General features: G+C 45.1%; 1 protein-coding gene across 1 annotated transcript; it reads right to left on the reverse strand.

Annotated features, from left to right (window-relative positions):
• Positions 1-22,839: 22,839 nt before the first annotated feature.
• Positions 22,840-46,445, reverse strand: LOC128693849 (somatostatin receptor type 2). The gene is made up of 2 exons (XM_070091054.1): positions 46,057-46,445; positions 22,840-24,799 (listed from the first exon to the last, which is right to left on the reverse strand). The coding sequence occupies exon 2, from the start codon at positions 24,213-24,215 to the stop codon at positions 22,977-22,979; it is 1,239 nt and encodes a 412-aa protein (XP_069947155.1). The 5' UTR covers positions 24,216-24,799; positions 46,057-46,445; the 3' UTR covers positions 22,840-22,976.
• Between the last annotated feature and the right edge of the window lie 18,950 nt (positions 46,446-65,395).

The following is a 65,395-nucleotide window of genomic DNA, read 5'->3' on the forward strand; positions in this document are numbered from 1 at the left end:
CAGGAAGAGAAATGGTTCTTTCTGTGGGCAAATGTTAATATTTTTATTTTCCAAATTCATAGATTAAGGAATATAATTTTTTTATCAACCATTGGTATAGATTTTACACTATATATATATATATATATATATATATATATATATATATATATATATATATATATATATATATATATATATATATATATATATATATATATGTATGTATGTATGTATGTATATGTAATTAGGTAAACTCAATTGGTCCCAGAACCTTCAACGCTCATTGCGTCTAATGACCCACACAGGTTTAGCGCTTTACATATAATTGCAATACCAAGAACCAGTCGAGTTTACTTAGTTGTATTAAACACCTGTGTAGTCTTACAAGACACGTGATTAGTCTTACTAGACACCTGTGTTTTCTTACAAGGCACCTGTAATCATGTAATCTTACACGACACAAGTCTCGTGTAAGATTACATCTGTGCAATCTTACACGACACCTGTGTAGTCTTACACGACACCTGTGTAATCTTACAAGACACCTGTGTAATCTTACAAGACACCTGTGTAATCTTACAAGACACTTGTGTAATCTTGCAAAACACCTGTGTAATCTTACAAGACACTTGTTTAATCTTTCAAAACACCTTTGTAATCTTACAACATACCTGTGTAGTCTTTCAAAACATAACGCTATCTTCAACGTAAACATATATTTTTAACTGTAGAGATGTCTGCAAGTTATGACGTATCTGCAGTGTAGTCTTAAACAGTATCTGCAGTGTAGTCTTAAACAGTATCTGCAGTGTAGTCTTAAACAGTATCTGCAGTGTAGTCTTAAACAGTATCTGCAGTGTAGTCTTAAACAGTATCTGCAGTGTAGTCTTAAACAGTATCTGCAGTGTAGTCTTAAACAGTATCTGCAGTGTAGTCTTAAACAGTATCTGCAGTGTAGTCTTAAACAGTATCTGCAGTGTAGTCTTAAACAGTATCTGCAGTGTAGTCTTAAACAGTATCTGCAGTGTAGTCTTAAACAGTATCTGCAGTGTAGTCTTAAACAGTATCTGCAGTGTAGTCTTAAACAGTATCTGCAGTGTAGTCTTAAACAGTATCTGCAGTGTAGTCTTAAACAGGATCTGCAGTGTAGTCTTAAACAGTATCTGCAGTGTAGTCTTAAACAGTATCTGCAGTGTAGTCTTAAACAGTATCTGCAGTGTAGTCTTAAACAGTATCTGCAGTGTAGTCTTAAACAGTATCTGCAGTGTAGTCTTAAACAGTATCTGCAGTGTAGTCTTAAACAGTATCTGCAGTGTAGTCTTAAACAGTATCTGCAGTACTTTGAACGCAAGTATCTGCAGTCTAGAAAATATCTTAACTGTAAGTAGTATCTTCAGCGTAAACATTATCTTAATTGTAGTCAGTATCTTTAATCTAGAGAATATCTTTAACGTAAGTACATCTCTAAGTAACGAGTGTTTTTAGGCTATACCATTTTAAATGTCGTTTGTCATGACAACTGACATGATTGCCCTGTGGTATAATTGACGTGATTGCTCTGTGGTATAATTGACGTGATTGCTCTGTGGTATAATTGACGTGATTGCTCTGTGGTATAATTGACGTGATTGCTCTGTGGTATAATTGACGTGATTGCTCTGTGGTATAACTGACATAATTGCCCAGTAGTATAATTGACATAATTGCCTTGTAATATAATTAACATAAATTGCCCAGTGGCATAATTGACATAAATGCCCTATGGTATAATTGCCCTGTGCTACAAGTGCCATAACTGCCCTGTGGTATAATTGCCCAGTGGTATAATTGCCCAATGACATAATTAACAGTATGTACGAAAATGCAATAAGAGGAAGGGAATGCAATCAAAAGGTAATGAAAAGAGACACGGAAGAAGAAGTGATAAAGAGGGGATGGAAGAGGGAGAAAAAGAGAGAGAGAGAGAGTGCATGTAGAAGGTATAGGCAAAGTGTAAAGGGCAAAAGGGGAAAGGGAGAAGGGAGGAAGACTGAGGTGATGTTTAACATGTACACAACAAGGGAGTGCGAGGCGCAGCCCAGTGAAGCTACACCAGCTGCCTGATGTATTATTTTACCAGCTGTTGTGTGAGAGACAGGGAGAGGAAGGTGAGAGACAGGGAGAGATAGGGAGAGGCAGGGAGAGGAAGAGGTACGGAGAAGAGAGGGAGAGGTAGGAAGGCAGGGAAAGGTAAGTCAGTTGCTTGAAGACCAGTGGGAGGGAAGAGGCAGGACGGCAGAGAGGAAAGAGGGGGAAAAAAAGGGGCAAGAAGAAGAGGTTAAAAACTTAGAGTAGCAAAGGCTCTCTACCCACCCTCCAACCACACCCCGACCGGTCACAAAAAAAAAAAATCACTGAAACGATTACCAGCCACGGAGGTTGTTTGTTAATTTATTTCTGCTATATTCAGGTCTTCAAGAGTTAACTAATAGCAGATGCAGCCTCTATGGTACATCGTTCTTGTAGGATCTATCATGATTCTTCCCATTGGCTTCGTTCACTTTGTCACTTGTTAGTGCAGTAATGATGTACACTATAGACAAGATGAAGAATTAAACACCTGTGCAACATCTGGGTATCGTTTGTGAAGACGTTTCACCAGCCAGAAGCTGTAAACAAAGATACCCAGGTGATGCGCATGTCTTATTTCTCATGTCACTTGTTCTTCAGTATCATCCTTCCCCTTTTCTATATGAGATGTGAAGTGGGTTATTGAAGAGAGAGTTGTGCAGCCACGAGTCTCCGTCTGGTTAAGGCGGCACGAACACGCTACATTGTTCTGTAGTGTTGTGAGACCTGTTCTCTCTCTCTCTCTGTTTCCTCCTTCAAGGTTATTATTGTTTTTCCGATGTTTTCTTACGTTTCTTTCTATAGCAGAGTGTTCCTGTCACCAGTTATCAGTGTTCCTGTCACCACTCTTACCTCAGCTCCTCCAGTCATCAGTGTTCTTGTCACCACTCTTACTTCATGTCCTCCAGTTACCAGTGTTTCTGTCACCACTCCTACCTCAGCTCCTCCAGTCACCATTGTTCCTGTCACCACTCTTACTTCATGTCCTCCAGTCATCGGTGTTCATGTCACCACTCTTACCTCAGCTCCTCCAGTCACCAGTGTTCCTGTCACCACTCTTACTTCATGTCCTCCAGTCATCGGTGTTTATGTCACCACTCTTACCTCAGCTCCTCCAGTTACCAGTGTTCCTGTCACCACTCTCACCTCAGCTCCTCCAGTCACCAGTGTGCATGTCACCACTCTTACCTCATGACCTCCAGTTACCAGTGTTCCTGTCACCACTCTCACCTCAGCTCCTCCAGTCACCAGTGATCCTGCCACCACTCTTACTTCATGTCCTCCAGTCATCGATGTTCCTGTCGCTACTCTTATCTCACCTCCTCCAGTCACCAGTGTTCCTGTCACCACTCTTACCTCACCTCCTCCAGTCACCAGTGTTTCTGCTACTAACTCTTTCAACTCACAACTGCTTGTCTTATAGTTCCTTTAATTCCCGCTTATTCCTAATTATTAGTGATAAGGAATAAGCTATAACCCTCCAGGAATATTACACTGATTATGTGTTATACCCGCTCAGAAATATTGTATTACTAATTATGTTCTACTCTTTCAAGAATATTGTGTTTGTACACTCCTTCGAGAATAGTGTTCGTACACATCTTCAAGAATATTGTGTTCGTACACTCCTTCAAGAGTACTGTGCTTGCTATTACTACTACTGAGTTTTATCTCCGTGAGAGCTATACTGACTGTCCTCTGCTACTTTTCTTTAATTCACTGTTAATATATGAGATGTTATCTGTGATTAGCAAACTCGTACTCTGCCTGTGGCTTATTATTTTGCCGAGTGTGCTGTGCCTGGTTACATATCTTCCTTTGCTGCTTATCCCTGACCCTGAAGGAAAGAGGCAAGTCTTCACATCCCTGTCCCTGAGATATGGAGCCAGCGCTGCCCATCCATATGCCTGAAGGGGGAAGGCAGGGCTGCCCATCCCTGTTCCTGAGATAGGGAAGCAGGGCTGCTCATTCCTGTCCCTGAGATAGGGAGGCAGAGCTGCCTATCCATATGCCTGAAGGGGGAAGGCAGGGCTACCCATCCCTGTTCCTGAGATAGGGAGGCAGGGCTGCCCATTCCTGTCCCTGAGATAGGGAGGCAGAGCTGCCCATCCATATGCCTGAAGGGAGAAGGCAGGGCTGCCCATCCCTGTTCCTGAGATAGGGAGGTAGGGCTGCCCATCCCTGTTCCTGAGATAGGGAGGCAGGGTTTCTCATTCCTGTCCCTGACGGAGGGACAGAGGGAGGCAGGTTTACTTGTCCATGTCCCCAGGGATGGAGGTCGGGCTACTTATACTTGTAAGTTTATGTGGTGTCTGGAACTTTAGGTTGTGTCTAGAACTTTAGGTGATACTTAAAACTTTTAAGTGGTGTATAAATTTTCAATAACTTCATATTAAACTGGATGCTCCAATGGAACATAAAGAACTGGTCTCATACATTAAAATCTAATAAAATATCTGGAAGTGGGAAGCTTTCTCTAGAATTGTGAATCAAGTCTGTAAATCGTGCTTGCTAACGTTCCACACCTGTCCACACTTCCAGATTAAATGAGCTTATAAGTTTCAAAGACATATCGGCACTGATTAAAAAAAAATCCAAATGTCACTGAAATTCTAAAGGGCACGTAGGTGACATAAAGTCAGAATTCCACTGAGTTGCTCTACCAAATGAAGCATTAAAGAATTGTTTCCATACATCAAAATGCAGACTAAAGATTCCAGTCTTAAGGCTGGACCATCCAACAAGAGCAGCCTAGACGCCACGAATTCAATTGAGAATTCCAGTGGGGCTTCCTGGAATCAAGAGATATTATAAAAGGAGATTCCAGACGTCATTTGGCAGTCGCTGAATTCCCTGGAATATAAACGAGGCATTTAACTTACTGCAGGTGACCAATACTCGGAGTCTTCCTCAAGAAAAATTAGACAATTCCTGGACTTCATGGACTCTTCTACACGTTGGAAGATCAAAAATAAGAGGCTCTTCCGGATCTCCCTTTGCAAACACGGACTCACAAGCTGGAAGAATATTTTCACTTTCCAGAATCTGGGACATGAGGTTCCAGGTGCTGACGACGACTGGAAGACTGCATGTAGTGGAGTTCCAGGTCCCTTCCTGAAGTGATTTCCAAGTAACTTCCTGAAGTGAGGTCCAAGCACCTTCCTGAAGTGAGTTCCAGGTAACTTCCTGAAGTGAGTTCCAAGTAATGTCCTGAAGTGATTTCCAAGTAACTTCCTGAAGTGAGTTCAAGGCACCTTCCTGAAGTGAGGTCCAGGTACCTTCCTGAAGTGAGTTCCAGGTGCATCCTGAAGCGAGTTCTAAGTAACTTCCTGAAGTGAGCTCCAGGTAACTTCTTGGAGAGAGTTTCAGATCCAATCTGGGAAGAAATTCAACTTCCCCTTTTGACAGGAGTTTGAAGTGCCGTCTCGGAAACTGATTCAAAATTAATCTTGAAAGAAACTTCAGGCATCATTATGAAAGAAACTTCAGTATTATCTTAGAAGAAACTTCAGGCATCATTTGAAAGAAACTTCAGACATCAATTTGGAAGAAAACTTCAGCATCTTAAAAGAAACTTCAGGCATCATCTTGGAAGAAACTTCAGTATCATCTTGGAAGAAACTTCAGCCTCATCTTGGAAGAAAACTTCAGCATCTTGGAAGAAACTTCAGGCATCATCTTGGAAGAAACTTCAGCATCATCTTGGAAGAAACTTCAGGCATCATCTTGGAAGAAACTTCAGCATCATCTTGGGAGAAACTTCAGGCATCATCTTGGAAAAAACTTCAGCATCATCTTGGAGAAACTTCAGGCATCTTGGAAGAAACTTCAGGCATCATCTTGGAAGAAACTTCAGCATCATCTTGGAAGAAACTTCAGCATCATCTTGGAAGAAACTTCAGTATCATCTTGGAAGAAATTTCAGCATCATCTTGGAAGAAACTTCAGGCATCATCTTGGAAGAAACTTCAGCATCATCTTGGAGAAACTTCAGGCACCTTGGAAGAAACTTCAGCATCATCTTGGAGAAACTTCAGGCATCTTGGAAGAAACTTCAGCATCATCTTGGAAGAAACTTCAGGCATCTTGGAAGAAACTTCAGCATCATCTTGGAAGAAACTTCAGGCATCATCTTGGAAGAAACTTCAGGCATCATCTTGGAAGAAACTTCAGGCATCATCTTGGAAGAAACTTCAGCATCATCTTGGAAAAAACTTCAGCATCATCTTGGAAGAAACTTCAGCATCATCTTGGAAGAAACTTCAGTATCATCTTGGAAGAAACTTCAGCATTATCTTGGAAGAAACTTCAGGCATCATCTTGGAAGAAACTTCAGCATCATCTTGGAAGAAACTTCAGGCATTATCTTGGAAGAAACTTCAGCATCATCTTGGAGAAACTTCAGGCATCTTGGAAGAAACTTCAGCATCATCTTGGAAGAAACTTCAGGCATCATCTTGGAAGAAACTTCAGCATCATCTTGGAAGAAACTTCAGCATCATCTAGGAAAAAACTTCAGCATCATCTTGGAAGAAACATCAGTATCATCTTGGAAGAAACTTCAGGCATTATCTTGGAAGAAACTTCAGCATCATCTTGGAAGAAACTTCAGGCATTATCTTGGAAGAAACTTCAGCATCATCTTGGAAGAAACTTCAGCATTATCTTGGAAGAAACTTCAGCATCATCTTGGAAGAAACTTCAGCATTATCTTGGAAGAAACTTCAGCATCATCTTGGAAGGAACTTCAGCATCATCATGGGAGAAACTTCAGCATCATCTTGGAAGAAACTTCAGCATCATCTTGGAAGAAACTTCAGGCATCATCTTGGAAGAAACTTCAGGCATCACCTTGGAGAAACTTCAGCATCATCTTGGAAGAAACTTCAGCATCATCTTGGAAGAAACTTCCGGCATCATCTTGGAAGAAACTTCAGCATCATCTTGGAAGAAACTTCAGCATCATCTTGGAAGAAACTTCAGGCATCATCTTGGAAGAAACTTCAGCATCATCTTGGAAGAAACTTCAGCATCATCTTGGAAGAAACTTCAGCATCATCTTGGAAGAAACTTCAGCATCATCTTGGAAGAAACTTCAGGCATCATCTTCGACGAAACTTCAGCATCATCTTGGAAGAAACTTCAGCATCATCTTGGAAGAAACTTCAGCATCATCTTGGAAGAAACTTCAGCATCATCTTGGAAGAAACTTCAGGCATCATCTTCGACGAAACTTCACCATCATTTTGGAAGAAACTTCAGCATCATCTTGGAAGAAACTTCAGTATCATCTTGGAAGAAACTTCAGGCATCATCTTGGAAAAAACTTCAGCATCATCTTGGAAGAAACTTCAGGCATCATCTTGGAAAAAACTTCAGCATCATCTTGGAAGAAACTTCAGGCATCATCTTCGACGAAACTTCACCATCATTTTGGAAGAAACTTCAGCATCATCTTGGAAGAAACTTCAGTATCATCTTGGAAGAAACTTCAGCATCATCTTGGAAGAAACTTCAGTATCATCTTGGAAAAAACTTCAGGCATCATCTTGGAAAAAACTTCAGCATCATCTTGGAAGAAACTTCAGTATCATCTTGGAAGAAACTTCAGGCATCATCTTGGAAAAAACTTCAGCATCATCTTGGAAGAAACTTCAGGCATCATCTTGGAAAAAACTTCAGCATCATCTTGGAAGAAACTTCAGGCATCATCTTGGAAGAAACTTCAGCATCATCTTGGAAGAAACTTCAGGCATCATCTTGGAAAAAACTTCAGCATCATCTTGGAAGAAACTTCAGCATCATCTTGGAAGAAACTTCAGCATCATCTTGGAAGAAACTTCAGCATCGTCTTGGAAGAAACTTCAGCATCATCTTGGAAGAAACTTCAGCATCATCTTGGAAGAAACTTCAGCATCATCTTGGAAGAAACTTCAGCATCATCTTGGAAGAAACTTCAGGCATCATCTTGGAAGAAACTTCAGGATCATCTTGGAAGAAACTTCAGGCATTATCTTGGAAGAAACTTCAGCATCATCTTGGAAGAAACTTCAGCATCATCTTGGAAAAAACTTCAGCATCATCTTGGAAGAAACTTCAGGCATCATCTTGGAAGAAACTTCAGCATCATCTTGGAAGAAACTTCAGCATCATCTTGGAAGAAACTTCAGCATCATCTTGGAAGAAACTTCAGTATCATCTTGGAAGAAACTTCAGCATCATCTTGGAAGAAACTTCAGGCATTATCTTGGAAGAAACTTCAGCATCATCTTGGAAGAAACTTCAGCATCATCTTGGAAGAAACTTCAGCATCATCTTGGAAGAAACTTCAGCATCATCTTGGAAGAAACTTCAGCATCATCTTGGAAGAAACTTCAGCATCATCTTGGAAGAAACTTCAGCATCATCTTGGAAGAAACTTCAGCATCATCTTGGAAGAAACTTCAGCATCATCTTGGAAGAAACTTCAGCATCATCTTGGAAGAAACTTCAGCATCATCTTGGAAGAAACTTCAGCATCATCTTGGAAGAAACTTCAGGCATCATCTTGGAAGAAACTTCAGCATCATCTTGGAAGAAACTTCAGCATCATCTTGGAAGAAACTTCAGCATCATCTTGGAAGAAACTTCAGCATCATCTTGGAAGAAACTTCAGCATCATCTTGGAAGAAACTTCAGCATCATCTTGGAAGAAACTTCAGCATCATCTTGGAAGAAACTTCAGCATCATCTTGGAAGAAACTTCAGCATCATCTTGGAAGAAACTTCAGCATCATCTTGGAAGAAACTTCAGCATCATCTTGGAAGAAACTTCAGCATCATCTTGGAAGAAACTTCAGCATCATCTTGGAAGAAACTTCAGCATTATCTTGGAAGAAACTTCAGCATCATCTTGGAAGAAACTTCAGCATCATCTTGGAAGAAACTTCAGCATTATCTTGGAAGAAACTTCAGCATCATCTTGGAAGAAACTTCAGCATCATCTTGGAAGAAACTTCAGCATCATCTTGGAAGAAACTTCAGCATCATCTTGGAAGAAACTTCAGGCATCATCTTGGAAGAAACTTCAGCATCATCTTGGAAGAAACTTCAGGCATTATCTTGGAAGAAACTTCAGCATCATCTTGGAAGAAACTTCAGCATCATCTTCTTCAGGCATCATCTTGGAAGAAACTTTAGCATCATCTTGGAAGAAACTTCAGCATCATCTTGGAAGAAACTTCAGCATCATCTTGGAAGAAACTTCAGCATCATCTTGGAAGAAACTTCAGGCATCATCTTGGAAGAAACTTCAGGCATCATCTTGGAAGAAACTTCAGGCATCATCTTGGAAGAAACTTCAGCATCATCTTGGAAGAAACTTCAGCATCATCTTGGAAGAAACTTCAGGCATCATCTTGGAAGAAACTTCAGCATCATCTTGGAAGAAACTTCAGCATCATCTTGGAAGAAACTTCAGCATCATCTTGGAAGAAACTTCAGCATCATCTTGGAAGAAACTTCAGGCATCATCTTGGAAGAAACTTCAGCATCATCTTGGAAGAAACTTCAGCATCATCTTGGAAGAAACTTCAGGCATCATCTTGGAAGAAACTTCAGGCATCATCTTGGAAGAAACTTCAGGCATCATCTTGGAAGAAACTTCAGGCATCATCTTGGAAGAAACTTCAGCATCATCTTGGAAGAAACTTCAGCATCATCTTGGAAGAAACTTCAGGCATCATCTTGGAAGAAACTTCAGGCATCATCTTGGAAGAAACTTCAGGCATCATCTTGGAAGAAACTTCAGCATCATCTTGGAAGAAACTTCAGCATCATCTTGGAAGAAACTTCAGCATCATCTTGGAAGAAACTTCAGGCATCATCTTGGAAGAAACTTCAGGCATCATCTTGGAAGAAACTTCAGGCATCATCTTGGAAGAAACTTCAGCATCATCTTGGAAGAAACTTCAGCATCATCTTGGAAGAAACTTCAGGCATCATCTTGGAAGAAACTTCAGCATCATCTTGGAAGAAACTTCAGCATCATCTTGGAAGAAACTTCAGCATCATCTTGGAAGAAACTTCAGCATCATCTTGGAAGAAACTTCAGGCATCATCTTGGAAGAAACTTCAGGCATCATCTTGGAAGAAACTTCAGCATCATCTTGGAAGAAACTTCAGCATCATCTTGGAAGAAACTTCAGCATCATCTTGGAAGAAACTTCAGCATCATCTTGGAAGAAACTTCAGCATCATCTTGGAAGAAACTTCAGGCATCATCTTGGAAGAAACTTCAGCATCATCTTGGAAGAAACTTCAGCATCATCTTGGAAGAAACTTCATCATCTTGGAAGAAACTTCAGGCATCATCTTGGAAGAAACTTCAGCATCATCTTGGAAGAAACTTCAGCATCATCTTGGAAGAAACTTCAGCATCATCTTGGAAGAAACTTCAGCATCATCTTGGAAGAAACTTCAGCATCATCTTGGAAGAAAACTTCAGCATCATCTTGGAAGAAACTTCAGCATCATCTTGGAAGAAACTTCAGCATCATCTTGGAAGAAACTTCAGCATCATCTTGGAAGAAACTTCAGCATCATCTTGGAAGAAACTTCAGCATCATCTTGGAAGAAACTTCAGGCATCATCTTGGAAGAAACTTCAGGCATCATCTTGGAAGAAACTTCAGCATCATCTTGGAAGAAACTTCAGCATCATCTTGGAAGAAACTTCAGCATCATCTTGGAAGAAACTTCAGCATCATCTTGGAAGAAACTTCAGGCATCATCTTGGAAGAAACTTCAGGCATCATCTTGGAAGAAACTTCAGCATCATCTTGGAAGAAACTTCAGCATCATCTTGGAAGAAACTTCAGCATCATCTTGGAAGAAACTTCAGCATCATCTTGGAAGAAACTTCAGCATCATCTTGGAAGAAACTTCAGCATCATCTTGGAAGAAACTTCAGCATCATCTTGGAAGAAACTTCAGGCATCATCTTGGAAGAAACTTCAGCATCATCTTGGAAGAAACTTCAGCATCATCTTGGAAGAAACTTCAGCATCATCTTGGAAGAAACTTCAGCATCATCTTGGAAGAAACTTCAGCATCATCTTGGAAGAAACTTCAGCATCATCTTGGAAGAAACTTCAGCATCATCTTGGAAGAAACTTCAGCATCATCTTGGAAGAAACTTCAGGCATCATCTTGGAAGAAACTTCAGGCATCATCTTGGAAGAAACTTCAGCATCATCTTGGAAGAAACTTCAGCATCATCTTGGAAGAAACTTCAGCATCATCTTGGAAGAAACTTCAGCATCATCTTGGAAGAAACTTCAGCATCATCTTGGAAGAAACTTCAGCATCATCTTGGAAGAAACTTCAGCATCATCTTGGAAGAAACTTCAGGCATCATCTTGGAAGAAACTTCAGGCATCATCTTGGAAGAAACTTCAGCATCATCTTGGAAGAAACTTCAGCATCATCTTGGAAGAAACTTCAGCATCATCTTGGAAGAAACTTCAGCATCATCTTGGAAGAAACTTCAGCATCATCTTGGAAGAAACTTCAGCATCATCTTGGAAGAAACTTCAGCATCATCTTGGAAGAAACTTCAGCATCATCTTGGAAGAAACTTCAGCATTATCTTGGAAGAAACTTCAGCATCATTTTGGAAGAAACTTCAGCATCATCTTGGAAGAAACTTCAGCATCATCTTGGAAGAAACTTCAGCATCATCTTGGAAGAAACTTCAGCATCATCTTGGAAGAAACTTCAGGCATCATCTTGGAAGAAACTTCAGGCATCATCTTGGAAGAAACTTCAGCATCATCTTGGAAGAAACTTCAGCATCATCTTGGAAGAAACTTCAGCATCATCTTGGAAGAAACTTCAGCATCATCTTGGAAGAAACTTCAGCATCATCTTGGAAGAAACTTCAGCATCATCTTGGAAGAAACTTCAGCATCATCTTGGAAGAAACTTCAGCATCATCTTGGAAGAAACTTCAGCATCATCTTGGAAGAAACTTCAGCATCATCTTGGAAGAAACTTCAGCATCATCTTGGAAGAAACTTCAGCATCATCTTGGAAGAAACTTCAGATCCAGCCTAGAAAGGAGAAAAAGGGATAAAACATAAAATGTAACAACTTACATAAACACTTAACAAACACAAATTTGCAATAAAAAACTACTAAATGAGTTGAATAATCAGTATGCTAGAATAATCCGGAGAAAGCAGCATAAGATGCAACATTAAGAGAAAGTATCGAACGTAATAAAAGAAATAATAGAAAGCAGATGAAATCACCCTAAGAGGAAGAGATAGATACACGAACACTCAGAGGAAGCGAGAGATAGTATAACAGTGAGAGAAACTAAGAGACAGTATAACAGTGAGAGAAACTAAGAGACAGTATAACAGTGAGAGAAACTAAGAGACAGTATAACAGTGAGAGAAACTAAGAGACAGTATAACAGTGAGAGAAACTAAGAGACAGTATAACAGTGAGAGAAACTAAGAGACAGTATAACAGTGAGAGAAACTAAGAGACAGTATAACAGTGAGAGAAACTAAGAGACAGTATAACAGTGAGAGAAACTAAGAGACAGTATAACAGTGAGAGAAACTAAGAGACAGTATAACAGTGAGAGAAACTAAGAGACAGTATAACAGTGAGAGAAACTAAGAGACAGTATAACAGTGAGAGAAACTAAGAGACAGTATAACAGTGAGAGAAACTAAGAGACAGTATAACAGTGAGAGAAACTAAGAGACAGTATAACAGTGAGAGAAACTAAGAGACAGTATAACAGTGAGAGAAAGAGACAGTATAACACTCAGAGAAAGTAAGAGATATTATAGCACTGAGAGAAAGTAAGAGACAGTATAACACTCAGAGAAAGTAAGAGACAGTATAACACTCAGAGAAAGAGACAGTATAACACTCTGAGAAAGAGACAGTATAACACTCAGAGAAAGTAAGAGATATTATAGCACTGAGAGAAAGTAAGAGACAGTATAACACTCAGAGAAAGTAAGAGACAGTATAACACTCAGAGAAAGAGTATAACACTCAGAGAAAGAGACAGTATAACACTCAGAGAAAGTAAGAGATATTATAGCACTGAGAGAAAGTAAGAGACAGTATAACACTCAGAGAAAGTAAGAGACAGTATAACACTCAGAGAAAGAGACAGTATAACACTCAGAGGAAGTAAGAGATAGTATAACACTGAAAGAAAGTAAGAGACAGTATAACACTGAGAGAAAGTAAGAAACAGTATAACTGTGAGAGAAAGTAAGAGACAGTATAACACTGAGAGGAAGTGAGAGACAGTATAACATTCAGAGAGAGTAAGAGACAGTATAACACTCAGAGAAAGTAAGAGATAGTATAACACTCAGAGAAATTAAGAGACAGTATAACACTGAGAGAAAGTAAGAGACAGTATAACACTCAGAGAAAGAGACAATATAACACTCAGAGAAAGTAAGAGACAGTATAGCACTGAGAGAAAGTAAGTGACAGTATAACACTGAGAGAAAGAGACAGTATAACACTCAGAAAAAGTAAGAGACAGTATAACACTGAGAGAAAGAGACAGTATAACACTCAGAGAAAGTAAGAGACAGTATAGCACTGAGAGAAAGTAAGTGACAGTATAACACTGAGAGAAAGAGACAGTATAACACTCAGAAAAAGTAAGAGACAGTATAACACTGAGAGAAAGAGACAGTATAACACTCAGAGAAAGTAAGAGACAGTATAGCATTGAGAGAATGTAAGAGACAGCATAACACTCAAAGAAAGTAAGAGACAGTATAACACTGAGAGAAAGTAAGAGACAGTATAACTGTGAGAGAAAGTAAGAGACAGTATAACACTGAGAGGAAGTGAGAGACAGTATAACATTCAGAGAGAGTAAGAGACAGTATAACACTCAGAGAAAGTAAGACATAGTATAACACTCAGAGAAATTAAGAGACAGTATAACACTGAGAGAAAGTAAGAGACAGTATAACACTGAGAGAAAGAGACAATATAACACTCAGAGAAAGTAAGAGACAGTATAGCACTGAGAGAAAGTAAGTGACAGTATAACACTGAGAGAAAGAGACAGTATAACACTCAGAGAAAGTAAGAGACAATATAACACTGAGAGAAAGAGACAGTATAACACTCAGAGAAAGTAAGAGACAGTGTAGCATTGAGAGAATGTAAGAGACAGTATAACACTCAAAGAAAGTAAGAGACAGTATAACACTGAGAGAAAGTAAGAGACAGTATAGCACTGAGAGAAAGTAAGAGACAGTATAACACTCAGAGAAGGTAAGAGACAGTATAACACTGAAAGAAAGTAAGAGACAGTATAACACTGAGAGAAAGTAAGAGACATTACAACCTTGAGAGAAAGTAAGAGACAGTATAACACTGAAAGTAAGAGACAGTATAACACTGAGAGAAAATAAGAGACAGTATAACACTCAGAGAAAGTAAGAGACAGTATAACACCGAGAGAAAGTAAGAGACAGTATAACACTGAGAGAAAGTAAGAGACAGTATAACACTCAGAGAAAGTAAGAGACAGTATAACACTCAGAGAAGCAGTAAAATCCAGTGTTTTAATGTTGACAATGTCATTCACTAAAAAAGTTGACGTTCAGTGACAGTAACAACAGCAAGTGAGAGTCACAGTAACAACAGCAAGTGAGAGTGACAGTAACAACAGCAAGTGAGAGTGACAGTAACAACAGCAAGTGAGAGTGACAGTAACAACAGCAAGTGAGAGTGACAGTAACAACAGCAAGTGAGAGTGACAGTAACAACAGCAAGTGAGAGTGACAGTAACACCAGCAAGTGAGAGTGACAGTAACACCAGCAAGTGAGAGTGACAGTAACAACATCAAGTGAGAGTGACAGTAATAACAGCAAGTGAGAGTGACAGTAATAACAGCAAGTGAGAGTGACAGTAACACCAGCAAGTGAGAGTGACAGTAACACCAGCAAGTGAGAGTGACAGTAGCACCAGCAAGTGAGAGTGACAGTAACAACATCAAGTGAGAGTGACAGTAATAACAGCAAGTGAGAGTGACAGTAACAACATCAAGTGAGAGTGACAGTAATAACAGCAAGTGAGAGTGACAGTAACACCAGCAAGTGAGAGTGACAGTAACACCAGCAAGTGAGAGTGACAGTAATAACAGCAAGTGAGAGTGACAGTAACAACATCAAGTGAGAGTGACAGTAATAACAGCAAGTGAGAGTGACAGTAACAACATCAAGTGAGAGTGACAGTAATAACAGCAAGTGAGAGTGACAGTAATAACAGCAAGTGAGAGTGACAGTAACACCAGCAAGTGAGAGTGACAGTAACAACATCAAGTGAGAGTGACAGTAATAACAGCAAGTGAGAGTGACAGTAGCACCAGCAAGTGAGAGTGACAGTAACAACAGCAAGTGAGAGTGACAGTAACACCAGCAAGTGAGAGTGACAGTAACACCAGCAAGTGAGAGTGACAGTAATAACAGCAAGTGAGAGTGACAGTAACACCAGCAAGTGAGAGTGACAGTAGCACCAGCAAGTGAGAGTGACAGTAACAACAGCAAGTGAGAGTGACAGTAACACCAGCAAGTGAGAGTGACAGTAACACCAGCAAGTGAGAGTGACAGTAGCACCAGCAAGTGAGAGTGACAGTAACAACAGCAAGTGAGAGTGACAGTAACACCAGCAAGTGAGAGTGACAGTAACACCAGCAAGTGAGAGTGACAGTAACACCAGCAAGTGAGAGTGACAGTAACAACAGCAAGTGAGAGTGACAGTAACAACAGCAAGTGAGAGTGACAGTAACAACAGCAAGTGAGAGTGACAGTAACAACAGCAAGTGAGAGTGACAGTAACAACAGCAAGTGAGAGTGACAGTAACAACAGCAAGTGAGAGTGACAGTAACACCAGCAAGTGAGAGTGACAGTAACAGCAGCAAGTGAGAGTGACAGTAATAACAGCAAGTGAGAGTGACAGTAGCACCAGCAAGTGAGAGTGACAGTAGCACCAGCAAGTGAGAGTGACAGTAACACCAGCAAGTGAGAGTGACAGTAACACCAGCAAGTGAGAGTGACAGTAGCACCAGCAAGTGAGAGTGACAGTAGCACCAGCAAGTGAGAGTGACAGTAGCACCAGCAAGTGAGAGTGACAGTAACACCAGCAAGTGAGAGTGACAGTAACACCAGCAAGTGAGAGTGACAGTAACACCAGCAAGTGAGAGTGACAGTAACACCAGCAAGTGAGAGTGACAGTAACACCAGCAAGTGAGAGTGACAGTAACAACAGCAAGTGAGAGTGACAGTAACAACAGCAAGTGAGAGTGACAGTAACAACAGCAAGTGAGAGTGACAGTAACACCAGCAAGTGAGAGTGACAGTAGCACCAGCAAGTGAGAGTGACAGTAGCACCAGCAAGTGAGAGTGACAGTAACACCAGCAAGTGAGAGTGACAGTAGCACCAGCAAGTGAGAGTGACAGTAACAACAGCAAGTGAGAGTGACAGTAACAACAGCAAGTGAGAGTGACAGTAACACCAGCAAGTGAGAGTGACAGTAGCACCAGCAAGTGAGAGTGACAGTAGCACCAGCAAGTGAGAGTGACAGTAACACCAGCAAGTGAGAGTGACAGTAACACCAGCAAGTGAGAGTGACAGTAACAACAGCAAGTGAGAGTGACAGTAACAACAGCAAGTGAGAGTGACAGTAACACCAGCAAGTGAGAGTGACAGTAGCACCAGCAAGTGAGAGTGACAGTAGCACCAGCAAGTGAGAGTGACAGTAGCACCAGCAAGTGAGAGTGACAGTAACAACAGCAAGTGAGAGTGACAGTAACACCAGCAAGTGAGAGTGACAGTAGCACCAGCAAGTGAGAGTGACAGTAACAACAGCAAGTGAGAGTGACAGTAACACCAGCAAGTGAGAGTGACAGTAGCACCAGCAAGTGAGAGTGACAGTAGCACCAGCAAGTGAGAGTGACAGTAGCACCAGCAAGTGAGAGTGACAGTAGCACCAGCAAGTGAGAGTGACAGTAACACCAGCAAGTGAGAGTGACAGTAGCACCAGCAAGTGAGAGTGACAGTAACAACAGCAAGTGAGAGTGACAGTAGCACCAGCAAGTGAGAGTGACAGTAACAACAGCAAGTGAGAGTGACAGTAACACCAGCAAGTGAGAGTGACAGTAGCACCAGCAAGTGAGAGTGACAGTAGCACCAGCAAGTGAGAGTGACAGTAGCACCAGCAAGTGAGAGTGACAGTAACACCAGCAAGTGAGAGTGACAGTAGCACCAGCAAGTGAGAGTGACAGTAACACCAGCAAGTGAGAGTGACAGTAGCACCAGCAAGTGAGAGTGACAGTAACACCAGCAAGTGAGAGTGACAGTAACAACAGCAAGTGAGAGTGACAGTAGCACCAGCAAGTGAGAGTGACAGTAACACCAGCAAGTGAGAGTGACAGTAGCACCAGCAAGTGAGAGTGACAGTAACACCAGCAAGTGAGAGTGACAGTAGCACCAGCAAGTGAGAGTGACAGTAACAACAGCAAGTGAGAGTGACAGTAACACCAGCAAGTGAGAGTGACAGTAGCACCAGCAAGTGAGAGTGACAGTAACAACAGCAAGTGAGAGTGACAGTAGCACCAGCAAGTGAGAGTGACAGTAACACCAGCAAGTGAGAGTGACAGTAACACCAGCAAGTGAGAGTGACAGTAACACCAGAGGCGGAAAGAAAGATTGACGAAAAAAGGAAGCAACATTACGTGAAGTAGGGAATGTACTCTGCTGTACCTGTTCCCGCAACTGTGCATGTAACTGTAATTCTAATTGTAAATGTACCTGCATAAGTATAACAGGACAGTGAAAGACTTCAAAGGGATCCGGACAAATTGTAAGAGTGGTCAGATAAATAGTTACTTGAATTCAACCTCCGTAAATTCAAGGTCATGAAGACTTGTGAAGGAGCAAGAAGACCGGAAACGGAGTACAAATTAGGAGGACAGAGGCTGCAGACTTTCTTTGGGTGAGCACAGTGCCCAGTATAATGCCAGAGACACATCAGCCGAATAATCTCTGCAGCCAATTCTTTTCTAGGAAATCTAAAGCAGCCTTCAGGAAAAGAAACAAAGACTCACACAGGGCAGTGTGTACAAGACGTGAGGTCATCTTGGAGTACTCAGCACCAGTATGGAACCCGCACCTCAAAAATTCATGTTAAAAAAACAGGGGAAAGTGCAGAAGTTTGATGGAAGGATTGTTCCTGAGCTAAGTAGCATGAGCTGCCAGTAAAGGCTAACGGAATTTGACCTAACGACATCGGAGGACAGGACCAGGGAAGGACATGACAACAACATACAGAATACTTAGAGAAATTAATAATGTAGAGAGCAATAGACTGTTTCAGAGGCAAGCAGCGGGAATTATGGGATACAGATGGAAGCTAGACACAAATGATCCACAGGCATGTTAGGAAGTATTTCTTCAGCCTCAGAGTGGTCGAGAAGTGGTGGGGTCAGGCACACATAGTTGCAAGAGCAGGTGCAAAAGGGCCCCCAGCACGTCTGAGGTCACGTGCGTTGTCAAAAACCAATATTTTTCGTGCTAGTGTGCGTATCCGAGGATCTGTTAAAAATGGAAATTGGATCAAAGAATGTGTTAAAAACGAGGATTGGAGCAAGACGGATCAATGGAATGAAAAGTATGTGAAAAATTGTTATTGTGACACTAGAAATAATGTAGCTGTGGCGACTGTAATATGACAGACACCAGGTTATAGCAGATGTGGTGACTGTAACCTCAGAGACAGCAGGTGTGGTGACTGTAACCTCAGAGACAGCAGGTGTGGTGACTGTAACCTCAGAGACAGCAGGTGTGGTGACTGTAACCTCAGAGACAGCAGGTGTGGTGACTGTAACCTCAGAGACAGCAGGTGTGGTGACTGTAACCTCAGAGACAGCAGGTGTGGTGACTGTAACCTCAGAGACAACAGGTGTGATGACTGTAACCTCAGAGACAACAGGTGTGGTGACTGTAACCTCAGAGACAGCAGGTGTGATGACTGTAACCTCAGAGACAGCAGGTGTGGTGACTGTAACCTCAGAGACAGCAGGTGTGGTGACTGTAACCTCAGAGACAACAGGTGTGATGACTGTAACCTCAGAGACAACAGGTGTGGTGACTGTAACCTCAGAGACAACAGGTGTGATGACTGTAACCTCAGAGACAACAGGTGTGGTGACTGTAACCTCAGAGACAACAGGTGTGGTGACTGTAACCTCAGAGATAACAGGTGTGATGACTGTAACCTCAGAGACAACAGGTGTGGTGACTGTAACCTCAGAGACAACAGGTGTGGTGACTGTAACCTCAGAGACAACAGGTGTGATGACTGTAACCTCAGAGACAACAGGTGTGGTGACTGTAACCTCAGAGACAACAGATGTGATGACTGTAACCTCAGAGACAACAGATGTGATGACTATAACCTCAGAGACAGCAGGTGTGGTGACTGTAATCTCAGAGACAGCAGGTGTGGTGACGGTAACCTCAGAGACAGCAGGTGTGGTGACTGTAACCTCAGAGACAACAGGTGTGATGACGGTAACCTCAGAGACAACAGATGTGATGACTGTAACCTCAGAGACAACAGATGTGATGACTGTAACCTCAGAGACAGCAGGTGTGGTGACTGTAACCTCAGAGACAACAGGAGTGGTGACTGTAACCTCAGAGACAGCAGGTGTGGTGACTGTAACCTCAGAGACAACAGGAGTGGTGACTGTAACCTCAGAGACAGCAGGTGTGATGACTGTAACCTCAGAGACAACAGGTGTGGTGACTGTAACCTCAGAGACAGCAGGTGTGGTGACTGTAACCTCAGAGACAACAGGAGTGGTGACTGTAACCTCAGAGACAGCAGGTGTGGTGACTGTAACCTCAGAGACAACAGGAGTGGTGACTGTAACCTCAGAGACAGCAGGTGTGATGACTGTAACCTCAGAGACAACAGGTGTGGTGACTGTAACCTCAGAGACAGCAGGTGTGATGACTGTAACCTCAGAGACAGCAGGTGTGGTGACTGTAACCTCAGAGACAGCAGGTGTGGTGACTGTAACCTCAGAGACAGCAGGTGTGGTGACTGTAACCTCAGAGACAACAGATGTGGTGACTGTAACCTCAGAGACAGCAGGTGTGGTGACTGTAACCTCAGAGACAGCAGGTGTGATGACTGTAACCTCAGAGACAACAGGAGTGGTGACTGTAACCTCAGAGACAGCAGGTGTGGTGACTGTAACCTCAGAGACAGCAGGTGTGGTGACTGTAACCTCAGAGACAACAGATGTGGTGACTGTAACCTCAGAGACAACAGATGTGGTGACTGTAACCTCAGAGACAGCAGGTGTGGTGACTGTAACCTCAGAGACAACAGGTGTGGTGACTGTAACCTCAGAGACAACAGATGTGGTGACTGTAACCTCAGAGACAGCAGGTGTGGTGACTGTAACCTCAGAGACAGCAGGTGTGGTGACTGTAACCTCAGAGACAGCAGGTGTGGTGACTGTAACCTCAGAGACAGCAGGTGTGGTGACTGTAACCTCAGAGACAACAGGTGTGGTGACTGTAACCTCAGAGACAACAGGTGTGGTGACTGTAACCTCAGAGACAGCAGGTGTGGTGACTGTAACCTCAGAGACAGCAGGTGTGGTGACTGTAACCTCAGAGACAACAGGTGTGGTGACTGTAACCTCAGAGACAACAGATGTGGTGACTGTAACCTCAGAGACAGCAGGTGTGGTGACTGTAACCTCAGAGACAACAGGTGTGGTGACTGTAACCTCAGAGACAGCAGGTGTGGTGACTGTAACCTCAGAGACAACAGGTGTGGTGACTGTAACCTCAGAGACAACTGATGTGGTGACTGTAACCTCAGAGACAGCAGGTGTGGTGACGGTAACCTCAGAGACAGCAGGTGTGGTGACTGTAACCTCAGAGACAGCAGGTGTGGTGACTGTAACCTCAGAGACAACAGGTGTGGTGACTGTAACCTCAGAGACAACAGGTGTGATGACTGTAACCTCAGAGACAGCAGGTGTGGTGACTGTAACCTCAGAGACAACAGGTGTGGTGACTGTAACCTCAGAGACAACAGGTGTGGTGACTGTAACCTCAGAGACAGCAGGTGTGGTGACTGTAACCTCAGAGACAGCAAGTGTGGTGACTGTAACCTCAGAGACAGCAGGTGTGGTGACTGTAACCTCAGAGACAACAGGTGTGGTGACTTTAACCTCAGAGACAGCAGGTGTGGTGACTGTAACCTCAGAGACAACAGGTGTGATGACTGTAACCTCAGAGACAGCAGGTGTGGTGACTGTAACCTCAGAGACAACAGATGTGGTGACTGTAACCTCAGAGACAGCAGGTGTGGTGACTGTAACCTCAGAGACAGCAGGTGTGGTGACTGTAACCTCAGAGACAGCAGGTGTGGTGACTGTAACCTCAGAGACAACAGGTGTGGTGACTGTAACCTCAGAGACAACAGGTGTGGTGACTGTAACCTCAGAGACAACAGGTGTGGTGACTGTAACCTCAGAGACAACAGATGTGATGACTGTAACCTCAGAGACAACAGGTGTGGTGACTGTAACCTCAGAGACAACAGGTGTGGTGACTGTAACCTCAGAGACACTTACCGAAGTGCAAGATAGGAGCAGAAAAGTGTATAACATAACAAAGGTACAGACACAGCATAAGACACAGAAAGATAAAGATAGAGAATAAGGAACATAGAAAAACCGAACAGTAAAAGAGATTATTTAAATCATCGGTGACTGTCAGCAGTGTCAGCCGTAGGAAGCCTGAGAGATAAGACAAGATACGCTGTTGATAGCCAAGTACCAATCAGACACAAACTGTTGATAGTCAAGGATTTGCGAGCCATGACTGGTTAGGGCGTGCAAGGTGCAGTGCACTGAGCGGTGACTGGCTAGGACACTCAAAGTGTGGTGTGCTGAGTGGTGATTGGTTGGAATGTGCTAGGTACATTGTTCTGAACGGTGATTGGTTGGAATGTGCTAAGTACAGTGTTCTGAATGGTGATTGGTTGAGGAGTGCAAGACACTGGCCACCTCACTCTTGATGATATTTTTCTTTCTCGTAAAAGTTAAATAGAATTTGTTATTGGTTGAATATTTTGCAGACACTACAATCCTCTGTCTGGGTAAAATATTTTACAGATAGCCACTAAAATTTGTTGTCTGGGTAACACATTTTACAGACAGCCACTACATTCTGTGTTGGAGTAAAATAAATACAAACCTGTACGCTCAGGTTGAAAGACAAGTATTCACTTGCAAGGCAGATGAAAACACGCATTCCAGTACGAGGACTTGAGAGAGTAATAGTGTTTGTGTTTGAGAGAGAGAGAGAAAGAGAGAGACAAAGGCAGAGAGAGAAAGAAGGGGGTTAGTCGTACTTATACTTTGTCAGTAATATTGGTAGAATTACCGACAAAATGTTAGGTAAATGGACACAGATGCAACTGTGACATTTTGTTGTGGCAACGTTTCGCTTTCCAGGAGCTTTGTCCTGCCGTATTGGCTTGACAAAACTCCTGGAAAGCGGAACTTTGCCACGATAAAATGTCACATTAGTTACATCTGCGTCCATTTACCTAACACCTTGTTTATCACTGTTACAGGTTAAACCCGAAGGTCACAATACACACCTAGGTGAAATAAATAATGAACCTGTGCCCTGAAAATTTAGTTCAGCGCTTCAGTTCACTCGGTCTTGGGGCTGCACTCAGGCACCTCACCTGCAAGTGTTGGGAGAGACGTCTGCAACAAGGGTTAATGTTTCAGCAGGGACTTCAGAGCTGAGAGGTGGGAATCTCCGTACCATTTTCCTTGGCCGCTTGACTGAGGGCTGTGCGGGTGGTCATGCTGATGGCGGTGGTGGTGTCATCTCTGGTGCACTGCGTCGTGAAGGCGTCATTTGACTCGATTTCGCGCATCTTGGCGCTCTTGTGTCCTCGACGCCGAGGGAAAACAGAGTTCTCTACCGTCAAGGAGCTGTTGACGTCCTTCCTGGCGGCACAGGTGCACGCCTTCAGGAAGCTCTTCTTGAAGTTGTCACTGAGGAAGGCGTACAGGATGGGGTTGATGGCAGAGTTAATGTAGGATAAACATGAGGAAATGAGAAAGAGGATAACCATGAAGGGGCTCTGTCCCTCCCTCGGGGGACTGAAGATCAGCACCAGCTGCAACACCCAGTAGGGCAGCCAACACATGACGTACACGGTGATCACCGTCAACACCATCTTCGTCACCTTCCTGTGGCTCTTCTTCTTCTCTTTGGACTTGGCTTTAGGACCAACCGACTTGAGTTTATGCAGCACCAGTATGTAAAATATCAAGATGAGGATGAGAGGTATGCCAAAGGCGAGGATGAAGGAATACATTGTGAAAACAAACTGGCCACTGATGCCAAAGCTGTCGGGCCAGAAAATGTTGCAGTTTATGAGGTCATTGACTTTGAGCGTGTTGGAATAAACGAAAACTGGCACATTCATGAGGGCAGACGTGGTCCAGGCCGTCAGGGAAACCAGTTTAGAAATCATTGGTGTACGGAACTTCGGCGAGCTGATAGGGTGGCAGACGGCGATGTAGCGATCAGCGCTCATGATGGTCAAGAAGAGGGAACTGGTGAACTGGTTGAGCGACGTGGTGATCATGTACAGCTTGCACATGATGGATCCGAAGGGCCAGTAGCCCAGAGCTGAAGTGATCATGAGAAACGGAATCCCAATAACGAAGAGCTCGTCGGCTATGGCCAGGTTGACGATGTACAGATTGGTGACCGTTTGCATGTTAGAGAACCTGGTAACTACGTAAATGACGAGAGTGTTGCCACACAGACCCACCAGGAAGGCGACAGCGTAACAGGCCTGCATCACCAAGTTGGCTACCATGTGAATGGGCGATACATCGCCAGTAAACACTCCAAGGGTGCAGTTCCGCGCAAACTCGGGGTCAGTGACGTTGAGGTAGGAGCAGTTGAGGGGAAAGGTGTCATTGACATCGTAATCCAGCAGAAGCGTGGCGTTCATGGTGACTGCTCACTGCTGAACCACCTCACAAGTCAGACTTTCCCACGACAGTCTCGAGGATACACTTCAGTAAACTTTACTTCATGATAACACTTTACTCCATTAGAAGACGCATTTTATTTTGGAGATCAAATTTATTTCTGCTTTGACCTGAGGTAGCAAACATATCATCCTCAATCCACTTCAAGATTCACTTCGTATAAACAATAATTCTTTCAGATTATCACCACATAAGGACCTTCAATGACCCAAAACATTGACTTTATGTCCTTTACTGAAGCCGTGACATGATACATTATAATAATAATAATGATACAGAAACTAACGCCACGGAGCGATGCTCTTCAAGAGCTTGTCACTTGAGATAATAACCTCCTCTTGCTACCTACGTCAACAGAATCACGACAGACGCAAACATGTGGCAGAAATACTTCCTTTGGATGACTTGATATTCCCGCCATTCTCTGTTTCACACACGTGAAGGCCTACATTCTTCCAGGTAGGACTACAGCTTTTGAAGTAAACCTGATGTCTCTGGAGACAGTCTTCGTACTCTGCCGGAGGAACACCGTCACTGGAAAGTCCTGGAAAATAAAAGATTAAACTTCAGTGTGTAGCGACGGAGCACCTTGATGTTGTTACACTGAGATGTACCGAGTTGGCGGAAGGAGGAGGAGGAGGAGGAGGAGGAGGAGGTGGGTGAGTGGTGGGGAGGTTGAGTTAGTGGTGGGGAGGTTGAGTGAGTGAGTGAGTGGTAGATTGAGTGGGAGGTTGACTGGTGTTGCTCACCTTACAACAAAGCAACGCAACACAGACTGACGGCCTCAGCTTTAATCTCCCAGTGTTACCATGGGAGGAAAGGTCGAGCCAAATCCCATGATGCTCCTCCTCCTCTCTCCTTCACCTCATTTTTCTCCTCCTCTTCCCCTTTCTATCCACTTTTTCTCTTCCTCTAAATTCCTCAACTAACTTCTTTACCTTTTCAACTTCTTAAATTTCCTTCTCATTTAAATTTCTAATTCTCTCTTCCTCTATTTCCTTTTTTTCTGATAATTCCTATTTTATCTTAATTTCTTTCCCACTTACTACTTTCTTTTTCCTTTCTTTACCTTTCTTCCTTCTCTCCCTACTTTCACCTTTCAAACATTATCTTTCCTTATATTCATCCTTTCCTGTTCGTTCTCCCAAAATATTCCTCTTCCTCATTCCCAATTTACCCATTACCCAAGCACCCTCTTCATTCTCCCCTTCACCCCTCTCGCCATTTCCCATTTATCTTATCCCTTTCACAGCCCCGTGTCAGCACAAAGTAGCAGCCCGTACTACAATGGTTAATGGCCACACGAAAGCCATTCTAAGGTTGTTATTTTCGAATCGAAAATGTGGCAGTATTTGTATATGATGTGTGTTCTTCATGGTTTAACGATGGTGGCAACGATGTTTATTCTGAGGGTTCGTGTAAACACTGTGAGCCTGGCACTAGACGAGGCGCTACACCCCTCACTTCGCAGCATTAACAATTACTTGTTCAAGCCGCTGTACGTCCTACCGGTAGTCTTCACGCTGGGTTTCCCAGCTGGCCGCCTCTAGCTCGAAGCTCAGCCATCGATGAAGTTCTGGTCCGGTGGTGGGGCTGGTGAGGTACTTCGTGGAGGTGAGATTGATCGTCCTCTCATTAATCAAGGCCACGTATAAGACATCTTTCCCGTCGTATGTGTCAGCGTCTGTGTCCGACAATGTGTCCGACGTTACTCTTATAGGGGGCGTTAATGGCAGGCTCAGCGCAACGGAAGCTTACTGCCTCTTGCACTGCCTCTTGCACTGCCTCTTGCACTGCCGCTTGCACCGCCTCTTGCACTGCCTCTTGCACTGCCTCTTGCACTGCCTCTTGCACTGCCTCTTGCACCGCGTCTTGCACTGCGTCTTGCACTGCCTCTTGCACTGCCTCTTGCACCGCCTCTTGCACTGCCTCTTGCACCGCCTCTTGCACCGCCTCTTGCACTGCCTCTTGCACCGCCTCTTGCACTGCCTCTTGCACTGCCTCTTGCACTGCCTCTTGCACTGCCTCTTGCACCGCCTCTTGCACTGCCTCTTGCACTGCCTCTTGCACTGCCTCTTGCACTGCCTCTTGCACTGCCTCTTGCACTGCCTCTTGCACCGCCTCTTGCTCCGCCTCTTGCACTGCCTCCTGCACTGCCTCTTGCACTGCCTCTTGCACTGCCTCTTGCACCGCCTCTTGCACTGCCTCTTGCACTGCCTCTTGCACTGCCTCTTGCACCGCCTCTTGCACTGCCTCTTGCACTGCCTCTTGCACTGCCTCTTGCACTGCCTCTTGCACTGCCTCTTGCACTGCCTCTTGCACCGCCTCTTGCACTGCCTCTTGCACTGTCTCTTGCACTGCCTCTTGCACTGCCTCTTGCACTGCCTCTTGCACCGCCTCTTGCACCGCCTCTTGCACTGCCTCTTGCACCGCCTCTTGCACTGCCTCTTGCACTGCCTCTTGCACTGCCTCTTGCACTGCCTCTTGCACCGCCTCTTGCACTGCCTCTTGCACTGCCTCTTGCAATGCCTCTTGCACTGCCTCTTGCACTGCCTCTTGCACCGCCTCTAGCACTGCCTCTTGCACTGCCTCTTGCACCGCCTCTTGCACTGTCTCTTGCACTGCCTTTTGCACCGCCTCTTGCACCGCCTCTTGCAATGCCTCTTGCACTGCCTCTTGCACTGCCTCTTGCACCGCCTCTAGCACTGCCTCTTGCACTGCCTCTTGCACCGCCTCTTGCACTGTCTCTTGCACTGCCTTTTGCACCGCCTCTTGCACTGCCTCTTGCACTGCCTCTTGCACTGCCTCTTGCACTGCTTCTTGCACTGCCTCTTGCACTGCCTCTTGCACTGCCTCTTGCACTGCCTCTTGCACTGCCTCTAGCACTGCCTCTAGCACTGCCTCTTGCACTGCCTCTTGCACTGCCTCTTGCACTGCCTCTTGCACTGCCTCTTGCACTGCCTCTTGCACTGCCTCTTGCACCGCCTCTTGCACCGCCTCTTGCACCGCCTCTTGCACTGCCTCTTGCACCGCCTCTTGCACCGCCTCTTGCACCGCCTCTTGCACTGCCTCTTGCACTGCCTCTTGCACCGCCTCTTGCACCGCCTCTTGCACCGCCTCTTGCACCGCCTCTTGCACCGCCTCTTGCACTGCCTCTTGCACCGCCTCTTGCACTGCCTCTTGCACTGCTTCTTGCACTGCCTCCTGCCTCTAGCACTGCCTCTAGCACTGCCTCTTGCACTGCCTCTTGCACTGCCTCTTGCACTGCCTCTTGCACTGCCTCTTGCACTGCCTCTTGCACTGCCTCTTGCACCGCCTCTTGCACCGCCTCTTGCACTGCCTCTTGCACTGCCTCTTGCACCGCCTCTTGCACCGCCTCTTGCACCGCCTCTTGCACCGCCTCTTGCACTGCCTCTTGCACCGCCTCTTGCACCGCCTCTTGCACCGCCTCTTGCACTGCTTCTTGCACTGCCTCCTGCCTCTAGCACTGCCTCTAGCACTGCCTCTTGCACTGCCTCTTGCACTGCCTCTTGCACTGCCTCTTGCACTGCCTCTTGCACCGCCTCTTGCACCGCCTCTTGCACTGCCTCTTGCACCGCCTCTTGCACCGCCTCTTGCACCGCCTCTTGCACTGCTTCTTGCACTGCCTCCTGCCTCTAGCACCGCCTCTAGCACTCTTTGCACTGCCTCTTGCACTGCCTCTTGCACTGCCTCTTGCACTGCCTCTTGCACTGCCTCTTGCACCGCCTCTTGCACTGCCTCTTGCACTGCCTCTTGCACCGCCTCTTGCACCGCCTCTTGCACCGCCTCTTGCACTGCCTCTTGCACCGCCTCTTGCACTGCCTCTTGCACTGCCTCTTGCACCGCCTCTTGCACCGCCTCTTGCACCGCCTCTTGCACCGCCTCTTGCACTGCCTCTTGCACCGCCTCTTGCACTGCCTCTTGCACCGCCTCTTGCACCGCCTCTTGCACCGCCTCTTGCACTGCCTCTTGCACCGCCTCTTGCACTGCCTCTTGCACCGCCTCTTGCACCGCCTCTTGCACTGCCTCTTGCACCGCCTCTTGCACTGCCTCTTGCACCGCCTCTTGCACCGCCTCTTGCACTGCCTCTTGCACCGCCTCTTGCACTGCCTCTTGCACCGCCTCTTGCACCGCCTCTTGCACTGCCTCTTGCACCGCCTCTTGCACTGCCTCTTGCACCGCCTCTTGCACTGCCTCTTGCACCGCCTCTTGCACTGCCTCTTGCACCGCCTCTTGCACCGCCTCTTGCACTGCCTCTTGCACCGCCTCTTGCACTGCCTCTTGCACCGCCTCTTGCACCGCCTCTTGCACCGCCTCTTGCACTGCCTCTTGCACTGCCTCTTGCACTGCCTCTTGCACTGCCTCTTGCACTGCCTCTTGCACCGCCTCTTGCACCGCCTCTTGCACCGCCTCTTGCACTGCCTCTTGCACTGCCTCTTGCACTGCCTCTTGCACTGCCTCTTGCACCGCCTCTTGCACCGCCTCTTGCACCGCCTCTTGCACCGCCTCTTGCACTGCCTCTTGCACTGCCTCTTGCACTGCCTCTTGCACTGCCTCTTGCACCGCCTCTTGCACCGCCTCTTGCACCGCCTCTTGCACTGCCTCTTGCACTGCCTCTTGCACTGCCTCTTGCACTGCCTCTTGCACTGCCTCTTGCACCGCCTCTTGCACTGCCTCTTGCACCGCCTCTTGCACCGCCTCTTGCACCGCCTCTTGCACTGCCTCTTGCACTGCCTCTTGCACTGCCTCTTGCACTGCCTCTTGCACCGCCTCTTGCACTGCCTCTTGCACTGCCTCTTGCACCGCCTCTTGCACCGCCTCTTGCACCGCTTCTTGCACCGCCTCTTGCACTGCCTCTTGCACCGCCTCTTGCACCGCCTCTTGCACCGCCTCTTGCACTGCTTCTTGCACTGCCTCCTGCCTCTAGCACTGCCTCTAGCACTGCCTCTTGCACTGCCTCTTGCACTGCCTCTTGCACTGCCTCTTGCACCGCCTCTTGCACCGCCTCTTGCACTGCCTCTTGCACCGCCTCTTGCACCGCCTCTTGCACCGCCTCTTGCACTGCTTCTTGCACTGCCTCCTGCCTCTAGCACTGCCTCTTGCACTGCCTCTTGCACTGCCTCTTGCACTGCCTCTTGCACTGCCTCTTGCACTGCCTCTTGCACCGCCTCTTGCACTGCCTCTTGCACTGCCTCTTGCACCGCCTCTTGCACCGCCTCTTGCACCGCCTCTTGCACTGCCTCTTGCACCGCCTCTTGCACTGCCTCTTGCACTGCCTCTTGCACCGCCTCTTGCACCGCCTCTTGCACCGCCTCTTGCACCGCCTCTTGCACAGCCTCTTGCACCGCCTCTTGCACTGCCTCTTGCACCGCCTCTTGCACCGCCTCTTGCACCGCCTCTTGCACTGCCTCTTGCACCGCCTCTTGCACTGCCTCTTGCACCGCCTCTTGCACCGCCTCTTGCACTGCCTCTTGCACCGCCTCTTGCACTGCCTCTTGCACCGCCTCTTGCACCGCCTCTTGCACTGCCTCTTGCACCGCCTCTTGCACTGCCTCTTGCACCGCCTCTTGCACCGCCTCTTGCACTGCCTCTTGCACCGCCTCTTGCACTGCCTCTTGCACCGCCTCTTGCACTGCCTCTTGCACCGCCTCTTGCACTGCCTCTTGCACCGCCTCTTGCACCGCCTCTTGCACTGCCTCTTGCACCGCCTCTTGCACTGCCTCTTGCACCGCCTCTTGCACCGCCTCTTGCACCGCCTCTTGCACTGCCTCTTGCACTGCCTCTTGCACTGCCTCTTGCACTGCCTCTTGCACCGCCTCTTGCACCGCCTCTTGCACCGCCTCTTGCACTGCCTCTTGCACTGCCTCTTGCACTGCCTCTTGCACTGCCTCTTGCACCGCCTCTTGCACCGCCTCTTGCACCGCCTCTTGCACCGCCTCTTGCACCGCCTCTTGCACTGCCTCTTGCACTGCCTCTTGCACTGCCTCTTGCACTGCCTCTTGCACTGCCTCTTGCACCGCCTCTTGCACCGCCTCTTGCACCGCCTCTTGCACTGCCTCTTGCACTGCCTCTTGCACTGCCTCTTGCACTGCCTCTTGCACTGCCTCTTGCACCGCCTCTTGCACTGCCTCTTGCACCGCCTCTTGCACCGCCTCTTGCACCGCCTCTTGCACTGCCTCTTGCACTGCCTCTTGCACTGCCTCTTGCACTGCCTCTTGCACCGCCTCTTGCACTGCCTCTTGCACCGCCTCTTGGACCGCCTCTTGCTCCGCCTCTTGCACTGCCTCTTGCACTGCCTCTTGCACTGCCTCTTGCACCGCCTCTTGCACTGCCTCTTGCACTGCCTCTTGCACTGCCTCTTGCACTGCCTCTTGCACTGCCTCTTGCACCGCCTCTTGCACTGCCTCTTGCACCGCCTCTTGCACCGCCTCTTGCACCGCCTCTTGCACTGCCTCTTGCACTGCCTCTTGCACTGCCTCTTGCACTGCCTCTTGCACCGCCTCTTGCACTGCCTCTTGCACCGCCTCTTGCACCGCCTCTTGCTCCGCCTCTTGCACTGCCTCTTGCACTGCCTCTTGCACTGCCTCTTGCACCGCCTCTTGCACTGCCTCTTGCACTGCCTCTTGCACTGCCTCTTGCACTGCCTCTTGCACCGCCTCTTGCACTGCCTCTTGCACCGCCTCTTGCACCGCCTCTTGCACCGCCTCTTGCACCGCCTCTTGCACCGCCTCTTGCTCCGCCTCTTGCACCGCCTCTTGCACTGCCTCTTGCACTGCCTCTTGCAAGTGTTAAATAAAAGGACAAACGTTTCCTCCTATTTCCTGAACTGTTCATAAGTGTCTTTTTTCCACATTGTGTCGGTATCACAATACTATTGTAATTATGTGACATTTACTTTGGCAACGTTTCGCTCTCCCGTCGCTTGACAAAGCTCCTGCAGAGCGAAACGTTGCCACAACACGCAACACACTGCCGGAAATTCTACCTAAAATTTGCGAGTGTTATGAACGGGACGCAGTCGGAAAAATGACATAAAATACGAACACCGGGACAAATTAACAACGTTTCGGTCCTTGGACCATGGTCTATGGTGACCGAGGTCACAGGGCCAAAACGTTGCCAATAAAATATCCTGATGATTACTTTTGTTTCTCTCTCCAAAAATTCATGGTAAAGGGAGGTGCCTTGATGCCAGTTAACTGGGGGATCTTGATCCAACGAAATGGATTCAACCTGCATTGAATTGAACCTGAATGCCTTCCATTCCGAAGCAGGTTTAATAATCCTTACGGGTTTAACGCTTTCCCATAATTAAAATAAAACAATATAATTATGGCCTAACGATCAAACCAAACTAACGACCTAACTATCAAACCACGCTAACAACCTAACTATCAAATCACGCTAACAACCTAACTATCAAACCACGCTAACAACCTAACTATCAAACCACGCTAACAACCTAACAAACCACGCTAACAGCCTATCAAACAACGCTATAAACCTATCAAACCACGCTAACAACCTATCAAACTACGCTAACGACCTAACTATCAAACCACGCTAACAGCCTATCAAACAACGCCAAAACCTTACCATCAAACCACGCTAACGACCTATCAAACCACGCTAATGATTTAACCATCACACCACACTAATGATCTAACCATTAAACCTCGCTAACAGCCTAACAATCAAACCACGATAACACCCTAACCATCAAACCACGCTAACAACCTAGCCATCAAACAACGCTAGCAACCTAATCATCAAACCCCGCTAACGACCTAACCAACAAACCACACTAACGACCTATCAAACCACACTAACGACCTAACCATCAAACCATGCTAACGGCCTAACCATCAAACCACGCTAACGACCTAATCATAAAACCACGCTAACGACCTAAACATCAAAGCACGCTAACGACCTAACCATCAAACCACGCTAACGACCTATCAAACCACACTACTGACCTAACCATCAAACCACGCTAACGACCTAACCATCAAACCACGCTAACGACCTAACCATCAAACCAAGATAACGACCTAACCATCAGAACACGCTAACGACCCAACCATCAAACCACGCTAACAACCTAGCCATCAAATCACGCTAACAACCTAACCATCAAACCACGCTAACGACCTAACCATCAAACCACGCTAATGACATAACCATCAAACCACGCTAACGACCTAACCATCAAACCACGCTAACAACCTAACCATCAAACCACGCTAACGACCTAATCATCAAACCACACTAACGACCTAACCATCAAACCACGCTAACGACCTAACCATCAAACCACGCTAACAACCTAACCATCAAACCACGCTAACGACCTAACCATCAAACCACGCTAACGAACTATCAAACCACACTAACGGCTTAACCATCAAACCACGCTAACGACCTGATCATGAAACCACGCTAACGACCTAAACATCAAAGCAAGCTAACGACCTAATCGTCAAACCACACTAACGACCTAATCATCAAACCACGCTAACGACCTAATCATCAAATAACTTTAACGACCTAACCATCAAACCACGCTAACGACCTAACCATCAAACCACGCTTACGACCTAATCATCAAACCACGCTAACGACCTAACCATCAAACCACGCTAACGACCTAATCATCAAACCACGCTAACGGCCTAACCATCAAACCACGCTAACGACCTAACCATCAAACCACGCTAACGACCTAACCATCAAACCACGCTAACGACCTAATCATCAAACCACGCTAACGACCTAACCATCAAACCACACTAACGACCTAATTATCAAACCAGGCTGACGACCTAACCATCAAACCACGCTATGGACCTAATCATCAAACCACGCTAACGACCTAACCATCAAACCACGCTGACGACCTAACCATCAAACCACGGTAAAGACCTATCAAACCACACTAACGGCCTAACCATCAAACCACGCTAACAACTTAACCATCAAACAACGCTAACGACCTAATCATCAAATCACGCTAACGACCTAACCACCAAACCACACTAACGACCTAATCATCAAACCACGCTAACGACCTAACCATCAAACCACACTAACGACCAAACCATCAAACCACGCTAACTACCTAACCATCAAACCATATTAACGACTTAATCGTCAAACCACGCTAACGACCTAATCATCAAACCACACTAACGACCTAACCATCAAACCACACTAACGACCTAACCATCAAACCACGCTAACGACCTAACCATCAAACCACACTAACGACCAAATCATCAAACCACACTAACGACCTAATCATCAAACCACGCTAACGACCTAACCATCAAACCACACTAACGACCTAACCATCAAACCACGCTAACGACCTAACCATCAAACCACGCTAACGACCTAACCATCAAACCACACTAACGACCAAATCATCAAACCACACTAACGACCTAACCATTAAACCACACTAACGACCTAACCATCAAACCACGCTAACGACCTAACCATCAAACCACACTAACGACCTAATCATCAAACCACACTAACTACCTAATCATGAAACCACGCTAACGACCTAACCATCAAACCACACTAGCGATCTAACCATCAAACCACGCTAACGACCTAACCATCAAACCACACTAACGACCTAACCATCAAACCACGCTAACGACCTAACCATCAAACCACACTAACGACCTAATCATCAAACCACGCTAACGACCTAATTATCAAACCACACTAGCGATCTAACCATCAAACCAAGCTAACGACCTAACCATCAAACCACACTAACGACCTAATCATCAGACCACGCTAACGACCTAACCATCAAACCACACTAGCGATCTAACCATCAAACCACGCTAACGACCTAACCATCAAACCACACTAACGACCTAACCATCAAACCACACTAACGACCTAACCATCAAACCACACTAACGACCTAATCATCAAACCACACTAACGAACTAACCATCAAACCACACTAACGACCTAACCATCAAACCACACTAACGACCTAACCATCAAACCACACTAACGACCTAACCATCAAACCACACTAACGACCTAATCATCAAACCACACTAACGACCTAAACATCAAACCACACTAACGACCTAACCATCAAACCACACTAACGACCTAATCATCAAACCACACTAACGACCTAACCATCAAACCACACTAACGACCTAACCATCAAACCACACTAACGACCTAACCATCAAAGCACACTAACGACCTAACCATCAAATTACTGTCCATACATACATGTACCGCGAGGATACGTGAACATATGGGTGTTGAACATTTGAGTTGAACATTTATGTTCATTAACAATGTTTATTTGTTCATTTATCTCCTTATAAAATACCTTTGAGTAAATTGAACAAATTTAGAGTTAACTTCTAAGCTGTGAATAAGTTTTTTGAACGTTCATAGTTTGAGGTGAACAGCGTGGGGCATGAACACTGGGCAAGACGTTCACTTTCCAGGATGAACAATGGCTGAGATGTTCACCTCACAGGATGAACGAAGGGTGAGATGTTTACTTCACAGGATGAATAACGGGTGAAATGTTCACCTCACAGGATGAACGACGGGTGAGATGTTCACCTCACAGGATGAACAACGGGTGTAAACAAACCAGCAGCGCCAGCCTACTGATTACTATAAGTCTTTGTCGGCCGCTCTGTGAAGACCAATCACGTGCTAATGCTGTGTAGCCGTGTGTGTGTGTGTGTGTGTGTGTGTGTGTGTGTGTGTGTGTGTGTGTGTGTGTGTGTGTGTGTGTGTGTGTGTGTGTGTGTGTGTGTGTGTGTGTGTGTGTGTGTGTGTGTGTGTGTGTGTGTGTGTGTGTGTTTGTGTGTGTGTGTGTGTGTGTGTGTGTTTGTGTGTGTGTGTGTGTTTGTGTGTGTGTGTGTGTGTGTGTGTGTGTGTGTGTGTGTGTGTGTGTGTTTGTGTGTGTGTGTGTGTGTGTGTGTGTGTGTGTGTGTGTGTTTGTGTGTGTGTGTGTGTGTGTGTGTGTGTGTGTGTGTTTGTGTGTGTGTGTGTGTGTGTGTGTGTGTGTGTGTGTGTGTGTGTGTGTGTTTGTGTGTGTGTGTGTGTGTGTGTGTGTGTGTGTGTTTGTGTGTGTGTGTGCGTGTGTGTTTGTGTGTGTGTGTGCGTGTGTGTGTGTGTGTGTGTGTGTGTGTGTGTGTGTGTGTGTGTGTGTTTGTGTGTGTGTGTGTGTGTGTGTGTGTGTGTGTGGTGTGTGTGTTGTGTGTGTGTGTGTGTGTGTGTGTGTGTGTGTGTGTGTGTGTGTGTGTGTGTTTGTGTGTGTGTGTGTGTGTGTGTGTGTGTGTGTGTGTGTGTGTGTGTGTGTTTGTGTGTGTGTGTGTGTGTGTGTGTGTGTGTGTGTGTGTGTGTTTGTGTGTGTGTGTGTGTGTGTGTGTGTGTGTGTTTGTGTGTGTGTGTGTGTGTGTGTGTGTGTTTGTGTGTACTCACCTTATTGTACTCACCTAATTGTGGTTGCAGGGGTCGAGACTCAGCTCCTGGCCCCGCCTCTTCACTGATCGCTACTGGATCCTCTCTCTCTCTGCTTCCTGAGCTTTGTCATACCTCTTCTTAAAACTATGTATGGTTCCTGCCTCCACTACTTCACTTGCTAGGCTATTCCACTTGCTGACAACTCTATGACTGAAGAAATACTTCCTAACGTCCCTGTGACTCGTCTGAGTCTTCAGCTTCCAGTTGTGACCCCTTGTCCCTGTGTCCCCTCTCTGGAACATCCTATCTCTGTCCACCTTGTCTATTCCCCGCAGTATCTTGTATGTCGTTATCATGTCTCCCCTGACCCTTCTGTCCTCCAGTGTCGTCAGTCCGATTTCCCTTAACCTTTCCTCGTACGACATTCCCTTGAGCTCTGGGACTAGCCTTGTTGCAAACCTTTGTACTTTCTCTAACTTCTTGACGTGCTTGACCAGGTGTGGGTTCCAGACTGGTGCTGCATACTCCAGTATGGGCCTAACATACACAGTGTACAGTGTCTTGAACGATTCCTTATTAAGGTATCGGAACGCTATTCTCAGGTTTGCCAGGCGCCCGTATGCTGCAGCGGTTATTTGGTTGATGTGTGCCTCCGGTGATGTGCTCGGTGTTATGGTCACCCCAAGGTCTTTCTCCCTGAGTGAGGTCTGTAGTCTTTGTCCACCTAGCCTATACTCTGTCTGCGGTCTTCTTTGCCCCTCCCCAATCTTCATGACTTTGCATTTGGCTGGATTGAATTCGAGAAGCCAGTTACTGGACCACATGTCCAGCCTCTCCAGGTCTCTTTGCAGTCCTGCCTCATCCTCGTCCGATTTAATTCTTCTCATCAACTTCACGTCATCTGCGAACAGGGACACTTCAGAGTCTATTCCTTCCATCATGTCGTTCACATATATCAAAAATAGCACTGGTCCTAGAACTGACCCCTGTGGGACCCCGCTCGTAACAGGCGCCCACTGTGATACCTCTTCACGTACCATGACTCGTTGCTGCCTCCCTGTCAGGTATTCCCTTATCTATTGCAGTGCCCTTCCTTTTACGTGTGCCTGATCCTCCAGCTTCTGCACTAATCTCTTGTGGGGAACTGTGTCAAAGGCCTTCCTGCAGTCTAGGAAAACGCAATCTACCCAACCCTCTCTCTCATGTCTTACTTCTGTTACCTTGTCATAAAACTCCAGGAGGTTTGTGATACAAGATTTGCCTTCCATGAACCCATGCTGGTTTTCATTTATAATCTTGTTCCTTTCCAGGTGTTCGACCACTCTCCTCCTGATAATCTTCTCCATGACTTTGCACACAATACATGTCAGAGACACAGGTCTGTAGTTTAGTGCCTCGTTTCTGTTTCCTTTCTTAAATATGGGGACTACATTAGCTGTCTTCCATTTCTCAGGTAGTTGCCCAGTTTCAAGGGATGTGTTGAAGATTTCAAGGGATGTGTGTGTGTGATTGTGTGTGTGTGTGTGTGTGTGTGTGTGTGTGTGTGTGTGTGTGTGTTTGTGTGTGTGTGTGTGTGTGTGTGTGTGTGTGTGTGTGTGTCTCACCTAGTTGAGGTTGCAGGGGTCGAGTCCGAGCTCCTGGCCCCGCCTCTTCACTGGTCGCTACTAGGTCACTCTCCCTGAACCGTGAACTTTGTCATACCTCTGATTAAAGCTATGTATGGATCCTGCCTCCACTACATCGCTTCCCAAACTATTCCACTTACTGACTACTCTGTGGCTGAAGAAATACTTCCTAACATCCCTGTGATTCATCTGTGTCTTCTACTTCCAACTGTGTCCAATCTCTGAAACATCCTGTCTTTGTCCACCTTGTCAATTCCTCTCAGTATTTTGTATGTCGTTATCATGTCCCCCCTATTTCTCCTGTCCTCCAGTGTCGTCAGGTTGATTTCCCTTAACCTCTCCTCGTAGGATAAGATAAGATTTCGTTCGGATTTTTAACCCCGGAGGGTTAGCCACCCAGGATAACCCAAGAAAGTCAGTGCGTCATCGAGGACTCTCTAACTTATTTCCATTGAGGTCCTTAATCTTGTCCCCCAGGATGCGACCCACACCAGTCGACTAACACCCAGGTTCCTATTTGCTGCTAGGTGAACAGGACAACAAGTGTAAGGAAACGTGTCGAAATGTTTCCACCCGCCGGGAATCGAACCAGGGCCCTCCGTGTGTGAAGCGGGAGCTTTAGCCACCAGGCCACCGGGCCTGGGATTAGTCTTGTTGCAAACCTTTGCACTTTCTCTAGTTTCTTTACATGCTTGGCTAGGTGTGGGTTCCAAACTGGTGCCGCATACTCCAATATGGGCCTAACGTACACGGTGTACAGGGTCCTATACTCACCTATTTGTACTCACCTATTTGTGGTTGCAGGAGTCGAGTTTTAGCTCCTGGCCCCGCCTCTTCACCGGTTGCTACTGGGCCCTCTCTCTCCCCGCTCCATGAGCTTTATCAAACCTCGTCTTAAAACTGTGTATGGTTCCTGCCTCCACTACGTCATTTTCTAGGCTATTCCACTGCCTGACAACTCTATGACTGAAGAAATACTTCCTAATATCTCTCTGACTCATTTGTGTCTTCAACTTCCAATTGTGGCCTCTTGTTTTTGTGTCCCCTCCCTGGAACATCCTGTCTTTGTCCACCTTGTCTATTCCACGCAGTATTTTATATGTCGTTATCATGTCTCCCCTGACCCTCCTGTCCTCCGGTGTCGTCAGGCCGATTTCCCTTAATCTTTCTTCATAGGACATTCCCCTTAGCTCTGGAACTAACCTTGTCGCAAACCTTTGTACTTTCTCTAGTTTCTTGACGTGCTTTATCAAGTGTGGGTTCCAAACAGGTGCTGCATACTCCAGTATGGGCCTGACATACACGGTGTACAGTGTCTTGAACGATTCCTTACTAAGGTATCGGAATGCTGTTCTCAGGTTTGTCAGGCGCCCATATGCTGCAGCAGTTATCTGATTGATGTGTGCTTCCGGAGACATGTGTGTGTGTGTGTGTGTGTGTGTGTGTGTATGTGTGTGTGTGTGTGTGTGTGTGTGTGTGTGTGTGTGTGTGTGTGTGTGTGTGTGTGTGTGTGTGTGTGTGTATGTGTGTGTGTGTGTGTGTGTGTGTGCGTGTGCTCACGAAATTGTTAGCTAGTTGTGTTTGGGAGGGGTCGAGACCACTCCTGGCTGCGCCTCCTAGACTAATAGGAGGCCTTACCAAATCTCATGAAGTCAGACTGTGTTGAGTCTGCCTCCACCACTGCCTCATCCGCGTCATTACACTTTTCAACTTCTCTGAAACTAAATATATACTTCCTTACATCTCTACGGCTCATCGTAGATTTAGTTTCCACTTGTGTCCCCTTCGTCTTCTCTTCTTAAGCAAGTCCCCTTTAGATTTTATGCCGAAATCATGCTTCCCTTTGTCCTTCTCTACGCCAAGTTGTCTCTTCTGCCTTTCCTCATGGTGCATTCCTCTCAAGGGTTGCTAACCCTTGAGCCTTTTCGAACTTCACGTATTTCACCAGGTGTGGGCTGCATGCTGGGGCCGCGTACTCAATGATTAGCTTAACAAGGTCTTATAAGGTTCTGAAAGAATCTTTATTCAAGTTATTGAATTTTATTCTAAGGTTTGTTATCCTTGCATATGCCGCTGATGTTATATGGTTTATATGTATATCTGGTGATATGTTTGTTGTTACATTCACCCCTCAGGTCATTTTCACTCTGACATTTACACTCTCCGCCGACGCTATACTTTTTGTCCAGTCTACTCTCACTTTCCCAAGACCATGCAGTTGTTGGGGTTGAACTCGATAAGCCACTTGTGCGACATCTGCAGTCTGTTGAGGTCTTCCTGGCGGTTATCACTCTTCTGTTTTTATTCTTCTCATTAACTTTATTGTTCCTAACACTGATCCTTTCAGTGTTACCCTGCCTTCTCTCATTCAGGTACGCCATGATTTACTGCAGCACTGTGCCTTATAACACTGTCTGCTCCTCCAATTTCTGGACGAATCTCTGGTGTGTTACTGTAGCAAATGTTTTCCTGCCGTCCATGAGGACGCGATCCACCCAGCCCTGTCTTTCATGTTTGCTCTCTGTGACTCTGTCACTGTGTGGGTGTGACCTAGTGTGTGTTTGTTTTAGGGGATATGGAGAGGGAGGGGAAAAGGAGGGGGAATTTGGAAGGGAAAGGAAGGAAGATGGAAGGAGAGGGAGGGAATCAGGATGTGTGATCACTCTAAACAGATCTCACTGCTTATAAACACGGATCTAGATTGAGATGAAGCAGGCTGGAAGCTGTTGTTCATCTCCAGAATCATCTCTCATTCACACTCCACCTTTCAAGAGCTTTTCACAAGTAAAATGATCCCGGATTCCCTTACCAGGTGAAACTTAAAGGTTGTAAGTCAGCTTACACTCCTACTGCCCCCGCTCACCTAGCAGTAAAAATTCGGGTACTGGGTGTTAAGCAGACTACGGTGGCGCGCAGACTGTGAAAAAAATTGCTATGCAAATGTATAAAGGAACTAGGGAGGTGGTGGGAGTATTCAAGTACTTGGTGAGAGGTTACCACGCAGTGCGGCATGGCTAATGGTGCTAATATGTGAGAATGTAAGATGTTCGTTCTCTCTCTCTCTCTCTCTCTCTCTCTCTCTCTCTCTCTCTCTCTCTCTCTCTCTCTCTCTCTCTCTCTCTCTCTCTCTCTCTATCTCTCTTCTTTCTCTCTCTCTCTCTCTTCTCTCTCTCTCTCTCTTTCACACACACCAGTAATACGAGGTGAAAGGAGAAGAGGTAAAAAAAAAAAAAAAAGGAGAAGAGATGAAAAGGAGAATATATAAAAAGCGAAAGAAAATACGTGAGAGAAAGTGGGGGGAAAGAGAAAAAAAAAGAAAAAAGAAAAAAGAGAGAAGGAAATAAAATGAGAAGTGAAGGCGCTCAAAACAGCGTGGATGAGAGGGAGAGGTTACCCGTGTATTTACCAGCGACAAACAAGCGTACGGAACATACAGACGGACTGAAAGGTTAATTATGTTGACCAGGTGACCCCATCACCCAGGGTGGTGGACACAGTGTAGCGGCGAGTGACGTACACGTCACCGCCCCGTGTATGACCCCTATCACCCAGGGTGGTGGACGAGCAGTGTAGCGGAGAGTGACGTACACGTCACCACCCCGTGTATGACCCCCATCACCCAGGGTGGTGGACACAGTGTAGCGGAGAATGACGTACACGTCACCACCCCGTGTATGACCCCCATCACCCAGGGTGGTGGACACAGTGTATCGGAGAGTGACGTATACGTCACCACTCCGCGTATGACGTCCATCACTCAGGATGGATATAATGAAGAATGATAACGTCGTAGTCGATTAGATTTTACCGCAGAATTGGCTAGTTTATTGCGCACCCCATATCCATCCTCTGGACGGTAGTGAAAGAGTACAAGGACACAGAAGAGGCTTAGCAACTTGTCCTAAAAAGGTTCACAGGAATACATCTGGATTTATATCTACAGTTTATCTTATCTGCTGCAAGCAAATTTAGGATATTTGCTTAATGTCTAGTATCTTATTTTCTTGAAGATATCTTAAAATATCATATACTATCTCTGTATTTCTCAGTAAGTGAACCACAAAGCACACAGAGCCCACAAGAGTGACCAACAGCCTGACCATATGTTTTGCATATAGTTTGTGTGTCTGCCAAACTGCCAGAATTACATGTAACCAAGCCTAAGCCTGACTGCTACAGCATCAGTCAGGCTGCTCGCCTTGAAAGTTCCTCCATGAACGTAATTATCTATGTTCCTGTTATCATAGTGAGTGACAGAACTACTCAGGCTTCTAATTACAGTCCTATGACATTCACAGTCGGACTTTGTAGAGAGATAAAGCTCTCTCTACACACACAGAGAAATTTATCCTGGTAAATCCTTATTCTGCCAACCTAAATATATTTGGCTCACTGTTGCTCTCGCTCCTAGTCGCTACAGAGGCCTATTCAAGCTTAAATATTCCATCCTCAGGTAGGTCACATGCACAGGTCAGGTAGGGTCAGGTCACAAGCACAGGTCAGGTAGGGTTAGGGCACGAAGTACACCTCAGGCAAGGTCAAGTCACAAGTGCAAGTCAGGTAGAGTCAAATCACAAGTTTAAGTCAGGTAAGGTCAGCCACAAGTAGAGGCATTGTTAATGTTCCCAGCACGAGGGAGAAATCAGATGAGAAACATTTTTGGGAAAAAAATCATCTGCTCTCCTTTGACCTTTGATCGGTAATTTGTTCTGTTCTATAACCTCTGACCTTTGAGTAGTTGCGCCTTCTAGACACCTCGTGGTTTATCTTATACCTTAATGAGAATTTATGCGTGGTTCCAATTCATGGCGCCTGACTGCTGCTGGGATTCCAGTTCATAGTCACTGTTGGTGCCGATTGCACCCCAGTCTTTTGCTTGTGACTGGTAGCACCAATGTGGTTCCAATCTAGTGAAACTTGGTTTTGAATGAGTTCCATTCCTGGACTGAGAGTGTTAATATCGGCGAGAGAGAGGCGAGTATTGTTGAAGCCCCTGGGGTCCCCATCTGTATCCACGAGTCCACGTTGGTCCCCAACTGTATCCATGAGTCCCTGCTGGTCCCCACATACAAGACACCCAGTACACCCTGGTACTGGTAGATACAAGACACCCAGTGCACCCTGTTACTGGTAGATACAAGACACACAGTACACCCTGTACTGGTAGATACAAGACACCCAGTACACCCTGGTACTGGTAGATACAAGACACCCAGTACACCCTGGTACTGGTAGATACAAGACACCCAGTACACCCTGGTACTGGTAGATACAAGACACCCAGTACACCCTGTTACTGGTAAATACAAGACACCCAGTACACCCTGGTACTGGTAGATACAAGACACCCAGTACACCCTGGTACTGGTAGATACAAGACACCCAGTACACCCTGGTACTGGTAGATACAAGACACCCAGTACACCCTGGTACTGGTAGATACAAGACACCCAGTACACCCTGGTACTGGTAGATATAAGACACCCAGTACACCCTGGTACTGGTAGATACAAGACACCCAGTACACCCTGTTACTGGTAAATACAAGACACCCAGTACACCCTGGTACTGGTAGATACAAGACACCCAGTACACCCTGGTACTGGTAGATACAAGACACCCAGTACACCCTGGTACTGGTAGACACAAGACACCCAGTACACCCTGGTACTGGTAGATACAAGACACCCAGTACACCCTGGTACTGGAAGATACAAGACACCCAGTACACCCTGGTACTGGTAAATACAAGACACCCAGTACACCCTGGTACTGGTAGATACAAGACACCCAGTACACCCTGGTACTGGTAGATACAAGACACCCAGTACACCCTTGTACTGGAAGATACAAGACACCCAGTACACCCTGGTACTGGTAGATACAAGACACCCAGTACACCCTGGTACTGGTAGATACAAGACACCCAGTACACCCTGGTACTGGAAGATACAAGACACCCAGTACACCCTGGTACTGGTAGATACAAGACACCCAGTACACCCTGGTACTGGTAGATACAAGACACCCAGTACACCCTGGTACTGGTAGATACAAGACACCCAGTACACCCTGGTACTGGTAGACACAAGACACCCAGTACACCCTGGTACTGGTAGATACAAGACACCCAGTACACCCTGGTACTGGAAGATACAAGACACCCAGTACACCCTGGTACTGGTAAATACAAGACACCCAGTACACCCTGGTACTGGTAGATACAAGACACCCAGTACACCCTGGTACTGGTAGATACAAGACACCCAGTACACCCTTGTACTGGAAGATACAAGACACCCAGTACACCCTGGTACTGGTAGATACAAGACACCCAGTACACCCTGGTACTGGTAGATACAAGACACCCAGTACACCCTGGTACTGGAAGATACAAGACACCCAGTACACCCTGGTACTGGTAGATACAAGACACCCAGTACACCCTGGTACTGGTAGATACAAGACACCCAGTACACCCTGGTACTGGAAGATACAAGACACCCAGTACACCCTGGTACTGGTAGATACAAGACACCCAGTACACCCTGGTGCTGGTAGATACAAGACACCCAGTACACCCTGGTACTGGTAGATACAAGACACCCAGTACACCCTGGTACTGGTAGATACAAGACACCCAGTACACCCTGGTACTGGTAGATACAAGACATCCAGTACACCCTGGTACTGGTAGATACAAGACACCCAGTACACCCTGGTACTGGTAGATACAAAACACCCAGTACACCCTGGTACTGGTAGATACAAGACACCCAGTACACCCTGGTACTGGTAGATACAAGACACCCAGTACACCCTGGTACTGGTAGATACAAGACACCCAGTTCACCCTGGTACTGGTAGATACAAGACACCCAGTACACCCTGGTACTGGTAGATACAAGACACCCAGTACACCCTGGTACTGGTAGATACAAGACACCCAGTACACCCTGGTACTGGTAGATACAAGACACACAGTACACCCTGGTACTGGTAGACACAAGACACCCAGTACACCCTGGTACTGGTAGATACAAGACACCCAATACACCCTGGTACTGGTAGATACAAAACACCCAGTACACCCTGGTACTGGTAGATACAAGACACCCAGTACACCCTGGTACTGGTAGATACAAGACACACAGTACACCCTGGTACTGGTAGATACAAGACACCCAGTACACCCTGGTACTGATAGATACAAGACACCCAGTGCACCCTGGTACTGGTAGATACAAGACACCCAGTACACCCTGGTACTGGTAGATACAAGACACCCAGTACACCCTGGTACTGGTAGACACAAGACACCCAGTACACCCTGGTACTGGTAGATACAAGACACCCAGTACACCCTGGTACTGATAGATACAAGACACCCAGTGCACCCTGGTACTGGTAGATACAAGACACCCAGTGCACCCTGGTACTGGTAGATACAAGACACCCAGTACACCCTGGTACTGGTAGATACAAGACACACAGTACACCCTGGTACTGGTAGATACAAGACACCCAGTACACCCTGGTACTGGTAGATACAAGACACACAGTACACCCTGGTACTGGTAGATACAAGACACCCAGTACACCCTGGTACTGATAGATACAAGACACCCAGTGCAGCCTGGTACTGGTAAATACAAGACACCCAGTACACCCTGGTACTGGTAGATACAAGACACCCAGTACACCCTGGTACTGGTAGACACAAGACACCCAGTACACCCTGGTACTGGTAGATACAAGACACCCAGTACACCCTGGTACTGATAGATACAAGACACCCAGTGCACCCTGGTACTGGTAGATACAAGACACCCAGTGGACCCTGGTACTGGTAGATACAAGACACACAGTACACCCTGGTACTGGTAGATACAAGACACCCAGTGCACCCTGGTACTGATAGATACAAGACACCCAGTGCACCCTGGTACTGGTAGATACAAGACACCCAGTGCACCCTGGTACTGGTAGATACAAGACACACAGTACACCCTGGTACTGGTAGATACAAGACACCCAGTACACCCTGGTACTGGTAGATACAAGACACACAGTACACCCTGGTACTGGTAGACACAAGACACACAGTACACCCTGGTACTGGTAGACACAAGACACCCAGTACACCCTGGTACTGGTAGACACAAGAGATTATTCCCGACAATAGTGGAGAACAGGTACAAACAAATAACAGCTTCTAATACAAAGAATAGGTTCGGAACAGGATTTTAATAACAAAAAGGCACAATACCGTGACTGGAACGATACACAAATAACCCGCACATAAAAGAGAGAAGCTTACGACGACGTTTCGGTCCGACTTGGACCATTTACAAAGTCACACTAACCAGAAGTGGGGCAGGACGGCTATGTATAGGCAGGAAGAGGTGGTGGTAGTAGTAGGGACAATGTTCTCTGTAGATCTCTGTTATGCCAGCTACTTGATAAAGATCCACACAGCAAAACACTGTAACAAGCGAAGCTTCCTCCGCAAGCTGGGCCGGGGTCGAAACTTTGCAATTGTTGTCTGTATAGAGAAACTGTCGACAATGATTCTTGTGGTTTGTCAACCCCCCCTCCCCCCCAAAAAAAAAAAATAAATCAAGCGTGCAGGTCTCTGTGAGTGTCTTAGTGAGTGCGTCAGGGTGTTAGGGCAACAGTTTACCTGTCAGGTGTTACTTGCTCCTGATCAGCCGGGCTGTGGTGCATAAGTTGGACTTCGGGCAGCGTGCACAAACAGTTTGGTCGATCAGGCCAGCAACCAGGAGGTCTGGTCTGGGGCCAGGCTGAAGGGGCGGTGACCTCCGGAAGCGACTCCAGGTACACCCCAAGAGTGTTTAACGCGTGTGAAGACTCGCTCCTCCGTCTGCTTACCGCGGCCTCAGCTACAACCATTCACATGGTGATTCTGTCAAGAAATATGTGACTCATATTATGCTGAATACCAAGAGACACAGGTGAACATCAAGGAACACATGTGAATATTATGGAACACAGGTGAATATCAAGGAACACAGGTGAATATCAAGGAACACAGGTGAATATCAAGGAACAGGTGAATATCAAGGAACACAGGTGAATATCAAGGAACATAGGTGAATATCAAGGAACACAGGTGAATATCAAGGAACACAGGTGAATATCAAGGAACACAGGTGAATATCAAGGAACAGGTGAATATCAAGGAACACAGGTGAATATCAAGGAACATAGGTGAATATCAAGGAACACAGGTGAATATCAAGGAAGAGAGGTGAACATCAAGGAACACAAGTGAATATTATGGAACACAGGTGAACATCAAGGCACACAGGTGAATATCAAGGAACACAGGTGAATATCAAGGAACACAAGTGAACATCAAGGAACACAGGGAATAAGAAACACGTTTTTGTCAATAAGGCTGGAAAGTCTCCTTAGCTTTTGGATAACGCTGGTAGTGTGGGTGAGAGGTGAAGGGTGGGAAGAGAGCCTTCTGCTACACTATCCTACATTATCCAGACTATCTCGATGAGAGCAGTAACGGCACCTGGACAGTACCTGCTCCTTACGTCATCTTGTTATTGACCATAAGGTCATCTGTTTCATATCTTGCCCGTGGACCTTGTTCACACGCGCACGTAAGCACACACACACCCACACACACACATATACACACACACACACACACACAATCACTCAAACACACACACACACACACACACACACACACACACACACACACACACACACACACACACACACACACACACACTAGGCCTCCACCTTTGGAAAATAAATCACACAATAACTGACAAAAACGTAAAATTCCCAACAAACTCAATAGCATTGCAGTGAGTCTGGATTACCTTAACATTACACTAGCCTTAAAGGGAGACTGACCATTGACTACCTTGCTTCACCAGTGATCACACCTGACGCTACACTCAGTCCACATTTGCACCGTCCACTCAGCTTAGCAATATTTCAGATGTGAATATTAGTGACAGATATTTTTTTTCCTTTTTTTCAGTGAATAATATGACGGTTCTTGCCGTTCGTAATGGGATAAATGGCTTGAAATTTTGGGGGGAATGTATTTTTATTGACATTATTTCTAATCTTTGTGGAAGAGGGAAAGAGTTAAGTTATTTCTGGAATTATTGGGGGGCGGGGCTGGGGTTGTGGTACATGGGGATACCTTTATCAGACAATTGTGGTAGACAGGGCTGGGCTTATGAGATAGAGGGGATATCTTTCTGGGATCGCGCAGCCACCGAGATAAGTCAAGAATTTTCAGTATTTACATCCCCAGCCTAACATAACAAAACATATCCTGCCTTTAATACTCATCAACACTCATCACTTAGCATCAACACACACCATCACTACCCACCAGTACACTACCCACCAGTACACTACCCACCAGTACACTACCCACCAGTACACTACCCACCAGTACACTACCCACCAGTACACTACCCACCAGTACACTACCCACCAGTACACTACCCACCAGTACACTACTCACCAGTACACTACCAACCAGTACTCTACTCACCAGTACACTACCCACCAGTACACTACCCACCAGTACACTACTCACCAGTACACTACCCACCAGTACACTACCCACCAGTACACTACCCACCAGTACACTACCCACCAGTACACTACCCACCAGTACACTACCCACCAGTACACTACCCACCAGTACACTACCCACCAGTACACTACCCACCAGTACACTACCCACCAGTACACTACTCACCAGTACACTACCAACCAGTACTCTACTCACCAGTACACTACCCACCAGTACACTACCCACCAGTACACTACTCACCAGTACACTACCCACCAGTACACTACCCACCAGTACACTACCCACCAGTACACTACCCACCAGTACACTACCCACCAGTACACTACCCACCAGTACACTACCCACCAGTACACTACTCACCAGTACACTACCAACCAGTACTCTACTCACCAGTACACTACCCACCAGTACACTACCCACCAGTACACTACCCACCAGTACTCTACTCATCAGTACACTACCCATTAGTACACTACCCACCAGTACACTACCCACCAGTACACTACCCACCAGTACACTACCCACCAGTACACTACCCACAAGTACACTACCCACCAGTACACTACTCACCAGTACACTACCCACCAGTACACTACCCACCAGTACACTACTCACCAGTACACTACCCATCAGTACACTACCCACCAGTACACTACCCACCAGTACACTACTCACCAGTACACTACCCACCAGTACACTACCCACCAGTACACTACTCACCAGTACGCTACCCATTAGTACACTACCCACCAGTACACTACCCACAAGTACACTACCCACCAGTACACTACTCACCAGTACACTACTCACCAGTACACTACCCACCAGTACACTACCAACCAGTACTCTACTCACCAGTACACTACCCACCAGTACACTACCCACCAGTACACTACCCACAAGTACACTACCCACCAGTACACTACTCACCAGTACACTACTCACCAATACACTACCCACCAGTACAGTACTCATCAGTACACTACCCATTAGTACACTACCCACCAGTACACTACCCACCAGTACACTACCCACCAGTACACTACCCACAAGTACACTACCCACCAGTACACTACTCACCAGTACACTACCCACCAGTACACTACCCACCAGTACACTACTCACCAGTACACTACCCATTAGTACACTACCCACCATTACACTACCCACCAGTACACTACCCACCAGTACACTACTCACCAGTACACTACTCACCAGTACACTACCCGCCAGTACACTACCCATCAGTACACTACCCACCAGTACAGCACCCACCAGTACACTACTCAACAGTACACTACCCACCAGTACACGACCCACCAGTACACTACTCACCAGTACACTACCCATTAGTACACTACCCACCAGTACACTACCCACCTGTACGCTACCCACCAGTACACTACCAACCAGTACTCTACCCACCAGTACACATCCCAGTAGTACACTACCCACCAGTACACTACCCACAAGTACACTACCCACCAGTACACTACTCACCAGTACACTACTCACCAGTACACTACCCATTAGTACACTACCCACCAGTACACTACCCACCAGTACGCTACCCACCAGTACACTACCAACCAGTACTCTACCCACCAGTACACTACCCACCAGTACACTACCCACCAGTACACTACCCACAAGTACACTACCCACCAGTACACTACTCACCAGTACACTACTCACCAGTACACTACCCACCAGTACACTACTCATCAGTACACTACCCATTAGCACACTACCCACCAGTACACTACCCACCAGTACAGTGCTCACCAGTACACTACTCACCAGTACACTACCCACCAGTACACTACTCACCAGTACACTACCCACCAGTACACTACTCATCAGTACACTACCCACCAGTACACTACCCACCAGTACACTAATCACCAGTACACTACCCACCAGTACACTACCCACCAGTCCACTACCCACCAGTACACTACTCATCAGTACACTACCCACCAGTACACTACTCACCAGTACACTACCCACCAGTACACTACCCACCAGTACACTACCTACCAGTACACTACTCATCAGTACACTACCCACCAGTACACTACCCAAAAGTACACTACCCACCAGTACACTACTCACCAGTACACTACCAACCAGTACACTACCCACCAGTACACTACCCACCAGTACATTACCCACCAGTACACTACCCACCAGTACACACCAGTACACTACCCACCAGTACACTACCCACCAGTACATTACCCACCAGTACACTACCCACCAGTACTCACCAGTACACTACCCACCAGTACACTACTCACCAGTACACTACCCACCAGTACACTACCCACAAGTACACTACCCACCAGTACACTACTCATCAGTACACTACCCACCAGTACACTACTCACCAGTACACTACCCACCAGTACACTACCCACCAGTACACTACCCACAAGTACACTACCCACCAGTACACTACTCATCAGTACACTACCCACCAGTACACTACTCACCAGTACACTACCCACCAGTACCCTACCCACCAGTACACTACCAACCAGTACTCTACTCACCAGTACACTACCCACCAGTACACTACCCACCAGTACACTACCCACAAGTACACTACTCACCAGTACACTACCCACCAGTACACTACTCATCAGTACACTACCCATTAGCACACTACCCACCAGTACACTACCCACCAGTACAGTGCTCACCAGTACACTACTCACCAGTACACTACCCACCAGTACACTACTCACCAGTACACTACCCACCAGTACACTACTCATCAGTACACTACCCACCAGTACACTACCCACCAGTACACTACTCACCAGTACACTACCCACCAGTACACTACCCACCAGTACACTACCCACCAGTACACTACTCATCAGTACACTACCCACCAGTACACTACTCACCAGTACACTACCCACCAGTACACTACCCACCAGTACACTACCAACCAGTACTCTACTCACCAGTACACTACCCACCAGTACACTACCCACCAGTACACTACCCACAAGTACACTACCCACCAGTACACTACTCACCAGTACACTACTCACCAGTACACTACCCACCAGTACAGTACTCATCAGTACACTACCCATTAGTACACTACCCACCAGTACACTACCCACCAGTACACTACCCACCAGTACACTACCCACAAGTACACTACCCACCAGTACACTACTCACCAGTACACTACCCACCAGTACACTACTCACCAGTACACTACCCACCAGTACACTACCCACAAGTACACTACCCACCAGTACACTACTCATCAGTACACTACCCACCAGTACACTACTCACCAGTACACTACCCACCAGTACACTACCCACCAGTACATTACCCACCAGTACACTACCCACCAGTACACTACCCACCAGTACACACCAGTACACTACTCACCAGTACACTACTCACCAGTACACTACCCACCAGTACACTACCCACCAGTACACTACTCACCAGTACACTACCCACCAGTACACTACCCACCAGTACATTACCCACCAGTACACTACCCACCAGTACACACCAGTACACTACTCACCAGTACACTACTCACCAGTACACTACCCACCAGTACACTACTCACCAGTACACTACCCACCAGTACACTACCCACCAGTACATTACCCACCAGTACACTACCCACCAGTACACACCAGTACACTACCCACCAGTACACTACTCACCAGTACACTACTCACCAGTACACTACCCACCAGTACACTACCCACCATCAACGATCACTATACACTGTTTACAGGTGTCATCACCATCCATCAATACACTTTCCCACCACCCGCGGTCACTGTCCACTGTGATTACAGGTGTTATTTACACCTGGCTGGGGAGAGGAGTGATATTAAACAAATTACATGGAAATCCAATTAAGGTAACGTCAATGCAGGCAGGGGCGGTGCTGGACCCACTTCACTGTTGTTATTTCCCCGCTGAACTACCTGTAGGGACGAAATATTTCCACAATAAACCGTCTTTTGCAATATGGCTTTCAGTATATTATCATAATAAATAATGAAGCGCTAAACCTACAAGCGTTATACAGCGCAGAGCTTTCAGTATAAGATTATTTACAATATCTTTGTTAATAAAGTATAAAGCATTTATGAAGCTAAATTAGTATGGAGAGCATCTGATGTATATTATGTAGGATACTTAGTTTCTGTCGTCTACTTTGTTTACATTTTATAATTATAATAATATTCATAGGTAGGGGTTATAAAATCGGATTATTTTTTGGCTAGGTTGTGCTATGGAGACCAGGGAATCTTGTTAAAGATAATTAGTGACTGTAGATTAATTTTTTAATGAGTATTTGGGGTTTTAAATAAGAGATTTGTAAGTTTTGGCAGGGAAAGTAACATTGGTTTTCTTTGCTGATTTTTGAAAGTGGTAGTTGTTTTCATAGAATAATTATATACTAGTAGGACTCTCTGATGCTCATCGTATGGTGGTCAGTAAAATTCTGATTATTATAATGTAGGGTTAGAGGTTTATTTAGGATATTTGTAATGTGGGTATTAATTTGCTGGAACCAATTTTTTTTATTGCTTCTTACATGATTAGTTTACATTAATATTTACTAAAGATGACAAAAATATTCTTGATATTTTATTGATGGTTAGGGAGAGATTAATTATCTGGTTTGCTGTTATTTGTAAATTTTTGTATAGGGTAGGATGTTTGGGAGGAGGTTATAAGTACAGCAGATCATTATTTTGAGCAGTGTGCCTTCAGGCATCGTAGTGGAAGGGTATCGCTCATTGTGCTCCAGTTTGAATATCATTTGGATGACGTTAACAGTGTGGGTATTAGCCCTGAAGGTGTGTGAGAGGCAGTTAAACATCAGACAAAGAAAAGGAAGCTGTAGGCTGTCAGATGAGTATGCTGTGATTGCAGTAGTGTAAGGAAGGGGGGGGGGGGGTTAGTTATGTTGTTCCTTGCCTTGGGTGATTATAATTTGCTAGTAAGTATATGGTCTACTAGTGCAATTATTAGACCATTTTTATTATTATTATTATAATAAAAAAGAAGCGCTAAACCACATGGACTATACAGCATTATATTTCTAAAAAAAGTTAATTTAATGTCGCGAATAACTTATAATGTAGTGTCTCTGTGGGATTATAATTTAAGAAATTTTGACTTGGGTTTTCATTTCTCAGGTATTATGGCAAATTATTATTGTTAACGAAATTTCAGATTGACATTATTCATGACTTTACATTTATATTTATCAGTTCACTGTTTCTTTATGACACTGTTTTAGGACATATGGTGCCATATATCTTTTCTCAAACGTTTATGTATTACATTTAATGATATATTTCTTAGAAGCATTTGTAGCAATTTGTTCGTTCTTCCTTTTCTCAAAAGTTCATTCATTAGAATTTGGTGACAGCGGCCATTCATTATTTATATATATTATTTATGTTCCCCTTAACTGACACCAGTTAGTTGCTGCAATGTTTTATATTCTTTCATTCTTTCTATTCCGTTTCACAAACCATCATGATATTCTAAGGACGAAATATTTCCCCGCTAAACCACACCTAGGGACGAAATATTTCTCTGTAAACCACTTCTAGGGACGAAATATTTCCCCATAAAATACCTCTAGGTACGATATATTTCCCCATAAACTACCTCTAGGTACGAAATATTTCCCAATAAACCAGCTCTAGGGACGAATATTTACCAGCTGAACCACCTTTAGGGGACAATATTTCCCCGTATATTTGAAAGTGTCAGAAGGAATCTGGGGTGCTATTGAAATAAATTGAAATATTTGGTTCAGTATACTTATAAATCTCAGAATCGACGTTATAGTGTTCAAAAGCACAAGTTTTTCCCATTTTTTTTTTTTTACCAAACTCGGATATCAGAACTGCGTTAAAAGACAAAATAGCGAATTTCTATTTCCCGCGTAAACCACACGTGGGGCATTATATTTCCCCACTAAACCACTTCGGACAAACATTCCGTTTTTACTGGTTAACATGCACAGGTTTACGATCACTAGTCTATGCTATAAATGCTCAAGATATGGCTAAACTTTTATAGCAGAGTAGACTAAGGCATCTCAACTGGAGAGTGCCATTCTCTCATGGCATTGACACTCCCTGGCTGCGTGGCATTCTGAAGGTAACAGGAGTACAAGATGCTGGTAGCTGGCGCCTCTGTCCTCTTGACGAGCACTCAAAAGAGAATATATATATATATATATATATATATATATATATATATATATATATATATATATATATATATATATATATATATATATATATATATATATATATATATATATATATATATATATATATAGAGAGAGAGAGAGAGACCTCAGTGGAAACATGCAGACCCCATCAACTTCCTAATGGAAAATATTGACTCCCTTCTGCTACAACACAACTGTCAACATATTATAATTGTTGGTGACCTCAACCAGCACCTTATACAGAGGGACTTTGATGACCTTCTTGCAGTGTTTGACATGAGAAACTTTGTTGATTTCCCTACTCATATCTCTGACTCCTCCCTTGACCCAGTAGTGAGTGATCTGGCAGAAGGCATAGTCACTTGTCAACCCCTCGGCTACGTTGGATCGTCTGACCACAAGGCTGTTTTTACGACACTTAAGATCCCAACAGAACGAGGTGAGGAGTCCACACGCACAACCTGGCTATGGGAAAGAGGTAATTGGCCAGCCCTTCGCTTTGAGCTCGCCACCACCGATTGGAATGCTCTTCTCCAAGGGGATGTTGACAACCAAGTGAAAGCCTTCACTGGACACATCCTTAATCTACAACAAGAACACATTCCTCACCGGCAATACCTGGAGTTTACCTGGAGAGAGTTCCGGGGGTCAACGCCCCCGCGGCCCGGTCTGAGACCAGGCCTCCTGGTGGATCAGAGCCTGATCAACCAGGCTGTTGCTGCTGGCTGCACGCAAACCAACATACGAGCCACAGCCCGGCTGATCCGGAACTGACTTTAGGTGCTTGTCCAGTGCCAGCTTGAAGACTGCCAGGGGTCTGTTAGTAATCCCCCTTATGTGTGCTGGGAGGCAGTTGAACAGTCTCGGGCCCCTGACACTTATTGTATGGTCTCTTAACGTGCTAGTGACACCCCTGCTTTTCATTGGGGGGATGGTGCATCGTCTGCCAAGTCTTTTGCTTTCGTAGTGAGTGATTTTCGTGTGCAAGTTCGGTACTAGTCCCTCTAGGATTTTCCAGGTGTATATAATCATGTATCTCTCCCTCCTGCGTTCCAGGGAATACAGGTTTAGGAACCTCAAGCGCTCCCAATAATTGAGGTGTTTTATCTCCGTTATGCGCGCCGTGAAAGTTCTCTGTACATTTTCTAGGTCGGCAATTTCACCTGCCTTGAAAGGTGCTGTTAGTGTGCAGCAATATTCCAGCCTAGATAGAACAAGTGACCTGAAGAGTGTCATCATGGGCTTGGCCTCCCTAGTTTTGAAGGTTCTCATTATCCATCCTGTCATTTTTCTAGCAGATGCGATTGATACAATGTTATGGTCCTTGAAGGTGAGATCCTCCGACATGATCACTCCCAGGTCTTTGACGTTGGTGTTTCGCTCTATTTTGTGGCCAGAATTTGTTTTGTACTCTGATGAAGATTTAATTTCCTCATGTTTACCATATCTGAGTAATTGAAATTTCTCATCGTTGAACTTCATATTGTTTTCTGCAATATGTGACAAAGCCTACAGATCAGCCTTGGTTTGGCTTTCGTTGTAGAGAGGCTGCTACTGCTAAGTACAAAGCACGGCGAAGGTATAAGAGACATCCTACCACCTATAACAGGAACTTGCACACGCAAGCCTGTAGGCATATGGGTGACGTTCAAAAGTGGGCCATTGCTAAATGGGAGGTGGACACTAAAAGAAAGCTAGCATCAGGTAGGGTAGGCTCCAAAACCTGGTGGTCCCTGGTCAAGGACAGACAAGGTTATCTGCCTGATGAGCTCATTCCACCTCTAAATCGACAGGATGGGACCACCTCTACTAGTAGTCAAGAGAAGGCGGACCTCTTTGCTGAACACTTTGCTACCAAAATGCAAGTTCCTGATCCAGCAAGGGACCCTCCTTGGCTAGCTGCAAGAACTGTGTCAAAACTGTCAGTGGTGACAATAAGGCAGGAGGAGGTGCATTTCCTTCTTAAATCGCTTGACCAAGAAAAGGCTGTGGGCCCAGACAAGTTGAGCCCAAGATTGTTGAGAAGATGTGCAGACCAGCTAGCAGCACCTCTAACTCGCATCTTTCAGCACTGCCTAGTACAGTGTAAATGGCCCTCTCTATGGAAAGAGGCAAATGTAGTCCCTGTTCACAAAAAGAAGAGCAGAGCAGAAATCAGCAACTACAGACCAGTGTCACTCCTGTCAATCACTGGTAAGATCCTTGAGACAATAATCTCAAGACAAATGACAAGAGTTTTTTGACTATCACTCACTACTTTGTGATCGTCAATATGGCTTCAGGAAAGGTTACTCTGCTGCTGATCTGTTGTTAAACCTCTCCACTAAGTGGCACCAGTCATTGGATGAATCCAAAGTCAGCTGTGTGGTAGCACTGGACATTGCTGGCGCTTTCGACCGGGTGTGGCACCAGGGCCTCTTAGCAAAACTTCAAGCACTGGGAATTGCAGGCTCTACGCTATGTCTCCTCAGTGATTACCTTCATGGTAGATCTCTAAGTGTAGTTCTCAATGGAACGGAATCAGCAAGACATCCTATTGGGGCAAGTGTTCCACGAGGAAGCGTGCTGGGTCCATTGTTATGGAATGTCTACTTCAACGACCTTCTTCATCTCATCCCAGAATCAAATGCATATGCAGACGACTGTACACTGACATTCACTTATCCAGGAGAAGAAATGCCAGCTGCTCTAAGCTACATCAATCACCAGCTGAGAACTATATCAGCTTGGGGAAATAGATGGCAAGTAACATTTGCACCTGAGAAAACGCAGATGATGATCGTCTCTAGGCACCATGATGGTAATGCTGGTGCAGTAGTAAGGATGAATGGGAGGGTGTTGGCACCTGGAGAAGAAGTTGATATCCTTGGGGTGAAATTTGACTCCAAACTAACCATGAAGAACCATGTTGTAAATCTTGCAAACAAGGCAGCCAGGAAGCTTACAGCACTTCGCCGTATCTCGCATCTGCTTGACAGTAGGGGTTGCAAGATCCTGTACGAGGCGCAAGTACGCTCACACCTTGAGTATGCTCCACTTTCTTGGTTTGCCTGCCCGCCCTCTCATCTGCGACTGCTTGACAGAGTAGAGAACAGAGCAAGACGTCTCATCTCTCTCCTGGACCCATCCTGGATAGATCTGTCATTTCAGCAGAGCCTTCAACATAGGAGGGATGTGGGTGGCCTTACTGTTATGTACAAGGCCAATATTGTCAAAATACCACACTTGGATCCACTTCGAGGACAGCGTGAAATAAGCTTTTATGCCACAAGACGGGCAGAAAGCAGCAACTTCACTCTGGCTGTACCCTTCTCCAGAACATCACTCCATCTGAGATCATACATACCCAGGATGACTCGAGTATGGAACACATTCGTACAGCATAATGATGTCAGCGAGATAAAGTCAGTTGATCAAATGAAAATGCTGGCCCACAGATGGCTCCAACTTCATCCTGTTCCCTACTTGCATGTCTCTTAACAATAAAAATGCTTTCAAATGAGCTGATTTAGGTAACAGCCCTTAGCTTGCCAATAAAGTTAGGAATCCTTAACCTGTAAATAGCGAGAGAGAGAGAGAGAGAGAGAGAGAGAGAGAGAGAGGGGGGGCGGGGTGCATGTTGACGCTCAGGAATTCTTGACACGGCTTACGACACACGACTGAGGATTTTACAGGTCATTGACTACCTTTGCTCCCCCTGCGCCGGCACTTATCAATCACTCACAATATATATATATATATACTTATATATATATATATATATATATATATATATATATATATATATATATATATATATATATATATATATATATATATATATATATATAATATATATAGCGTCAGTGTCATTGCTCACTATATACACGAATTCGGAGTAAATGTATATGCATCGAGAGTTAAACACGTTTAAGTGTGTATATACATCGAGAGGTGAACATGTTTCAGTGTATATATACCGAGATTTGTGTATCTCTCAGTGGGTATACACCGAGAGATTATGTTTGCAAGTGCATATGCACCATTAGATGGGTATCGTTTAGGGTATATACAATAGTTCTGTCAGTATATGTATATATACACCGAGAGGGGGGCATCTCTTAGTATATTGGCGCCGAACGGTGTACTTTTTTCAGCATATAAACAAAAGATAGCAAGGAAATTCAACAAAGACAGTAATGAAGCCAATAAATGCAACAAATAAACCAAAACAACAAAACTAACACAAAGACAACATAGAGCAGTGAGTCACAGCAAGGAAACCGAGAAAGCCACCATCCATACAAACAAAATGCATCGCTAGGAAACGTTTCGCTCACTTGGATCTCTGTCAACCCAATACAAAGACTGAGCAGAATACATATAGCTGGGATAAGGTCAAATGTGGAGTAGATGGTCCTAGTCAGGAGAGAGATGTCACGAAATGAGGTCACCTAATTGACGTGTTTTGAAAGGGTAATTATAATTTAGCCAAGTTTCCGGACATGTTCTGAACAACTGTATTTAAGGTGGCAATCTACAGTTATGATTTGAGTAAAAATGTAACAGATCGTCTTGATTTGTTACACTTTTACTCACAGTCTTGAGTAGTTACACTTTTACTCACATAGTCTTGATTAGTTATGCATTTACTCATCACTTTTATTTTGTTGATCGACTTACGATAAACTTGAACATGTAAGCTTGTTTCCTGATCTGTAAAATAGTACATTCAGGAAGGGGAGCGTGTCATCGTGTTCCTCCATGGTAAATCTGATAGAATATTCCACGTTGTTGAGCCTGGAGAGAAGGGCCACTTGGTCGAGCCTCCTGGGTACAGCGATCAGATTATTATTGTAATAATCAAGGGGGAAGAGCTATACCCGTAGGATTATACAGCGCCTGGGGGGGGGGGATGTGGAAAGTATTCAGTCTTAATTCAGGGAACTGGAGCACAGATCCAATACCCTACATCAAGAGCCCCTCACCAGCATCAGGGAACCTTACTCAGGTGACAGTGATCGAACGTCATCCACATGGTGTAACTGACACAAAGCTTTCTGCCTCTAGCTGATCCATTTTTACAAAATATGACATCAGTTAAGTGAAGATATCACCAGAGAATACTAGGTCAACTTATTGATCCCCCTTTATTATCTAGACTCTGGTCAGAGTGTATTCTAGTCCAGTTATCCCGTAAAATTAGGTTGCTTCTCATTAACGCTTTTGGATTGTAACTGAATAAATGCAAACCAACTAAATGAAAGTTGAGATCTTTAATAACAAAGGTGTTCAGGTGGTAATATTTACAGTTAATGTAAACTGAATAATTAAGGAAATAAGCTTTTACACAGATCATGGAGTAGAACTTATTAAACGTATGTATCATACTTATTCTGTACTTTATGTATATACATTAGGACCCCACTTATATGGCAGGTTAGGTTCCAGGCTACCGCCGTAAAGTGGAACGCCCTTTTTATCCACTTATAAATACCACTAACGTATATTAAGTTAGCAATAGAACTAAGCATTAAAAAACAATTAAAAGGTAAAATACACATTTAGTGCAATCATTAGTTACCTTAAAATATTTGTAGTCTTAATGTAAGGTGAGATGAGTAGTATTTATTGTAAGAAATCAAGTGTGGTATGTATGGTAGCCACCCAGGCTACCATACCTACAGTACCAGGCCACCTCACCTACACATAATATTCTATGACATTTAAAGCGTCCCAGAGTGATATGCATATACAGTTCACTCATTACTTACCTTAAAATATTTATAGTCTTAATGTAGGGTCAGAGGGGAGTAAACGAGATAAAATGAATAAATGAGAGAGAGAGCATGTATAGTACTATGGGCACTTCAGATAATATGCAGTACACTGTAATACTCTTATAAATATATACTATCTGGTACGTTGTTATGATGAGGTGTGCTCATAAGTACAAGCGTATAGTAGGTGTGTAAGTGTATGTGTGATGAATGGTTTTGAAAGCCGACAAGTTAAAGAATTGAGACACTTATGCAACACATGGAAATCTTTATTGAAGAAACGTTTCGCCACACAGTGGCTTCATCAGTCCAATACAAAGTAGAAATGGGTAAGGAGAGAAGTAGTTTGAGGTAATCAGTCCCTCGACCTGGAATCGATGTGTTCAGTCCATCACTCTTGTAGGAAGTGCAACTTCGACTCAGATGAGTGGAAGCAGGAGGAGGCGGGATCACAGTGGGACCTGCCACTAGTGTAAGTAGGTCATCGTCCAAAGGTTGGACAAGCGTTGAAGTCTTTGTACCAAGATCCCATGATGTTGCAGTGTCTGACATGTCGAAGTAATCAGTCCATCAATCTTGAAAAGATTTTCAAGATTGATGGACTGATTACATCGACTGAAGGCTGAGGGACTGATTACCTCAAACTCTTGTTCTTCACCGTTCTCCTTTGTATGTACTGATGATGCCACTGTGTGGCGAAACGTTTCCTCATTAAAGATACCCAAGTGCTGCACATGTGTCTAATTTATCAACTTGTCAGTTTTTTGAACCATTCATCTACAGGTCTAGGGTTGCTGGGAATAAGATGAAATTTTTTGCCTCTTCAGTCCAGTTAAGAATCTGTCGGAAACTAGTAAGTAATGAACTGGTGAATTACTCTACTTTGTAGTTAAGGGTACGTAGGTGTTTTGGTCAAAGGGAAGATTCTGTTCAGGACTACTTCTCCTCCTCCCTTGTCTGCAGGTGTAATCACCATACTGTCTGCTTTGGCCAGGTCATTCAAAGCAGTGATGTGACGCCGGGCGACAACAGAAAGGGAGGATCAGTCATGGTAGCAACGGTGAGTCCCCGAATGAAACATTTCTGGAACTCACTGTTGCCCACAGCTGTAGTTTATAATGCCAAGACTAATGTTCATGTTTGAGTTCCCATACTACGGTGATGAAATATAAAAACCATGCTAAAAGCTTTTAACTCCTAAAGGGTGTTGATAATGTGAGCTCTTCCCATACTTATCGGTATTTGATACTATCTCTGACCGAAGACAGGGAAACCAAGAAAGGTAACAATAAACCAACCAAGGAAATCAACAAGGACAACAAATACAAGGAAACATAAGTACATACCTCCTCAACATGGCAAGACGAGAGTATTTCTTTCTCATTAATCAAGTAATGATAGGGTGAAGTAAAATGAGGCTTTTAAGCAAATGAGTCTTCCCTTCTCTCCCTCCCCTCTTATTCCCTCCCTTCCCCTCCCCTCTTATTCCTTCCCTTCCCCTCCCCTCTTATTCCATCCCTTCCCCTCCCCTCTTATTTCCTCCCTTCCCCTCCCCTCTTATTTCCTCCCTTCCCCTCCCCTCTTATTCCCTTCCTTCCCCTCCCCTCTTATTACCTACCTTCCCCTCCCCGCTTATTCCCTTCCTTCCCCTCCCCTCTTATTCCCTTCCTTCCCCTCCCTCATTCCCTTCCTTCCCCTCCCCTCTTATTCCCTTCCTTCCCCTCCCCTCTTATTCCCTTCCTTCCCCTCCCCTCTTATTCCCTTCCTTCCTCTCCCCTCTTATTCCCTTCCTTTCCCTCCCTCGTTTTTCTCTTTCTTCTGTGCTACCCCTTTTCTCGTTTCTTTCCCCTCCATCGTCTACCCCTGAATCTTTCTCCTATCTTCCTACGTACACGAGCAATCCTTTCCCCTACCTTCCAAACCCCTTTTCTACCCCACTCTTCCCTTCCCCCTCCCCAATCTTGCACCCCAATCCAGAGATTAATAAAATGTTGTCTGGTAACGAGGCGGAATATTTCATCTCGGGCAAGGCAGCCCAGTACCTTCCGACACATAAGATCCACATTCTCGAGGAAAACACCAGGAAAACCAATCTAATCTCACTCTCTTTTGATACCATGTTGTTGCCCCCAAAAGATCTCGGGGAATGAGATGAGGCGGTGGTGGTCGAAAGTCTTAAATGAACGTGCCTGTTAACACCCTTAGCTACGTAACCAGCTGCCGGAGGTGATTACCTGGCCAGAAATTTATTCTAAATTGTGGCTCTCACTCTTGATGGAATACATAAACAATAGTATATATATATATATATATATATATATATATATATATATATATATATATATATATATATATATATATATATATAAATAAAGGTAGTTGGTTGGTAGACAGCAACCACCCAGGGAAGTACTACCGTCCTGCCAGATGACTGTGAAACAGAAACCTGTAACTGTTTTGCATGATGATAGGATTGCTGGTTTCTTTTTCTGTCTCATAAACACACTAGATAACAGGGATATCTTGCTACTCCTACCTACACTTTGGTCACACTTCACAGACACGTACATGCATATATATATACATACATCTAGGTTTTTCTCCTTTTTCTAAATAGCTCTTGTTCTTCTTTATTTCTTCTATTGTCCATGGGGAAGTGGAAAAGAATCTTTCCTCCGTAAGTCATGCGTGTCGTATGAGGCGACTAAAATGCCGGGAGCAATGGGCTAGTAACCCCTTCTCCTGTAGACATTTACTAAAAAAGAGAAGAAAAACTTTATAAAACTGGGATGCTTGATTGTACGTGGATGTAGTGCGGATGACAAGAAACAGATGATTGCTGATGTTATGAATGAAAAGAAGTTGGATGTCCTGGCCCTAAGCGAAACAAAGCTGAAGGGGTTAGTTAGGTGAGACACATATGCAACAGTTAGGTATCTTTATTGTGAAACGTTTCGCCTACACAGTAGGCTTCTTCAGTCAAGTACAGAAAAGTTGATAGAAGCAGAAGATACTTGAAGACGATGTAATCAGTCCATCACCCTTAAAGTTTTGAGGTGGTCAGTCCCTCCAGACTGAGGGACTGACCACCTCAAAACTTTAAGGGTGATGGACTGATTACATCGTCTTCAAGTATCTTCTGCTTCTATCAACTTTTCTGTACTTGACTGAAGAAGCCTACTGTGTAGGCGAAACGTTTCACAATAAAGATACCTAACTGTTGCATATGTGTCTCACCTAACAACCTGTCGGTATTTTATACCATTTTAATGTTCAATCTGAAGGGGGTAGGGGAGTTTCGGTGGGGGGAAATAAATGGGATTAAATCTGGAGTATCTGAGAGAGTTAGAGCAAAGGAAGGGGTAGCAGTAATGTTGAAGGATCAGTTATGGAAGGAGAAAAGAGAATATGAATGTGTAAATTCAAGAATTATGTGGATTAAAGTAAAGGTTGGATGCGAAAAGTGGGTCATAATAAGCGTGTATGCACCTGGAGAAGAGAGGAAGGTAGAGGAGAGAGAGAGATTTTGGGAGATGTTAAGTGAATGTATAGGAGCCTTTAAACCAAGTGAGAGAGTAATTGTGGTAGGGGATCTGAATGCTAAAGTAGGAGAAACTTTTAGAGAGGGTGTGGTAGGTAAGTTTGGGGTGCCAGGTGTAAATGATAATGGGAGCCCTTTGATTGAACTTTGTATAGAAAGGGGTTTAGTTATAGGTAATACATATTTTAAGAAAAAGAGGATAAGTATACAAGATATGATGTAGGGCGAAATGAGAGTAGTTTGTTGGATTATGTATTGGTAGATAAAAGACTGTTGAGTAGACTTCAGTATGTACATGTTTATAGAGGGGCCACAGATATGTCAGATCACTTTCTAGTTGTAGCTACACTGAGAGTAAAAGGTAGATGGGATACAAGGAGAATAGAAGCATCAGGGAAGAGAGAGGTGAAGGTTTATAAACTAAAAGAGGAGGCAGTTAGGGTAAGATATAAACAGCTATTGGAGGATAGATGGGCTAATGAAAGCATAGGCAATGGGGTCGAAGAGGTATGGGGTAGGTTTAAAAATGTAGTGTTAGAGTGTTCAGCAGAAGTTTGTGGTTACAGGAAAGTGGGTGCGGGAGGGAAGAGGAGCGATTGGTGGAATGATGATGTAAAGAGAGTAGTTAGGGAGAAAAAGTTAGCATATGAGAAGTTTTTACAAAGTAGAAGTGATGCAAGGAGAGAAGAGTATATGGAGAAAAAGAGAGAGGTTAAGAGAGTGGTGAAGCAATGTAAAAAGAGAGCAAATGAGAGAGTGGGTGAGATGTTATCAACAAATTTTGTTGAAAATAAGAAAAAGTTTTGGAGTGAGATTAACAAGTTAAGGAAGCCTAGAGAACAAATGGATTTGTCAGTTAAAAATAGGAGAGGAGAGTTATTAAATGGAGAGTTAGAGGTATTGGGAAGATGGAGGGAATATTTTGAGGAATTGTTAAATGTTGTTGAAGATAGGGAAGCTGTGATTTCGTGTATAGGGCAAGGAGGAATAACATCTTGTAGGAGTGAGGAAGAGCCAGTTGTGAGTGTGGGGGAAGTTCGTGAGGCAGTAGGTATAATGAAAGGGGGTAAGGCAGCCGGGATTGACGGGATAAAGATAGAAATGTTAAAAGCAGGTGGGGATATAGTTTTGGAGTGGTTGGTGCAATTATTTAATAAATGCATGGAAGAGGGTAAGGTACCTAGGGATTGGCAGAGAGCATGCATAGTTCCTTTATATAAAGGCAAAGGGGACAAAAGAGAGTGCAAAAATTATAGGGGGATAAGGCTGTTGAGTATACCTGGTAAAGTGTATGGTAGAGTTATTATTGAAAGAATTAAGAGTAAGGCGGAGAATAGGATAGCAGATGAAAAAAGGAGGCTTTAGGAAAGGTAGGGGGTGTGTGGACCAGGTGTTTACAGTGAAACATATAAGTGAACAGTATTTAGATAAGGCTAAAGAGGTCTTTGTGGCATTTATAGATTTGGAAAAGGCGTATGACAGGGTGGATAGAGGGGCAATGTGGCAGATGTTGCAGGTGTATGGTGTAGGAGGTAGGTTACTGAAAGCAGTGAAGAGTTTTTACGAGGATAGTGAGGCTCAAGTTAGAGTGTGTAGGAAAGAGGGAAATTATTTCCCAGTAAAAGTAGGCCTTAGACAAGGATGTGTGATGTCACCGTTGTTGTTTAATATATTTATAGATGGGGTTGTAAGAGAAGTAAATGCGAGGGTCTTGGCAAGAGGCGTGGAGTTAAAAGATAAAAAATCAAACATAAAGTGGGAGTTGCCACAGTTGCTCTTTGCTGATGACACTGTGCTCTTGGGAGATTCTGAAGAGAAGTTGCAGAGATTGGTGGATGAATTTGGTAGGGCGTGCAAAAG

The sequence above is a fragment of the Cherax quadricarinatus genome, chromosome 33, assembly GCF_038502225.1.
Source record: "Cherax quadricarinatus isolate ZL_2023a chromosome 33, ASM3850222v1, whole genome shotgun sequence".
Lineage (NCBI taxonomy): Eukaryota > Metazoa > Arthropoda > Malacostraca > Decapoda > Parastacidae > Cherax > Cherax quadricarinatus.

Coding starts and splice junctions, on each gene's coding strand:
- LOC128693849 (XM_070091054.1), bottom strand. CDS start 24,215: ATGAACGCCACGCTTCTGCTGGATTACGATGTCAATGACACCTTTCCC.